The sequence below is a fragment of the Sardina pilchardus genome, chromosome 14 (assembly GCF_963854185.1).
Source record: "Sardina pilchardus chromosome 14, fSarPil1.1, whole genome shotgun sequence".
In the NCBI taxonomy this organism is placed as follows: Eukaryota; Metazoa; Chordata; class Actinopteri; order Clupeiformes; family Clupeidae; genus Sardina; species Sardina pilchardus.
In genome coordinates, this window is record NC_085007.1 from 31,040,408 (window position 1) to 31,102,870 (window position 62,463).

The 62,463-nt window shown below is 43.1% G+C and overlaps 6 protein-coding genes across 6 annotated transcripts; 5 read left to right on the forward strand and 1 right to left on the reverse strand.

Moving 5' to 3' along the window:
* The first annotated feature begins 6,859 nt into the window (after window positions 1-6,859).
* On the forward strand, window positions 6,860-17,053 carry lman1 (lectin, mannose-binding, 1). Its single transcript, XM_062554623.1, has 13 exons — window positions 6,860-7,088; window positions 7,713-7,867; window positions 8,580-8,687; window positions 8,959-9,020; window positions 9,711-9,810; window positions 10,122-10,245; window positions 10,457-10,515; window positions 10,712-10,844; window positions 11,126-11,313; window positions 11,462-11,532; window positions 15,593-15,758; window positions 16,139-16,260; window positions 16,387-17,053. The coding sequence occupies exons 1-13, from the start codon at window positions 6,881-6,883 to the stop codon at window positions 16,421-16,423; spliced, it is 1,533 nt and encodes a 510-aa protein (XP_062410607.1). The 5' UTR covers window positions 6,860-6,880; the 3' UTR covers window positions 16,424-17,053.
* A 2,313-nt stretch (window positions 17,054-19,366) lies between these two features.
* Window positions 19,367-24,504, forward strand: cplx4a (complexin 4a). Its single transcript, XM_062555228.1, has 3 exons — window positions 19,367-19,524; window positions 22,178-22,265; window positions 24,277-24,504. Exons 1-3 carry the CDS (start codon window positions 19,367-19,369, stop codon window positions 24,502-24,504), a joined length of 474 nt encoding a protein of 157 aa, XP_062411212.1.
* Window positions 24,505-27,924: 3,420 nt separating this feature from the next.
* On the forward strand, window positions 27,925-30,029 carry rx3 (retinal homeobox gene 3). The gene is made up of 3 exons (XM_062554964.1): window positions 27,925-28,211; window positions 28,360-28,570; window positions 29,595-30,029. The coding sequence occupies exons 1-3, from the start codon at window positions 27,925-27,927 to the stop codon at window positions 30,027-30,029; spliced, it is 933 nt and encodes a 310-aa protein (XP_062410948.1).
* Window positions 30,030-32,405: 2,376 nt separating this feature from the next.
* On the reverse strand, window positions 32,406-37,224 carry LOC134101490 (uncharacterized). The gene is made up of 3 exons (XM_062555208.1): window positions 37,122-37,224; window positions 33,121-33,392; window positions 32,406-32,731 (listed from the first exon to the last, which is right to left on the reverse strand). The coding sequence occupies exons 1-3, from the start codon at window positions 37,210-37,212 to the stop codon at window positions 32,678-32,680; spliced, it is 417 nt and encodes a 138-aa protein (XP_062411192.1). The 5' UTR covers window positions 37,213-37,224; the 3' UTR covers window positions 32,406-32,677.
* Window positions 37,225-42,647: 5,423 nt separating this feature from the next.
* znf532 (zinc finger protein 532) lies at window positions 42,648-51,544 on the forward strand. Its single transcript, XM_062554366.1, has 8 exons — window positions 42,648-44,894; window positions 45,133-45,314; window positions 45,956-46,132; window positions 48,026-48,188; window positions 48,437-48,730; window positions 48,864-48,976; window positions 49,915-50,062; window positions 50,330-51,544. Exons 1-8 carry the CDS (start codon window positions 42,648-42,650, stop codon window positions 50,816-50,818), a joined length of 3,813 nt encoding a protein of 1,270 aa, XP_062410350.1. The 3' UTR covers window positions 50,819-51,544.
* Window positions 51,545-53,304: 1,760 nt separating this feature from the next.
* Window positions 53,305-59,619, forward strand: oacyl (O-acyltransferase like). The gene is made up of 15 exons (XM_062553571.1): window positions 53,305-53,452; window positions 53,807-53,940; window positions 54,063-54,141; window positions 54,235-54,373; window positions 54,620-54,858; window positions 56,684-56,857; window positions 56,975-57,077; window positions 57,286-57,387; window positions 57,599-57,764; window positions 57,902-57,981; window positions 58,085-58,195; window positions 58,415-58,538; window positions 58,944-59,130; window positions 59,272-59,414; window positions 59,506-59,619. The coding sequence occupies exons 1-15, from the start codon at window positions 53,305-53,307 to the stop codon at window positions 59,617-59,619; spliced, it is 2,043 nt and encodes a 680-aa protein (XP_062409555.1).
* The last annotated feature ends 2,844 nt before the right edge of the window (window positions 59,620-62,463 follow it).

The following is a 62,463-nucleotide window of genomic DNA, read 5'->3' on the forward strand; positions in this document are numbered from 1 at the left end:
CTAGCACAATAGTCTTTTCAGTGTGTTCCAGTGACACTTTTTGCCACACACAGGCAACACAAGGCAACTCAACAGTCAGTCAGCATCGCAGATACGCTTTGAAGTGTGCTTGGTGTGTGCCTAGCTTCAGGTCAGAGCTGTGAATGTATGTCAGAGCAACAAAGGTGAGACTCAGAGGTGCTGGTGCAACTGCCTCCAGGGCTCAGAGACAGGACCATGTCCATGTATTGAGACTCAGAGGAGCTGGTGCAACTGCCTCCAGGGCTCAGAGACAGGACCATGTCCATGTATTCAGACTCAGAGGAGCTGGTGGAGCGGCCTCCAGGGCTCAGAGACAGCACCATGTCCATGTATTCAGACTCAGAGGAGCTGGTGGAGCGGCCTCCAGGGCTCAGAGACAGCACCATGTCCATGTATTCAGACTCAGAGGTGCTGGTGCAACTGCCTCCAGGGCTCAGAGACAGGACCATGTCCATGTATTGAGACTCAGAGGTGCTAGTGGAGCTGCCTCCAGGGCTCAGAGACAGGACCATGTCCATGTATTCAGACTCAGAGGTGCTGGTGGAGCTGCCTCCAGGGCTCAGAGACAGGACCATGTCCATGTATTCAGAGAAAGCCAAGCAAACCTGCTTCAGAGCGCTCGGGACTCAGACCAGGCCAAAAGTTCACCTTCCAACCAAAACAATGACCAAGCACGGCCAAGACAACTCATTCCCCAATTTGTTGAATGCTCCCTTCTGGACAGATCTGAAACTATCCATCAATCAGTTTTCCTTCCTACCCAATACACAAATATGCATATATTGGGTTGTCTTTATGGGGTATAAAGTTAACCACAAAGAGAGGGAATGTCTTTCTTCTTCTGTACATAGTCTGCAAATCAACAGGTTGCCATGACAACAATTTTTTTGCCTCCACACGGGTAAATTAACATTGGTCCATTAGAACACCTAAAGTTATTTTAATAGCCATGCTTTGAAATGACACATAGCTGACCTCATTATTGTTTTCTGTCCTATAGGGAAATTTCCAACATTATGCAAAGCAGAAATCCGATTTTGAATACTTGCTTTACAGTGTTTTTTTTTATAGGTGTTGAATGCCATTTCACGTCTAACATTGTAATACTTTAGAGTTCAAACTGTAACAACTAGATATCATGTACACTGCAATCAATGCACATCTGAAACAGTTATGTAACAACTTATGTTTAGTCATAAGTTCACACCATTTTCATAAAACTACACCAAACCTTCCAAAGAATAATGATGCATAAAATAATGTGTGGTTATGTCTTTTGGACTCATTATTATATTGCATTACCTTTTGTAGCAGATGAGTATTGATATTAGGAATATTTAGATACACAAATAGAGAATATGTTCTATGCATGTGCACTCGTGTTTGGCCATAAAATCACACACCACACATCTCACAGAGGTAATATACATCACCAAAGCATAGCCTACATTCAACATAAAAAGAACAACTTTGAGTCAAATTCCAGGACATAAATAAGAACATATAAAAACATACCTTACATGCCCTACATACCATATAAGAACTACATACAAATAACGTATTGCTTTAAATACAATTTCCATTCTGCCATGATTTAATAACCATAAGGAGGCTGCATAATTGTACCACTGATGATCTGTGTGAATGTTTTAGTCTGTTATCTTGAGGGCGTACTTGAGTAAAGTGTGAGGAGCACTCATATGCACTCCTCTAGGTCAAACCCACATTTTACTGTTCTCTCCCTTTGATGTCTCACACAAGGCCATCACGTTTATTCTTAATAACCGAGGTGCTTAGAGGGACACTGTCTAATTAAACGGTACAACATTATTTACATGTTGTTCATTAAATCACACAAAAGGGCCATTTTCATTGACGAGCGGTGCCACGGAGGCTTGGGGAAGTGTCATAATTTACATCAGATTAAAGAGGCCCCGAAATAAAAGAGAGAGGCAGAGCGAGAGGGAGGGAGGGAGGGAGGGAGGGGGAGAGAGAAAGAACATGCTGGCAAAAATGTCAGTGAAAATCCCATCTGGAAGTAATTAATGGACAGTGTAGTCGGGCCAGTCTTAAAAGATTTCAAATATTTGCTGAAGTGCCTCTTGTTCCTAATTATATCTCACTGGCCATCTCTCTTATTATTTAGAACTGCCCACTACGTGGGCCAGCATGCAAGAGACAAATACACCCCCCCCCCCTCCCCCCTCCCTCAAGCAGCCCAAAACTGGTGCTTAATGGCAGAGAATGAATGAGTTACTGTGTAAGAATGAAGCCATTAATGAGGTCATTTTATTAGCGACGCTCATCTAGGCCTTGGTGAAACAGGGAAGTTGGGGATGGCGAATGAGGAGACAGCAGCACAGAGGAAATTAGGGTTTCACTGCGCACTAATTAATGCTTTTAAGAGATTAAGTGTAAGCACCAAATTAACTGCCCCAAAAACCTTATTTAAGCAGAAAAAATACATTGTTGCCCTCCTATGCAATTACAGGACAGTACAAATTCAGTTTTAATGAGGCAAGGGCCACCCCTTCAACTTTTTTTCACTTTTTCTCCTTTCTTTTTTACCCTGAAAACTGGTGAAAGCTGGTCCTTGTTGGGGCCTAAGTTTAAGGAAGCATTGTGGGGACAATGGTCGATTGTCTGAGACTTGAGGTCTTTATGTGCGGTAAACAGGTAAAACACTGAATGGCTCTCCCCCCAGAGTCTCCTGGGAGGCCAACCCCCCCACCCCAGCACAACAGTGCGGGGCCCTTGAAAGAGGAAGGTGGAGGAGCACGAGGGGGAGGGATTGGGAGTCCAATAAGGGGTCCCAGATGAATGGGCTACACTGCAGCAAGCGCCCCTGAATGGCCCCTGGTTCTTAAGTGATTACACTGTGTTGTGTCCCCCACTCTCGCTCCCTCTCATTGAGTTATCTTTACACAGGTTTTGTCTCCCCTAATTGGAGCTGATGAGGGACTAATTGGTAGCTTTTTTACAAATCGCAGTGCTTAAGCAACGGCAAGCCGGGCAAGGACAGCATGAGCAGAGTTAATGAGAGCCTTTGGACAAATAGAGCTTTTAAAATAGGCCCTTTTTCACAGAGGAGAGGAAAAGAAAGTTGAGGATATCCCTTTGTTTGGCCCATCTTTTCACTTTTACGTGCAGGTATCTAAAAAGGGTGTGTGGGGTGGGGGTGGCGCCGAGGTGGGAGAGAGGTTGAGCACTTGTTGGGATAAAGGAATCCTTTCTGTATTGTTGGGCACCTTGGTTTTTAGTGTGTCTTTTAATAATGAGAGGGGACTGCTCCACTGATGAATGCGCTTTAGTACTGCCACACAATGAGCATCCACTCTGCACATGGCCATGTTGGCCCACTCTGGACCACTGTTGGAGTCCTCTCCCACACAACACAAACAGTACAGCACATGTTAGCTTTATGTGCCGCCCATTGTGAGAAGAACTGCATGTGTGCTCACACTCATGCGCCCACACACAAGCATACACACACACACACACACACACACACACACACACACACACACACACACACAGAGAGAGCAAGAGACACACACACCCCACACACACATAGTTGCTAACACAGCAAAACTGACACATAATAACAAGTAAGTAGTTACCATTTTATACAGCACACACTAATGTCTATACATGTGCTCATAAGTTAGAAGTTGAATGGGGAATATTAATGACAACTTTTGCTTGCAGTTTGAGCAGTTTGCTTCAAAACACTTTGTGTAGAAATAGATAGGTGAAATATAAAAATATAAAGTAGCAAATAAAAACACCATGCACAAAATAGGCCGATATCAATATATGTTTGAATATGACACTAATTACCATAATTAGTGAAAACAAACACCCCTTGTTTAAACAAAACAGATACCCTTTGCAAAGGATCTTGTCTTTCTGTCACCAAACAAAGATAAACACCATGCGTAATCTCTTTTCATGGAGAGGCTGTGATTGCAATGGTGATTAAGCACCTTTCACTGCAGGTTAGGGGATGTGCTGTGTCCCTGACACCACTTTCCTCCCATGCTGTTGGCCTTTGTCCTGATGTTGTTGTGTAAACGGCGGATGCTGTGGCTGAGCGAAGCCCAAGGAGAGTTGGTCAGGTGGACTCATTGACTCAGAGCCCCCACAGGAGTCTTACTGTGAGCTGGAAAGCCACTCGTGTCCTCAGCCCATTACGATATGCTGCCGTGCACACGCTCAGGACACATGCTCAATGCATATTTCTTCTTTCTTTCTTTTGTTTTCTTCTTCTTTTTGTTTGTTTGTTTTGCTTTGGGGGTTTTTGACAGCAACGGGTAGGACAGCCTCTCCTGGACCAGTGCTGCATAATTGACAAGCCAAATATTTGTCCTAACTAATTTGTCGTTGTATTCAGATTCTAAATGATCCATTAGTTTCCTGCAGGTTCCATTGTCTCAATCCTGGGGATACTATTTGCATCTCTTTTGTCATTCAAATGCTGCACTTCCTACAAACTGTGAGAATTAACTTCCTAATGAACTCCACACAAAGAACGGAGACCTCAATTACCACTCTATACCAGGCTGTGACTAATGATGTTAACATGCAAGGTTCTCGTTGGAGAACACTCACAAGCATGTGCAGAAGTGTCTGAGCAGGTAAATAACAGGGAAAAGGCCTAGAGGATTCATTATTATTTTGTTATTATTAATACACTTACGGAATGATGCCATAGCACAAAGAGATGCTAAGGTTGTAGGCTTTATAAGAATGTGACCAGAATGTAGTAAACTAACCCTAACCTTAACTCTGAAATCTTGAAAGTCGAATCCACACCATTTGTAAAAAAAATAATGTCCTTACACTATACATAGGAAGTGCATAGAATTAGTGTCTGACCTCGGCAGGGTCAGAGTGCTGTGCGTCTCTTTTTAGCACCCTCTCCAGGGGCCTGAAAGTGATTGGCAAGGGGATTGTCATGGAGCCTTACCACCCACTGGGAGCTTTGGGCCCTGTCAGGGCAGAGACACCTTCAGGGATCATGTCATCTGAACAGGGCATTGAAAAGCATGTGTCAGATTGGCTCGCCTCAGTATTTCAGTGGAAATGGCTCATTTAGACAGTAATTACAGGGTCACGAACAAGAGGAGAAAGCTGCTAATCAAACAGTGTTTGGAGAGAAGCCTTTGTTTCCAAGGCAACTCTCCTTTGAAAAGAGTGATGAAGGCTTGGGTCTGACCTGGCGTTCAGGGTCGTGGTGATGAGGGAAGGCCTTGCTCAAGTCATCTAGCTCTAATGACCAGAGAGGAACCATTCTGGTGCTTTGTAGGCTATTTGTCCTCTGAAGATGGAGTGTTTTTTTTTAATGAATAGTTTATGATTTTATTAGGATCCCCATGAGCTGATGCAAGGCACCACTATAACATGACAACATACAAAACAAGCACATGAGATAAGTAAATAAAACATGTTTTGCTGTATTCTTTCTCTCACCATATGCACAGTTGATTATTGAAATACATTGGATACATATGCACGGAATAGACATACAATATCAAATCTCAGAACAAATTCATATTAATTCATGTATTCACATTAATGTCTTCCTGGGTTACATGCGTCGGGCCATGTCTCAATACAGTACTGTGCTTTGTATTGCTTGTATAGGTATAGGAATTGCATGCCCATGTGGCATACTGTAGGGTGTTTGTTGCAACTGAGTGTAAGTTGAGTATATGAGCAGGAATTTTCAAAAAATGTAACATCTCTCACAAAATCCAGGAGTGATGGTCAGTCTTTGTTCAACTTTCAGCTTTCAGAGTTGGACGAGCAATATACATTTGACCTCGCTGAGTGATGAGGAGCAAGGCAAGCTGTTCTGTAACTGCAGTTTTCCCAAATCTTTTTAGCAGCATGACCATTGACCACAGTGGTCTAAACAAGATAGAGCTACAATCTGCAGAACTTGTTTGATCAAAATGGGTGTTAGAAAAATTTACATATTCCTCCCTATTTCTTTTTTTATTATTTAATTATTATTTTGCAATAGTATTTGCTTTAATCTATGCCACATTTAAGGATCTACACATCATAACACCAAGCTTAGTTTCCTCCACTTGCTCAACAATGTCAAAGGACAGGTCTGGAGTGCAGGAAGTGGTTGGTGGGGGCCAATGGGGACCAAATAGAACTTCAACAGTTTGACTAGAGACTAGACTAGACCTTTTAGACTTTGGTTTATCCTAGGCCTACTGTATACGTACATGTGCAGTAAGTACATTATATTGTTGTGTCATCTGCATGGATCTACTTGGAACACAAATTGAAGATTGTAAGATAAAATGGAAGTTGAAGAATTCAAGAATGCCGCCAATCTGGAATCGCAGTCATATTTGGTGAAATGCCATCCATCAATCATGCCTAAATAGTTTCAGACAGCAGGCTGTGTTGCTTGACTTGGTTAAAAGACTCATCTTTTCAGGTTAGCATGCATCATTTTTTATTTCTTCTTTTTTTATGCATCACTAAAGCCTTGAAACATAGGCCTAGCCTTAGCTGATTCCTTTTATTCCTCACTTAAATACCATGGCAAGAAACATGGCTGCAATTCCATGAATTCCAGAAGAAACTCAGAGACATGAAACAATGAATCAATATCTGAGTTGAATTACTAAAAATGCTATTTGGATGTGTGACGATACAAAATAACGTTTTGTTTTTAAGGGAAAAGGGCCAGTAGAGCAGGTTAGCTTGTCAAATACCCTTCTTCCAGCAAACAGCCGCTGTCAGATGTTCACCCAATCAGAGAGCGCCCTGTTGGCCCTTCAGGCATTCCCGTCATCCTCTCGCCTCTACGCTACGTCAGCAGTGCAACTGAAAGATGGCGGTGTCCATAGCGAAGTGCCTGACTGCTGATGTGTATTTATTAATAGTATCTATATTGTTGCGTCCTATTTATGCCGAAATAGTTGCCGGCAGCTCGACAGGCGAAGACACGCCGCATCGACGATTTGAATACAAGTATAGTTTCAAAGGACCGCACTTGTCTCAAAGCGACGGCAGCGTTCCCTTTTGGGTTCACACTGGAAGTAAGTTTATGTCTGCTAGCCAAACCGGTTGCTGTCACCGTTATGTCTCACTGATGCTTGTTTAGAGAATGAACTTGATTGCTGCAATCCGAAATAGCATAGTACCGTGAGCGCAGCGTAAGTCTGAGCGCAGTTTAAGTGCATATTTGCTATTTCATGTTTCGCACATGATTGACCCACTTAAAACTGATATAGGCTACATTCTTTGTAGATAAAGCACACTTATCTCAGTTGGCAAGGCTGTCCTGATTTGGGAGGGTAAAGTGGGATAGAATCAGGTGAGTCAGCACACGTTACTTGAGAGACACATTTTATCTAGTCAACCTGCTTCTGCCATACAGAGTGACTCGATAGAGAATTTAGTCTAGACATAAAGAAGCCAAAGTTATACTGGCCTATTGCCAGATGGTCAGAGCATCGTGACAAGTAGGCCTAGCAGTTACACTTAGGCCTACATTCCCATTATTTCAACGAATCAAACATTTCAAAAAGTAGCTGTCAGTAAGTGTCCTATTAGCTCAGCCTCAACAGTGAAGAAGCTCATGCGGGGGAAAAGCCAAACTGGCCACAGCTTGGTTGTTATAAGATTGGCTCATCTGTGCCTCCGTGCTTTCCTGTTCCCAGATGCCATCCCCAGCTCAGACCAGATCCGCATCACCCCATCACTGCGGAGTCAGAAGGGTTCGGTGTGGACTAAAAACACTGTCAATTTCCAGCACTGGGAAGCTGAGGTCACCTTCCGTGTGTCCGGCCGTGGGAGGATGGGAGCGGACGGTCTGGTGAGCACACTGGACCCTCTTTTCTCCCCCTCCAGCTCAGCTCCAGTGCACCTGTTCTCCACGCCTGATTGGCCGTTGTTTGTAGTCTGTGCATTGTTTTTCATGATCACTCGGTTGCTTTATAAGTTAACAGCAGTCAGGTGATTTTGGTAATCAGGCTTATTTCCCTGACTTTGTTGTTACGTCTCAATTTGTTGAGATTTGAGTGAGAATGTCATCTTGATTAGAGTCAAGTGAAGTATATTTTGGCCAGGAGGCCTTTATCTAATGCTCTTTTACCCGCTCACAGAAGTTTTTGTGTGAAATGATAGCCCAGCAAAACGGTATGCATTTACATGTTGATTATTTATTTATTTGATATATACATTGTTTCTCACTGTAACTTATAATGATGGTAAAGGCATCTATTAAGACCTTTGTTCATCAGAAATATTCTGAGTTATGTATGGTTTCTGTCTCACTGCTCAAAGTACACTGTTGTTAAGGTTCTGGCTGATAAATGGCTGATATATTGATTTAATTGCATATGCTTGGTCAGAATACGACAACTTGCCACACAGACACAGGGAACTCATGCTAGGGAAAGAAAGAAAGAAAGAAAGAGAGAAAGAGAAAAATGTTGCATAGGCCTGCATAGAGTAGGCTTGCACAAGTATTTCATCACTACAAAGGTGTGTGATAAATAAATGTGTGTGTGTGCGTGTGCCCACAGGCAATGTGGTTCACAACAGGCCAGGGCTTGACGGGGCCCGTGTATGGCGCAGCCGACCAGTGGAATGGAGTTGGGATTTTCTTCGACTCCTTCGACAACGATGGAAAGGTAAGCAGCCATCTTCTGACTGGAATGTTTACAGGGTAGTGTGTTATTTGTCTGCAATAAATGGTTCAATAACTTGTTTGGTCAAGTGCTGCTTGTTTACCTTCTACTTAAAGTTCAGTCAAAACACAATATGCTTATGGGGGCATTATGTATGTAAACAATGCCAAGGGAGCATATAATCTTAATCATCCGCTCAGTGTGTGTCTGGGCGGAAAAGGTGAGCAGGTAAATAGAGATTAATTTTCCTCCCTCTCGTCACAATGACATTTAGAAAAATAACCCCGCCATCGTCATCGTTGGCAACAATGGAAACCTTGTTTACGACCATCAGAAGTAAGTAAAGCTTTCCTTCTTTTTATGACATCATCACAGTAATTTTCACAACTTAAAGAAGATTAGAAAATATGATTATTTGTGTTCAGGGTAGGGTAGGGTGGGGTGGGGTGGGGGGGATAATCCCCTGTTTGGCCTAATCTGCCTGGGCCAGTGAAAGCATTAAATCACTTCTGGGCTCTACTGTAGGCCCCAGCGCTGCCACAGATGTCACTCACCATGAATATACTGCCAGTCTTACTCACTGCTTCTCACCACTTCCAATTAAACTGCCGGCCATTAATGACTGTACTCATTCTGGAAACGCTGTGTCACTCATTTTTACTAGATGAGCCCAGAAATATTCAAATACTTTAAAGGTACATTATGCAAGATTTTCACCTTCCGAAGCCAGTTTGATGGTAAATGATCTTGTAATAGGCGAATGGCTCACCTAGCATAGCCATAGAGCATAGACATAGTAAGTGCCCACTGAGAACCCACCCATGCAACTCTAAGAGTGGCACCCCGCCAAATCTCAAGAGAATCGTGACACATGACCTTGTCAGTAGACACAGCTCTTTGGAGATCATATAGGTCTCTAGAGAGAGCTCTACAGTCACCAAAAATACCTAAACCTGCATAGTGTACCTTTAGGGTTTGTGTTTCTAGGTCAGATAGTTGCAATCATTATTCCATGATCTTTTGCAGTGACGGAACAACACAGGCCTTGGGCACATGCTTAAGGGACTTCCGGAACAAGCCCTATCCAGTCCGTGCCAGAATCACCTACTACAAGAAGACATTAACGGTATCCATCAGTACTGCTTAAATGAACACTTCCAGGTCAAATCTAGAGATGATGTGGAAGTAAAGATTTGAACCCGCTCAGGTCATGGGTTAATGTCAAGGCCAGTTGATGGATTAGAACATAAGGAACTGTTTAACAGCCAGTGCTCATCCTTATGGTTGACTTTCTAGTATTGTGGTTCTCTGTTTATTATTATTATTAAAATAGTGCATGGAGCATGCGATGGACGGTGCAGGTTGAAAAACCCAGCTCTAGCATATGTTAAATGTTGTATTTTCTTTTTTTAAATGACACATTTTCTTCTGTTTTAGGTCATGATCAATAATGGTTTCACCCCGGATAAGGAAGACTATGAGTTCTGTGCCCGTGTTGAGAACATGGTCATCCCAGCAGAGGGCTACTTTGGCATCTCCGCAGCTACTGGAGGTTTAGCAGGTGAGGTAGCATTGTGTTCTGGGCTTAGAAGGGTAGCATGCACTTTACCCTCGTTCCATGCCAGGAGGAAGAGACCATGCTTTACTGAGAAGGATAGCATATCAGACATTTAAAGTAATATTTATATGACTCTTTTTATTTAATTGTTCAGTTCAAAATTGTCCTGTGATTGCACATTCCAACTGAATTATATGTATTCTCCCCTTCACAGACGACCACGATGTCTTGTCCTTCCTTATTTTCCGACTAACAGAGCCTGGTCAACAATTGGTGAGTTTCTGCTTAGAGCAGCGTCACAAAACTACCCTTAGATTTCCTACTTGTTCTCCAGGCTGAATAGAGTGAGTGAGTGTGTGTAAGTGTGTGTCTGTGTGTCGGGGAGGGGGGCCGTGAGGCGATTCATGCAGCTCTCGGCGATCGCTTAATGTCCTGTGCTTCCTTTTGTTCCCCCCTCTCTCGAGTGAAGCCTCCAGCTGAACAAGAAATTCCTAAAGAGGAGCAGGACAAATACCAGGAGGAGTTTATGAACTTCCAGCAGGAGCTGGACAAGAAGAAAGAGGAGTTCCAGAAGGAGCACCCAGATGTGCAGGGCGAGCCCAGTGAGTCCGAGCGCGGCTCTCGCCTCTGTTGCACTCTGTTTCTCCCTCTCTCTTTTTCTCCGTTTCTCACTCTCTCTTTCTCGGTGTGTTCCCTCTCTCCTATCTTCCTTGTTATGTGTGTGTCTGTAAAACCATCCACGTTTTTTTCATGCATTCCATCATTCCCTGTCATCTTGTTTTCTGTGCGTGGTAATCATCGGTCTCGCACCCCCCCATGTCATGTATGTAGTGTCCCCATGACCTGCTTGGCTGAGGCTCCTTCCCGTCTCTGTCCCGCACAGTTGAGGACCTGTATGAGAGTGTGAATGACCGTGAGATCCGCCAGGTGTTTGAGGGCCAGAACCGCATTCACCTGGAGATCAAGCAGCTCAACAGGCAGCTGGCCATGATCCTGGACGAGCAGAGGCGCTACGTGTCCGTCCTCACCGACGAGGTGTCCAAACGCGCCGTCCAGACCCAGTCTGGCCAGGTATGACATCGTGGCTGCTGACCCCTACTCACTCCTACACACATGCAGACACACACATCGGAGTAGATACTTTGGCAGATGCAGACAAATTATGTGATCAATTATGTGATGAATAAATATGGAATAACTGACTGATGACCCATTGTAGGCACCCAGTCAAGACATTGACACGATCATCACAACACAACGGGAAGTCCTGAACAGCCTGAATGACATGAGGTGAGTGTACGCACACACACACACATACACACACACACACACACACACACACACACACACACACACACACAGATGGTGCTAGACACGAAGGCCTAATTTCCCGACCAAACAATGGGGAAATCCAGGGCAATAAAGTGTTAAGTCTCAGTGGTAAACCCAGGAGTAAATCTGGTAAACCACCCAGTTGAGAAGTGTGGAGCTCTGTCCCATTATCAAGCTTCTTTGCTCATTTCCTTCTCCTGTGGGCCATCTGACATGGGGATCGTGTCCTGGTGTAATACCTTAAACCCTCCCCTGGCTGCCCCCTGCCTTCTAGCATCCTCTCCCTCCTCCTGGGCAAGCCCCCCGCTGGGAGAACAACCTTATCTGCCCTAATCTCTTCCATAAACCATATTTGGCCTTGGGTTCTTTGTCAGGCCCTTGCTGTGATTTGGTCATGAGAACATTGTGGCAAGTATCATGGGGGCACCACGTCTGTAATTAAAAAAACTCAAGTGTGGTGTTGTGACAGGGAGTTAAGCCCAATGTCACGCCAAGCACCCACGATTATTTTTTTGTGGTGCTTCTTTACCATGGCTCATGGTGAGAAGATGAGGACAATGATTTCATATGATCTCTGGATAATTCCGATTAGAAGTCTGAATGGTGAATTGAGACCTTGGAGCTCCTGTGAAGACCTGGCCGGGGTGGCTCTTCCTAAGCCTGATTAAATATACAGTGGTTCTGACGTCAGCTCTTGTTTTTGACTTAACAGCAATAACATATTTTTTCAGACTTGTTGTATCGGACGTTCTTCAGAGCAAAGGTGTTGACTGGGAGCTTTTATGACAATACAAATTATGTTGGATAATACGGTTGACAGATCAGACAGAAATACATTGAAACTTCACTAAGTCAGGATTAGATACCTAAAGAGTTTGTTTACTGTCTTTCGACCTAAATTTCATGAAAATCGTTTACTTCTAAAGTGATTGTCAGTCATCAACATTCTTTGTTTTTGTTTGAGTTAAATTCACTTTCTGTATGTTTGTACAACAGAGATTATAAAGTGGCCTACACTCTGTTCTGAACTCAAGTGATGTATCTTAACAGGGAAAGCAACATTTAGTTTTTCCCTGAAAATGGGTCCTGCAGTTGAAGAAAAGATATATTTGTCCTGAAATGGCTTGACTGTCCTTAGAGAGAGGTTGGTTGGGGCATGACCCAAGTGGTTAGTCTATTAAGGCATCTTTAACCCAGCCTGACACCTCTGCACCTCTGGGCGTCAGCAGCAGATGCCCCCAGTCAGCTGCTCTCTGGATCATGATTAAACAATCAACAGTCATCTGTGGGGGCATCACACAGGCTGTCCTTTGCGCTGGGTAATCCCATAGAACAACTGGAAAAGGCGCAAATCTGCAAATGCAAAGGAATTGCCACTTGATTAAATTAGTATAGACACTGATTATCAATCGATGTACAAGTGATTGCTCTTTTAGCCCCATCAGCTTGTTTAGTGTGAATTCATTCAGATGCAGCATGTCCTCCACAATGCTTTATTAATACATGAGGGGTCTGTATTATCCTATAGATTATGTAAAGCAAATGGGCCTTGATCCTTGTTTTGAAAAGTGAATTATGATATTGACTTATCTTAGCCCCTTGGAAAATTACTCTGTGCAAAAAAAAAAGGCTTTAGCCAGCTAAATGGGTCACTCCTCCTAGATAAAGATTAGATGAAGGTTTTAATAAATGTTCACTTTGTTCCTCTGGAGAGATTTATGTCTAATAATCTTTTTTTTTCCTCCTGAGAAACAAATTTCAGAAATTGCTTGCACTGGCCCCCTTGGCGCCCTAACATTTGTCAGGGGAAGAAAAGAACACGTCTTGGTGCTGTATTCCCTGAAAGGATTAGACTGTGGCTTTTAAATACATCCTTCATACACAGCACCAAACATGGTCTGCATCTGATTGCTTTCTTGCTTGAGCTGGTCTCCAAGGACTGTCTGCTTATGTCTCTCCAATTTCTTTCATTTGTCAAACATTTTCTATTTTGATTTAATTTCGGAAATCGTCTTAGATTTCTAGAGGATAGATGGTGGGCAGAAGAATGCCAGTAGTTGTGTGCAATCAGAAAATATAATTTAATCACCAGCATGATCTTGACTCTAAGTTGTGTTTGTCATTAAATTATTAAATCTCTCATCTTTTAATACACATCCCATATTTGAGCTGACCCTTGGAGATTACAGTTTTAGAATGCCACATTTTCTCAGAACTCACCAAATTCCTCTCGGCTACCATTGATTTCAGGAGCAGTCCTTCTCTGCGTATTTAAAATGGTTCACTTTGCTAGATACTCCCTCATGAGACATGGCCTCTACTACAAAATGTATCTCTGATCATTTAGTTTCCTCTATTCAGTACAAACTCAAAATCACCTAGACAACATAAATCAGAAACGTGTGTCATTGTGTCAGGTTAGAAGAGGGTGGAGGAAGGGGTCATTGCAGGACTGTTCCAGATTGTGTATGGGGGAGCCGTACTCATTTAAAATGTGTGTTTGTCGTGGTGGTGATGGTGGTCGTGGCGGGCTGGGGATGGCAGTCCCAGAGCGGCAAAACATATTTCAGAGTGATTAATTTAGCAGTCATGCTTGTCTTAGTGTAAGGGTGATTCTGTTGAAGGATGTATAGCCTTTAGGGGATGTTAAGAGAAAGCTTAGGGGATTAGTTTGGGGTATTTCATTGTGATATTTGGATTAGAAATGCTTTGTCAGGAAATTGTTCCTTGTGCTATGACTCTGGTAGGCCACTAGGGGCAACATAACCTCTCAGCCCCTCTGAGCTGCACAACCACCAGGGCCCTATGGTCTCACAGCACTGCTATGCCAGGATTCCACTCATGTTATATCAGAGTTCATATCTTGTAAGTGTCCTTACCCCTGTGAGGTTCTTTTTAGTGTCTAAAGACCGACACATGGCATTGTATTCAATATTCATGGTGGCTTTTTTGTTTGTTGAGGTGACAGCACTGTGAACTGATAAATGAGTATGTTTCACTTTTGTCATCTTCATCTTTGTCAAAGACATTTAATTGTGTGGCATTGTGTCCGTCACTAGCCACCATAAAGCTTTCTCTTGTGGAGCCCATTCCATTGAGAATGTGTGTTGACGGCACAAGGAGATGATACGTCATGTTGGAAGTTGAGCAATTGCGTCGGCACACCAAAGACAAGGAGATTAAGGATTATTTTATTCTTAGACTGATTAAAAGCTCTGAGATATAATGTTAGAATGTATCCATTGTTTGGATACTATGGTTTCAATTGACTCTGTGACTCCGTGGCAGTGCTCTTGAGATTGAAAAATAAAGTCAAAACAACTACTTACTTGATGACCATACAACCAACTGCAGGTTAAAAGGATTATCTTATGAAAACAGAATTCTGCTCATCTTCAGTGCAACAATGAGCAAGCATGTAATAAACTGACCAAATATATTACCTCATTAGGTTTTAACTATTAACTAATATGAACTCATTAGGTTTTTATCATTTTCCGTGAGGTGAAGTAAAAGATCTAGGACCTCTATGCACACAAATGTTAATTGTTCACAAGTGTGGTCAAATCTACTGAGTGATTTCCCCTTTAAATCCAGTTCACAGGCTCTAGTGGAGATTTCTGCTGTCAGCTTGCCAGTTGCCTGCTCTCTCAAAAACGGTGACATGTTATACATGTGGGGTGGATTAAAGCAAAGCTCTCAATAACGCAGACTTTAACATTTTATAGAATTATGCCTTTTGTGTGTATAAATATGCCTTTTGCGTGTGAGCAATTTTTCATATTTCACTTCAGTTCAGGAAAAATGGGAGCGAGAACAAGTGTTCACATTTTTTTTTTGCATACAAGATAAAGTAATAAGACTCCAGGCTAGTCAGAGAATTATCACCTTTCCATTATTGTAGCCATTAAATAATTGTTATGAATAAACTTTGATCATTCCATCATCTTGGTCTGTGTTGATTGTCATGGAATAAACATTAGTCTTAACACTGGCCTGTTGCTCTCCTCGTCCCCAGGAACTCTCTGTCGGCCTCTCTGAAGCAGGTGGACTCAGCCCAGCATGTCCAGCCGCCAGCGGGAGGGGCCTTGAGCAGCTACGAGACCATCCAGCACTTCAACGACATCAAGGAGCACCTGCACGTGGTCAAGAGAAACGTTGAGCATATCATCCAGAAAAGTCCGGTAAGGAAAGCTAGCAGAAGATCTAGCAAAACTGGATCTGCGTAACATGCAAAAGTTAATGTGATGTGAAAAGTATAGAATCCCTACATTAACGCCTACACAAGACTTTCTCTTGTGCAAACATTTATTACCATATGAGCATGGCATTATCAGGGGGTCTTTTCATGGAAAAGGCAATTGCCTTAACATGATGTATCCTCTATATGATTAGTTTATGCTCACAAAACAGAAACACACAACATGTAAGTTAAAATGTTACACATGTTTAGTGCTTTGCAGGCTCCACAGGGAAAGGATCTGGCCACTTTGATCACATGTAGGCGAACATAACTGTGTGGGACAGCATATGTCTGACGTGGTATTTCTCCTTCTGTGCCCAGGGTCCAAGTGAGAAGGTGAAATGTCCAGAGATGCCCCCTCTGCCCTCCTGTCTGTCCACCACTCACTTTGTGGTGTTTGTGGTCATCCAGTCCATCCTGTTCTTTGGATACATCATGTACAGGTATGAATTCACAGGACATGAAATTCTGCTAAGGGAATGATACAGTAAAGCAGTTTATGACAGTAATACACCTCTTACTGATGATATAGCCTCCTTTCATTTGTCTTGTCTCTTTTGCCTTCACAGAAGTCAACAAGAGGCAGCTGCCAAGAAATTCTTTTGATAACTTCTCTCTGTTCTCATCCGAGCACACATTGTGGACATAAGGGAGTGTTGTTTATTTTGTTAATGGTTTTCTCTTTTTTTTTTTCTTTTTTTTTTTGTTAATTGCTGGTTTGTTTTGTTCATAAATGGTAAATTATTGTACTTGAAAACTGAAGTATTTTCCTGGAGAGACGTTTTTTTAATTCCTGAGTTTTAATTTGCTTTGAAATGCACAGAGTGAATGCGTAATTTCTGAAATGAATGTGGAATGTTCATTAGGATTCTCAAAGAATTAGATGTATTATATTCTTTCAGATGTTGAGATGACATGAATGGAAATTCATCCTCCCCAGTCTATTTTTCAGTGAGCTCTGCCTTCAAGAATTGAACCACTGCCCCGTCTCACACATTGAAACCTGTGGTTAATAAGGCTTGCATGTGACCGCCATATTGGCTATCGCAATCATGACTGAATATTCTGAGTGCGTGTTTTTGTATGATTGAAGTGTTTGAAGAAAAATAATTATTTACATAAATTGAACACAAACCAGATATTTTGTTTGTTGACTATGTTTGTAATTACATCACACATGTGTATATAAGAACATCCAAACTTGAGAGAGAAAGAAATATAACTTCCCCTACAACATTGCAAGGTGCTTGTCTCTTCATGTTTTGATGTTGTCTTGTCATCGGTCTGCTGGTGCTGGCTAATGAATGTTTGATTGTACTGTAGTCAGTGGACATTCAGATTTAAAAGAGATGTGGAGTTGGCAAGCAAACAGTCAAGACCTGCATAGTGGGCTGCTTACTACAATACAATATGTAACCCATTTTCACTGTGGTGGACGATACGAGCAAATGATCTGACCAAAGATATTGAGTACTTTTATGTCCACAAGAAAACCATCATTCAGTTGGATTTGTATTTTGTTCTGAGAATGAAGAGTTGATTGCACAAAGGAATATTTCAAATGATAGATCATGATTGAGGAGGATGATGTTGGGAAAAGGTGAGCCCATCCTTGAATAGCAGCATAGTGGGTGTCCTCATCAGTGTCCCCTCCTGTTTCTTCTCCTTACTCTCAAATACACTTTCAACACTTTCTCAAATCCTTTCATCCATCGTCCTACAGTACAACCCTTATCTCTTATATAGCCTATCTCTTATCAGTCATCCTACAATACTTGCTGTGTATATTGTACAGTATACACTTGACTTCCTGCTTTGTAGCCCTCTACCCCCTCCCTGTCCAAACGGGGGATTATATACTATGGCCTTGCCATAAATAGTCTACCACATCTGTTACACTCACCAACCGCTGGCACACAATAGCACATGCACACGCTGCCACATTTCCCTCCAATCTCTTTCTCACACACATGTACACACAGCTCTGAGCCCTCCTAATTGAATGGCAGGAAAGAGAAGCTATGAAGATCAGTCCAGTCCAGTCTGTGGCGACCAATGTTGCACATTTACCAATTAAACGGAATGCTATTTTGCCACCTATGGATGTGCAAAAAATAGAACATCCCTCCTGATATCAGATAGTAGCCTATGTAATACATGCTCTGTCTAATCAGTATGTTTGTAGTTACTTACAATAAACAATCGAAGATTCAGCAGGTGATGATTACTTGATGACCAGCCTCTGTAACTGAGATAATTCATAAAACTGAAGAGGGGTCAACTGCAGGGTAGTGCACCTGAATACATCCTAACTGTAAGCAGCTATCAACCATCAATAATGCTAGTGGTTCAGATTGTGACATGTTAGCCTCCCCCCATTAGCCAGCATAGATGGGAAAACAGTATTAGAACTCTTTTACAATATACATTACAGATGTAGTGGATCTAGGGATTTTGAGAGCCATTTGCTCTCTTGACTACTTTGTCATGACCTTATACTGTATGACCTCAAAATCAATCTCCACATTAGGTTGGCCATACATGAAAGAGCTGATGCTTCCTCAGACAAGCACAATGTGCATACGTGTGCATGTGTGCTGCAATGCTCCTCTCTGATGCCCTGGCCCAGTGAGCGCTGAGAGAGGCAGTGACAGCCCCACTTGTTGCCTCTGGCTCAGGCTGGATGTGCTGCACTGGAGGGGGACGAGGTGTGACGTGAGGGGGCCGTGCCCCTGCGGAGGTGGGCATGCGTTAGCGGGGAGTGGAGCCACAGTGGGATCTCCCCCACACACCTCACTCTCCAGCACCCCTCACAGGGCTCCACAATGGCCAAGGGGAAGAGCCACCCAGCCCCAGCAGATCAACAGTGGGATAATCCCTGCTGCTCGCGCTCCCTGTCCCCTCCCCTCCCCTCCATCCCCCTCCCTCCCTACCTCTCTCTCTCTCTCTCTCGATCTTTCTGTGTGTGTCTCTCTCTCTCCCTCCCTCCCTGGGCTCAGGAGTATAAATGGATGGGTAAATCTCTGGACGATTTGGCCGCAGGACATTGGCTAGCCCCTGTCTTAGGTAATGTGATTAAGGGTGAGTGGGCGGGAACGGTCGGACCGACGCTCCAGGGAAGGAAAGACGGTGTCCAAGTATTTCCCAAAACCCAAAATTTCATGGTGACCTTTAGTTGCAAAGCACAACCTCTCATTTTCAGAGGAGACATTTTCATCTGTTTTAGACCATCACTTCCACTCTTTGGGTAGGAAGTATAAATTGATAAAAACAAGCCCAGGCCATCTGCCCCTCAGAATAGTGGAGTGGGGAGGTTTAATCCGGGATTACAGCCCCAGCATAACTGTGTGTGTGTGTTTTTTTCTTTTTTTGGCGTCTGCTCAGCGTCGTCACAGTGTGCCCTTCACAACAGATAGAGAGATAGGCGGCAGGTTGGCTACACACACTAGGTACTGCAAGGAGTCCAACCAGGGGCCATAACACTGCTGGAATTTTTTGATTCAATTACAAATTTGCATCTGAATCTCTCCAGGTTCCCATAGGGCAAAAATGGCTTTTCTTATCAAGACCATGATAGGTAACCCCCTGTCGGGAGTGATGGGGGGTGGAGACAAAGCTGAGGAGGAGACCCCCAAAGACCCCGCTGCCGCCGCCGGCATGACCCGGGAGGAGTATGAGGAGTACCAGAAGCAGCTGGTGGAGGAGAAGTAAGTACTGAGGGAGCGCTCCGCCATTTTACTCTCATCAGATGATAGGCAGCCAGACGGGACATAAACGCCATCCACTCGTCTGACGACGTGCAGCAGACATTAGCCTGTTTATAAGCAGTTTAGCAGCAGTTAATGGCTAGATACACATTTGAATCATGTTTGGGTGTTTTTCAGAGCTGTTGATGATTGTAAACAAAGGTGGAGCAAGCATTTTTATCTCGCCCTTTTGATTGACCTTTATCCTCAATGGTTTTCAAAACTCATATCTGCAATAATTTCCCTAAAGGTCAAATGATGACAGTAGACATGTCACACATGTTCATTTCTATACTTGCATCATATCGTCTTTTAACATCCCAACCCATAGTTTCCTCTCTAATTTGATGGCCATACCTGCAATACAGAGTGTGAACCTGATAAACATGGCTTCTAAACACTGTTGTGTTCTATGTGTCATTGAGATGAAGATTAATCTATGATACACAGCTGTATAATACTTAAATTTGGTATCACATGGATTTACAAAGGTAGCTATTCCATTTTAGAATTGCACCAGAAAAGATGGGGCTTTGTGACAATAGAAAAGTACTGATCATGGTGGTCATGACATCAGAGAGTAAACGTCACAGGAACAGGCAGCTTAGCTGCCCTCAAGACAGGGGCTTAGCCCAGGTAAACACAAGGCCTACTGTTTCACACAAACATGCTTGGGGGAGTGAACAAAAATGGACAAATGCTTTGAAGTCTGTTGTGATGGCTTATGCTCTTTTGTCAGTTTGTGTGGCGTCTATTAGTTGTATATTGAATTTGTTGGCCCATTATCAGAGTTAGACCCGTTATTCAGCCAAAGAGAATAACAGTGCTTGTACAGATCTCACACTCCATGACAGTTCATTAAATGTGTTTACTAGATGCCAGATCAGCCAAGGTATATTGTCATCAGAACTTCAGTAGGAATTGACAGAGTGGAGGTTCTGCTCAGCAACTCAACATGGGTGTGACAGAATAAGGTTTTTTGATTTGTTACCCGTAGCTAAGAGCTTCTTCCAAACAATACACCCAAGGCCTGTGACCAGAGTGTTATGGACACCATGGCCATGGTATATATTTGTAAATGATACCATAGCTTAATGTACTGAAAACATTTTGTCAATATAATAACTGTGATGATGCATTGGTTATATGGATGATGTATTGGTTTGTAGGTGAATAAATTGCTTGTGGTGAAAACACCACCAACTTAAGTGGAAGGACATTACAGGCTTTCTGGCCTGTGATGGAGTGTCAGGCCCCTTGCCAATGTTTCCACTGGCCTGAATGGATGCCCTGTGCCCAGCAAATAACCATCTCCAACTGCCAACCAACAATAAGACTGAAGCATACACTGTAGTGCTGTCTCTGGCTCTCACTGGTCACTTACTATGTTCCTGTATTCTAATAGTAATCGACACAATGACACAAAAGTAGCACCTTTAGATCGTCTTCACCACCTGCTACTAGAAGGGTTGTTGTCAACATCGCATCTTTGCCTAATCCTAAATCTGTCTGTGTAAATCTGTTCAACTCATAATCCTTACATTTAATTGGCTAACTACGTGTTTCCAGTCTACATAACAGCAACAATATGTTTTTCAATAATGTTATAAATAGAATTGTGTGTGTGTGTGTGTGTGTGGGTGTGGGTGAGTATTTGCACGGGTGTGTGCGCATGCGTGCATGTGAGTGTGTGTGTGTGAGGGTGGGTGGGTGTGTGCGCGTGTGTGCATGTGAATGTGTGTGTGTGTGTGGGGGGGGGGGGGGGGGATATGTCTGTGCACGCACAAGAGCACTTGCATAGTTCTGTTAGTGTGATTTATAAAGAGAAGAAACATTAACCTTATTCATGTAGAGATCCAGAATGGCATTGGTACTGGCGTAAACACTCGTGTTTGTCTTGAGCCGTGTGTGCGCGTCACCTGCCTGGCTCAGTCCACACACGGCACTGCTGGAGTGCCCGGCACGTGGCCTGGGCTCAGGTGTCACTGCATCCCTGGATGGACAAGGAGATTAGCAGTCTGAACCACTTTAGCCCTTCACCTCATCTGAAACATTCAGCCCTAGAGGTCACACACAGCTCCTACGGAGCTCCTACCTGCTGCAGGGAAGGACAGCACACCTGTGAAGTGCAACAATGGAAGCACAACTGTTGTGACTGCCTGTTGTCATTGTGAAGAGTTGGAACTTCACACACTAGTGATTTGCCTAGTGTTCTGACCTAATGCATTAGCAGGGCCTGAGTCTCCAAAAGAACATACTGGTTTTTGAGTGTGATGTTTGGATGTGTGGCCCTGTCAGCTAGATTCACAAATGTGTCTTCCTAAGGCATTTCCAGTGGCACAGAAAACAACATTGAGCTACAAATCGCATTTGCATCTACAAACTTTTGCACTGAAACGTCTTTTAACATTTTAAAGTTAGCATTTTGTAGAGCACTAAAGTCCGACACATTTTCATCAATACAGGTTTCATCTGCATTGATTTTGAACGTTAAAACTGGAAACCCTCGAGGAACAGACTGAAAGGGCCTTTTCCTTGCTAACCAAGTCAAATGACTATCAATGGTGTCTGGTATAGCTGTGCCAACTGATGTTGTGTGATGTTTGTGTGACAGGATGGAGAGAGATTCAGAGTTCTTGAACAAGAAGGCGGAGAGGGCAACGCTCCGGGTGTGCCTAAGAGACAAATACCGCCTGCCCAAGGTAAGACCCCAAACTATGGGAGCTATAGCTGAAGCCCTGAGTAAACTAGGAAGTGACTTGAACAACAGTTAGCATCTTAGTGCGTCCACAGGACATACATGGCCTATGTGTTGTCCAAGGCCCGGGCCATGTGACAGGCAATGCTACAGCACCTGTAGGGAAAAAGAAATCTAGCCAGCTGCCCAGATTCATACCCACCCCCACTCTAGGAAACGATTGCGACCAATAAGGAAGCGATCGAGGCCTATAAATGCCAAAAGATTAGCACGCCAGTGAGTTAACTAAATCACTTGAGGACTTTGCGTGTGCCATACTGTGTCCTTAGTGTTAGTCCCTCCCTGGCTGTTCCGGCCATCTGCCGCTCACGGCTGAGGTGTCCATCCCTCCGCACCGCACAGTCCCAGTCACGCTGCTCTAGTAGAGACCGACTCCCTGCGTCCATCCTCACGAGGGATCTATCTATCACTGTGGAATACTTTTGGACCTAAAACGAAAGGCAGCATGAGTGAGCAAAAGGTAGGCCGGCACTCCAGATGGAAGTGCTTACATGTCTGAGAAATGCTTGTTGGTGTTAAAGGGACCAAAGGCTACACTGGAATCTTTAGCTTCGTTCTTTGTTACTTTGTCACTCTGGTCCTTTAGTTGTCCTTCTTGTCCTTTTAATTTGTCCTCTAGTCCTTTAGTTTGTCTTTAGTTCTTTGAATGTGATAAGCATGGTGATAAAGGCAACCATCCAATAGAAATTTGATCATTTATCTAAATTCAAAATGTGGCAATATGTAAATTCTTCAAAAACAACAAGAACACATCCCAATAGACAGGCACAGGATGTCACGTTTCTTCGTATTAATGTTTACATTTAAATGTATCAGCAGATGCCTTTGTGCAAAAATCGTACATTATATTTTAACCAAGGACCAAATGAAACACGCCAGAGAGGCAGCTCAGCCCTACCTTCATTATGAGAGAAATTCCACGCAGGGTTTCAATTTTATTTGGGGGCTGTCTCCACTTTGTTAGTTTCCAGTTTTCAAAGCCTGGACTGAACAGATGATTGCTGAAAGTGACAAAAAATGTCTTCAAGTAAAATCCCTGGCTGCACCTTTAATCAAAGCATTTAACAACACATATAGCTTTACAGGCAGTCACAAACACTTAACAATTACATGTTTGTAAAATCTTTTGGTGCAGCTTCAATGCTGTCAGTGTACCTGAACCTTGTTGCCTATAGCAAATAGATTAGTAGATACCAATGCTCCTTTGGAAACTTTTTTTAAATTGAGGCCATATGTGTACTATAAAAACATTATGCATCATAATGTGCTTGCATATTTAATCTGGCAACAAGGGCATTTTGAGGCTCAATCTGCAGAGAGAGGACTATTCTCATGTCATTGTCATAGTCAGACAGACAGATGTTCAGCTTTTCTGAATGTTTGTGTTATGAATTCTGAATAGCTACCAGACGGCAGTAATAATTAGCAAGCTGGAGTGTAGACAGCCAGCACTGTGCACTGTGTCTAATTTGACAAGTGTTACTGAAATTACTCAAAACGATGTAGTTTCACTGATAGCAGCAAGCCACCTATGGTATAACCTTCCATTGGAAATATGATTTATCAAGCTGGCAATCAAAAGGGGGAATCATTATGTCCTGTGGTTTGTTGTTTTTTGTTCTCTATAAATGCAATGCTATTAGGTTATCTTGGGTATAGCTTTTTTGGGCAAGTTTACCTCTGTGTCAACATCAAATGACAATCAGCAGGATGAGTGACAGAACTGAACATTGTAAATTGATAGTCACATCTTATCAGTCATATAACATTCCGTTTTTGAATCCATGAGAATCTCCTACTGCACCCCACATTCAGTTCAGCCATATCAAAAATGTGTGCCATGTTTTAAGATTAGATTAGAAGTTTATAGTCATTGTGCAGAGACAGAGTACAAGTAGAAAGACAACCCAAAGCAGTCCCTGTAATCCGTGTGACTGACCTGCCTCTCCTCCCAGAGTGAACAGGATGAGAACATGATCTCCATGGCCGGCGATGACGTGGACGTGCCTGAGGAGCTGCTGAAGATGGTGGACGAGGACGCCACCGAGGAGGAGGAGAAGGACTCCATCCTGGGCCAGATGCAGAACCTGCAGAACATGGACATGGACCAGATCAAGGAGAAGGCCTCAGCAACCATGGCCGAGGTGAAAAGCAAGGCTGAGGAGAAGTGTTCTGTCATGTAAACGGGGGAAACGACCACTTCCAAAAGAGAAAGGAGCGAAAGTTATAAATGATAAGGGAAACAGGTGATTCATTCTGGCTCTCAAGAAATGTCCGGTTCAGAGACACGTTCTCCTCCCCTTGCTTTGATCACGTCTGGTTTGCTGGCTGGTTGGATGAACCTCATAGCTGATGTCGTTGGAACCTCCTCTCCTGTCCACAGATCTCTCTGAATCATGCCCATTGATGTGCATCCCCATCCTAAAATCCTGTGGGATAGATCTTTTTTGTATGTGATGTATGAATAAAACATGTCTTAGATGTTGCCCCTTTTCTCTCTCTGTCCACCCTCTAAACCCAGGACTCTAGGAAGCTATATAGTGCAATTACACAACTTTGAAATATGTTAACAAATAATGTCATAATACATATTTCTAAATATTTTTATTTATCTAAAATAACATCACTGGTGAATTCATGTTAAGTATGCTTCATCATTCATATCAGCGTGTGTTAACAACATTGCTTGGCTTCATACCTGTTATTTCACCAAAATGAGTGCAAGAGCAGCAGCAGCAACAGCTTCCTTTATTTGGCTGAATGTTCCGCCAGGGAAAATGTGTGTTTAGCAATTATTTGTTCATTGCATAATGTAAGAAGTGATTTACTCTGTTCAAGTATACAATCATGTAAATGCTGGCTAAAATGAATGCTGATTGTTTTACTTAATAAAACTGTGATATGTAACTGTGTCTGTTGTTTAATTGGAATTCATCCCTTAGCATATATCAGTATTACAGTACAGATACGCTTGAACCTTTGGACCCACAATATTACCAGCATCTCCAACAGCTGCTTTCTGTGTGGCTCCAAACGGAGATACTGATTCACCTCCATGTGCATTTAACACAAACACGTGTTTGGGAAACCAGCAACGGAATCAAACATTCAGTCAAGGACAATGGCCAGGGAAACACCTACATGCAAAAATAAATGGAATATAAACCACAAAGGTTAGGTTTTATCATTGACTTACAGTATATTAACAAAGGCAACACAAATGTCAAAATACAGAATGTATAGTAATTTTATGCGTACTCATGGTCTATTGTTAGGTGTTTGCCCTCTCTATTGACAATGAATCAAAGTGATAGTGAACAGTGAATCAAAGTCATAGTGAACAGTGAATCGAAAGCACAGTGAACAGTGAATCAAAGTCATAGTGAGGAGTGAATCAGTCATAGTGAACAGTGAATCAAAAATGTCACATGGTGCCCTGCATCAAGGAATACCAAAACTGTGTTTCTCATTGCGGATGATCATATATTCAGTATGAATTAACTCTTTTAATTAAACATTAGGCTATCCAACGAGTAGAGATTAATCTGGTGTTATCTTTAGTTAATTAACACATTTTTTTGTCTTGTAAATAATACACCTCAACAGTCAGCGTACTTGTGGTAAATCACTTGGGTAATCATGATAACATGCATTTAAGATGCAAAGCCCCAAAAGGACTGTATTTTACACACAAAGATGCAGCAACTTGGACTTCATCCATGTGTTTAGATTAAATGAATTAGATTAGGCTCTAAGTACCAGATTTAGACTAACACTATTCAAGAATACAGATGAGAGGAATGGGTCTTTATTTAATTGGTGATTACTGTGGAACTTTTGTAGAGGAGTGATTAGTTTGAGTGAAAAAATCCTCAGTCTTGTGAATTTCATGTGTGCCCCTGTGCAAAATGCCTTGGATTTTGAGTTCAAAAGCTTAACTGCTAATAGGATCAATGAAGCTGAGGCTGTCATCCACTCAAGTTAAATGCCTGTGTTAGACTTGCTTAAGTCATTTGGCCCATATTAGGATGGCTACAGAAAAGGGGGTGACATGGCAATCATGCTCATTGACATGACCAATCAGGGATGTGTTCTGCCCATCACTCCTGGTCTCTATAAAAAAACAAACACACTGACAAATCTTTCTGGTTGAGGATGGAGCATTGCCTTCCTGAAAATCCTTCAAGAATATTTTTCTGTTTCATCAAGTAAAGCAAACAGTTGTTTAGCCCATGATACACTGCTGTATGTATTCAGGAAATTATTAATTTAAAAAAGTATCCTATGAAAAGTATCCTATCCTACCTATTGTCAGCAATGTGATATAAACATGGCCAACCACCCTTCTGATAACAGATCTAAAATCACTTTAATGTGTTAATGATAGATAAATGTTGTAATGGATTCATAGGCGTTCTCCATTTAAAAACTGGCATATTAATGAGAAGTTAATTTACTAATTGTGTCAATAAATCATTGCCTAGGTATGTTGAGTTATTGCAGGAGAGCTAAACGGTAGGCTATTAAGTTTAAACTAGGAGAAAAAAAATAATCCCCTTAAGCAGCGTGTGGTCATAGGATTACCAAACTGCTGTCGATCTTTGTTTAGAGGCAATTACACACATCCTCTCAACATTCAAGAAATTAGGAAATTTTTCCAATTAACTGCGCTTCAATTGTAGGGTAGCTTTACAGACTCTAAATGCCTGATCCATGAGATCATGTAGCCCGAACCCGCCATTCTGTAAATGTTCAAAATTGGGCGTAAAATCTTTGCTTTCCCCATTTCTTTTCCACAGCTTTTACGCGACACCATTCACGAATAACGAAATTGAAGACGGTTCAGCTCGTTGAATAGCCGTACAGCACGACAGATAAAATGTTTCACGTTTAAAAAAAAAAAAAAATCTAATGTGAAGGCCTAGGCTAAACAGTAGTGCACTATATGCATTGAAGTTAGTACATTTTTAAGATCACAGTTTGCATTATTTGCCCTATTATTATAGGCTTTCATTATTAATATTATCAATATGGCTATTATCATTGTTTGTCAGGCTCCTCCAGAGAGGGTTGAACCAGAGCGGAGTTAGGAGTAATCAAGGATCTTGAGCTCATCTCTGCATCCCCTTTCAACATCTCTGACCTGATCAGTAGATATTCCCCCACATTAAACCATTCTCGTATAGCGGGCCGCTGGTATCTGGAAGATGAAAATGTTTCAAGATTTATGTGAGGCGGATTATGACTGGGGAGTGGGGATGGCCACACTTTGGGAGGAGTTGGTTGTCCCACTGTCCTGAGAATCCAGTGGAAATCTAACGGTCCCTGCGCATCAGAGGAGAGGGGCTGTCACTCACACAAAGACTGATCCGGAGAGGGAGGAGGGGACTCCTTTAAAAGCGCCCGGGGTAAACAGCATCTTCACTGTTACTGACTATGACCTAGAAGGTTGCCACAAGTAATTCAACAGAGTGCAGACTACACTATTTGTTTTAGAGACTGCGAGTTTCCAATTCTCTAAGGAAGTTTCTGATAGCTTAATTTGACAGCACGTGTTAGACTGTGGTAGCCTACTGAACGTTTCTCCTTGCTGCGGTAATTAAATGAGACTGCTTGGTTGTGAGACTCAGAGAATGGAAGAAAGTCTGTCAACTTCTCCACGGTTAGTCCGAAGCCCGGGCAACTCTAACAGAGTCCATAGCATTGAAGCAATCTTGGGATTTAAAGACGGGAATATGTTTCATTCGACGTATGTTTATAATGGATCACCTCGAGTTGCTCCGGATGCACACAGAGGCCACACTCCTGCTGTCTCGCCGCTTCGGAAGGAACACAACTCAGAAACTTTTCAGAGTAAGTGTCTGAACTCTGTCATGTGCGTTGTTCTCTTGTAGGGTTTTTATATGATCGCTTAGCGTGTTGAATCATACACTATATTTTCTCCCTAACGTAGGCCTTAAAATGTCAAAAGATGTTTACCTCCTTGCTTTAACTGTTTTGCTGTTTCGCCTTTTTGCAGGTGTTTGCTGTTCCTCTAGACCAAATTCTGCGGTCAGTTCCGTGACTGATGGAGACTGTAAACTATCAGATGATGAAAATCCGAAGAAAAAACACCGCAGGAATAGAACCACGTTCACGACCTTTCAGTTGCACGAACTTGAGCGTGCCTTCGAGAAGTCGCATTACCCTGACGTATATAGCAGAGAGGAACTCGCGCTCAAAGTCAACCTGCCAGAGGTCCGCGTGCAGGTACGCATACGTGTATTTATGTCATTTATGTGTTGAGGTCACATATATCATGTCCAGTGGAATCACATGAAATTCGTCCTTATCTTTAGGCCTACAAAAATGTAAAATATTTAGGTTGCCTACTTTTCAGCAACATAAACCCTGAAATAACGCAAAAAAAAAAAAAGATAGGCTAGCCTACAATATTTACAGTTATAGGCCATAAATTAAGCTGCATGTTTTTTTCACCATTTAAAATCAGATTATCCCGACCTGCAACCTTTACTAAATAATATAGATACAAAAATGGTAACCTTTCTGCGTAAAATGCCCCCAATATTATATGAATGTTGCACTTTTGGTGAGTTGCAATGAGTAGCCTCATATAATGAGTCCTTGGTTATTCATTTTGACTGACGCTGCTGCATTTATGTGGGGTTGATGGCGATTTTAGGCTATCCATTTTAGTTTTATTTAGACCTAAGTATAGTTCTCTTTTCATTTGAGATGTGATGCTTTCCATTTCCGACGTCAATTTCATAATTATTATATTGCAAATATTGGCCTAAATATTGCAGTATAGGATGCATTTTCTGATTTTTTTTCTGATATTTTTTTTTCTGATATTTCTGATAGGCCTATGTGTGAATAGCTAATTGCCGTTTACACCATTTGTTAAACTATTGGAATCTCCTCTCTTCAGTAATGTCCTAACCAGAAAATAATTGGCCAAAAGACCAATTTTGTAATTTTACACCCTATAAAAATATTTTAATGATTCAATTTCACATCATTTAATTATGCCTAATTGCTTGTAGATTATTCTAAATGTTTTTAATTACTTCATAGTCTGATGGTCCTAAATAAACTAACTGAAGGGTAAAGGCAAATGTGTACATGTGAAAGAACATGTGAGAAAGAACATGTTGAGACATAAAATGTGCGTATATCTTCTAGTTCCAAACAGAGCTAATGCTTTAGGCATGCATAGCACCATTACCACATGAGCAGAACGTGAGCCTGATTTTGTTCTGTTTGATTTCAGGTGTGGTTCCAGAACCGCCGAGCTAAGTGGCGTCGTCAAGAGAAGCTGGAAGTGAGCTCCATCAAGCTCCAAGACTCTGCCACCTCCATGCTGTCTTTCAGCCGCTCATCACCCCAAGCGCTGGGCTCGGGCCTCAGCCTGGAGCCGTGGCTCAGCACCCCCCTCTCCAGCTCAGCGTCCCTCCAGTCGCTACCTGGCTTCATGGGGCCCCAGCAAGGCCTCTCGGGCAGCTACACACCCCCACCCTTCCTCAGCGCTCCATCGCTGAGCCACGGCCTGCCCCACATCGGCAGCATGTGCCCCCCGCCTCCTTACCAGTGCTCAGGCTTCATGGACAAGGTGTCACTGGAGGACTCAGACCCCCGCAACACTAGTATCGCATCACTGCGCATGAAAGCCAAAGAGCATATTCAATCCATTGGGAAGACATGGTGAAATCATGAGTTTACAATCATGAACCCTGAACTTATAAACATGAACTCTGGTGGAACCCTTTTCCGGGCATTCCGAGATGTTTTGGGTAAAGATCCCAGGACCTGATGATCAGAAATGTGTCCTGCAGCATGCTGCATAATGCTGATGTTCTGGAGAATCCTTCGCTGACATACAAGAGGTTATATCAATGACTGTAAATAAAACATGTACAGTCATTCCTGCATTCATTGAGTTATATTATTGGTGAAATGGTCTCTCTTTGTTGTGTGGGTGCCATTTATCTAATACAGATTTGCGAATGGATTTTTACACATGATTTTTGTGTCAATCCTGAGCTGAGGAAAATGAATAGAAGAATGATCTCTTTCCATTTGCTCTCCATGTTCTGTAATGATCAAATGCAAAGATAATCTATTTATTGCACTAATTTGGTTCAAACCATGCTTGTGATATCACTTTATGTTCTTTTCCAACTCTACTCTGTACCTAGATTTATTTTTAAAGGTGTAAATAAATTGTGTGTCATCACCAATCAGCATTAAATGCATTCCTATATGTTTTCCAATTGTTGTAATTTATTTTACAGTTGAAGAGTTTAGTTCCAAAACGCTATCTCCATTTTTAAAACATTAATAAGCTATTCAATTGTGTATTTCAAGTAATATCAAGAAATTGCAGTCATGTTGTGTTGTTTTTTAAATCAAATAACAATAACTCAATTGCAGTTCCGCTGAAATTGCTTTGGAAAACAAAATTAAAACAAAATATTTATGAAAATTCATCAAAATGGAGGATAAAACGTTTTGGAATTAAATTCTTCAGTTATTCATTTTGCAATATCCCACCCTAAGCTAAACTCAAAACATTTGCCAATGGCAGTGTCTGATGTGTCATGGAACACAATGACGTATACTGTGCTCCTTTAACTCAAAGTGTGTATACCACTGATCTCTAAAGAACACATACATTTCTGTACCAAATGATTCTACAGTTCATTACAGCTCTACATGTGTTGATATTTCAGTTAAAGATATTCTAACTTCTTAAACTGAATTTGCAATAAAATATTTTGAAGAAATACACAAATGTGTGATAACAAATGTGTGTGAATCTTACCTGTTTCTTCACTTTTTGACATATTTTTGACTGATCCAGGGATGTGTGGTAAAGCTATATAACTTCGTACACCATAAGGGTGCGCAGGTGGACCTTCAGGCTTCATGACAGTATATCTTTTCATAGCACGTGGTCAGTATCTCCCTCTAGTGGCACAATGGGTCAACTCTATGCCCCATCACATTGAGGCCATTATTAGATAATTCATAAAAGTGATGGAATTACTTTTGATCTCATACAACCACTACTTTTGTCATATGCTCAGGGGATAACGTTTTTTGCCGATTGTTGCATCTTGGGTGAGTTTATATATCTGGTTTTACAGGCCGCAGGTGTCCTATACTGTACAGTATATATAAACTTCTTTGAAAGATATAGGCACATAGTCTCCACTTACTTTTACTTTCTAAATCAGTGGGCCCTAAGCCAAAGAAAACGAGAGCACAAAAGCATGTCTCCAGTTGTGCGAACAAGGATGCGCTTTATGTGTTTAACTAAAGACATTGGTTCCAATTAACATTTTTCATTGAGAGACCCTGGACCTTCTTAATTGAATTTATTGTTGTAAGGTAACAAACTGAGAGGGAGATGGCCCCATCAGTTTTCAACCATTATTGTCGTGGACAACTAAGACCGTAATTATATTCCCTGAGTGTCCCATTAGGGTGCTGTCACAAAGACCGCCATCCGCTCCTGAAGAGACAACTCCACATTGAAGAGCCTGTTTGCATTGACTCTGAAGGTCAGTAGGTAGCAGTTGAGCTTCGGTCCTGATTGTTTATTGGTGTTTTTTGTTGTTTATTTGTGTGTTTCTTTTTCGGGTTGAAAGGCAATAAAGCCAGCGTGTTGATAAGCTCATTTCCATTACTTTCACACCAAGGAGAGTAGGGCTGTGTCTATTATATTTGAAACTATGTTACTGTGATCCATTTCTGCCACCTTGTGGTTGATAAATTGACCAGTGCTGTAGTTTTGCACCTGTGGCCATTGGTCTCTGGTCTGTACTGTAGGCTACAACCTCTTTCAACACCGGTAGTACATTGTGTCAAACCAATGAGCCAACATTAAAGACATCATTAAGGCAGATGTCAAAGCCTGCAGACATAATATTATGGGCAATCACTTGATATGAAGAAGACTCAATTTAAAAACAGGATGTCTATCATGAAAACAACGTATTTAACATACAAAGCTAAAATGACATAAAAGGGTTTCCCAATAGAAACAAATTTATTGAGATTTATCTTCACAAAATGGTAAGTTGTAAGTTAATGCCAGTTGATAAATTCATATAAAACAGTAAGTATATAGTTACTGTTAACAGGAAGGGGTCCACATACAAAAATATAACCTAGGACTTTATTTATGTAATACATACAATCAGCCTGAAATATTATGTATTATATATATTATTATTATTTAATATGTTGTATTTCCCTCTCAAGCTTGACTTCAAGGAGGTGTCCAAAGAAAAGGAAACGTCTGATAGCACACATTGTCTCTGCATCAGGGCAAACCTTTGAGCCTGGTATCTAGCTGGAGTTGCTCTGCTTCCTTACCAAAGCCTGTAACAACCAGTCTGCCACCTGGAGATACAGACAGACACACAAGAGAATAGCAGAGAGATTAAACAATGGACAGCCAAAGCAAGGTGGTTTTCTTTGCTTGTTTCAATGTGTCCAGTTTTAATTACTCTCTCTTTGTCATCTTCAACATACGGTTGAGGTCACAGCTCAGCACTCAACCCCAATCAGCCTCATGACTTTGCCCAATGGTTCCGAGTAATTAGTTGTCTCTGAATATCCTAACATTATGTAGCGTCACGCTCTCTCTCTCTTTCTCTTTCTCTCTCTCTCTCTCTCTCTCTCTCTCTCTCTCTCTCTCTCTCTCTCTCTCTCTCTCTCTTTCTCTCTCTCTCTGCAGAGGACACCATTTTTTTGGTCCCATGTCAGGAGGACTAACATGTCACACCCACCTCTTGTACATGTCTGTAGAGCTCCCTCTGTTCATCCATCTGCCTTCTTTCTTCCAGCATTTTCTGGATGTGCTTTATGTTTTGGTTGACTGGCACCTCGTCCTGTTCTGTGGTCAGCAAGGTTCTGATCAAAGCCCAGAAGGGAGAGGATGGCCCCAGTGTCCTGTCCAGTTCTCTGCCTCCAGTTGAGGATGCAGCAAACGGAGCCGTATCTCTGTCCCTCTCTTCAGGCTGCATCTGAGTATCTGTGCTCTTCTTGCCCATCAGATGCCCTGCGAGAGGCAAGATAGATAGAGGAATACAAAACAAAAGAAATGTTATGTCACTGTACTGACTGCAGGTGCATTGGCTTTTAACCAAATGCATGTCACTGTACTGGCAAGCAATTGTGCATTGGCTTTTAACCAAAGGTAAAATGGTGACACTTATCAAAACATGCCATTTGCAAGGATAACAGAAATGTTACTCTATCATAACTATCTGCACATCAGCTGAAAGTATTCATATAGTCACCATGCTTTTAGAACTCCAACCTGTGGTTCAAATACCATACAAGTGGATAAAACATCTGAATAAAGAAAAAACAAAAAAGACTGAAATAAAGGTTGTTGAGATGTATAACTGTAGATAGCCTATACTGATGTGGTGGTAACATCTTTTTATATATATATATATCAACAGAAACACCACCCGATCTCTCCATCACAGTCTAAGTGTGTCCTCTGATTTTCAGGTTATATCCTACACCTCACTCTGTAGCTACAGTGGTTCACAGTGTCTAGTAAAACTGAGTTTTGCTTCATTTGTGTTGAACTTGTCAAAACAACATTGCACTGCAACATCTGATTACACCCATCCACAAAACTGTTTTGACCAGTGAGCTGCATTATTTGATTATTATAGATCGATGGCGCGCATGGACTTTCAGGCTTGTTAAGTAAGTGCTAGATAGTTGGTTGCTGCTCAGTCTTATTTTCACCAACAAACAACGCGTTTGAGCCATGGGGTTTGTGGAAAATAAGCCATTGGCCGTTCAAAGCTGTGGCATGCAATAATAAATAGCCTAAGTCAGAGTAAAACAATTGTTTCTCACCTACAGCCCAGTGGTTACCCCTCGGGTACATCTTTCCAGAATTATCTAACTGACCATCGCAGACGACGGACGTTAAAATTATTACTATTGCAATAAGTTGCCTGCATCTCCAAGGAAGGCACATTGTCAATGAGAACTGTCCTAAAATATCCTAAGCAGCGTCAAAAGATCCGTATTCCGTTGTTTGGGTGAACTCTTCTCTTTGAGCGCAAAAAGTGTGTGACCAATTGGCATAATCAGTGAATTTATACGACGCCGTGACGAAACCTAAAGAATCATAAGAGCAAGACTGACGTTTAGTTTGTTTAGGCTATTAAATGATAGTGCCAGTGCTATTACGCCTTTGGTGGAGTCTGAACGCCTTAAAAAACGATTCCCTCCAACGAGGCTTTACGTCACAGTTGTTTCGAAATTATAGCAGGCGGCAGAGATGAAATGCAAAGTGACATACTGAAAGAGTCTGTCATTATTCGGCATTGTGTGTACAGAAATGACCTCAGAGGGAAATGTCAATGTAATTTCATTAATTATGATGAGGGGGTTCCGTCCTCAGTCAGCTGGGTAGGATGATCCATTTCTGTCTTGGCTTTTGATAGCATGTTTGCAGTAAGTGAACCATTCAATGTTACTGTAGATTGGTTCAAGGTTTATCCATGGGCCAACTGGTTTAAGACTGAAACCACTTCATGCGGAAACCACTTTTGTGACTTATTTTGAGACAAAGCCTACTAAACACCAAACTCTGGTGCTTTTTTGATATTATTTTGTTTTTTGATATGATATACACAAACATGGTATGTTTAAGTATATTCCATTGTTCTGCCCAATTAAACCTTGCTAGTCAAGGTCGGCCTAAAACACAAACTTGGATATTCAGGAGAGGTCAGTGGTCAGTTTGTATGCATATCTGCAAAGAAAAAAACATTTGCTCCAGACAAGCAAGTTTATATATTGCCAATGATCTTACTCCAAAGCTGAGAGACTGAAACGGTCCCATCAACAACAACAAAAACACCTCCATCTAATACTGCTTTAGAATAAATACTTCAAATACACAGATAGTAATACTATATATCTAATAATGCAGGTCTAAAATCAGTAATCTGGAAAAATCTGCTATATTGATTGTAACATGGAACACACTAATTTACTAAATGAACAAATCACACGAGTCACAACACAAACAGAGAGAGGGACACACACACACACACACACACACACACACACACAAATGGGGTATAAATCGCTTTAGGGTATGAAGTTATCATTGAAACATCTAGTAAGACAGCTGTCACTGTGCACCAGACAATTATCCATTAGGCCTCTGCTGAAAATGAAAGTCACATCTCATACCTGAGTTATCCTGAGTCATTTCCATTAAAGACATCCACCAGCCTCTCCTTTGACCTTTCTGAAGATGGTCTTAACCTTTACTAAGGTCACATGCTCCTGCAAGCCAATGTCTTTCAGCCGCACCACATTTTTTGTTTGAGGATGCCTTAACATATCTGACCTATCTTCTCTAATATCAGTATAGCTATAATCTCTCAGTTTTTGTTCACTTGATGGTTATCATGTCAAACAGCATCACTTTCAGGTGTCTCATCATGGTAGACATGTCTAAAAATGTCAAATATTATTATCCTATCCAAATTACTAGTTTAGGATACTACTTCATAAAAACTTGCTAAAGGCCCCTCTTCGTCATTGACAATAAAATTAATTCAAATTATAATAGTAGTGATAACAATAAAACACTTGAACAGATTGTTGCAGGCTAATAAAAAAAAACAATGTTCAAAGTAAAGTGGCACAGATCAAGGCAGCGTTTATCTATCCAGTGCTGAAAATAAAACACACCACTAGAGTGCAGCATTGAGAATGTTTCTGATAAAATCATAATGAAAGGTAGCCTTCATGGTTGGCTTGAGGTGTCATATTCACAATACTCTTCTCAACGCAGAGGTATAATTTGATGAGCTCTTGCAGCCTGGCAGCTTTCAACAGAGAGTGTCTATTAACTCCGACACGTTTGCCTTTAAACATATTGGAACTCATGATTGCTGTCTTAGACCTATAATTGTGCAATATTGAGAAGTATCAATTTTCATATTTTCATTCTTAGTAGGCCTATGGCCTTTTATTCCAGAAATAGGAAAAAGATCATGTAGTTTATGGCACATCTGTTTCCACCTAAAAGAATAGCCTATTTGTGATACAGCCTAGCCCTATGTAGACCAGGGTGCAAAATGTTCTAGACTATCAGGGTAAAACAGATTTAATTGCTATAATATGAATATTATTTTCAGTCTGTCAAACCACCAACAGACACCAATGCTTCTTTGCTTAATGCTTCCTGTCCAAACTGTCTTTTTATTGTGTAGTCCTATACGTCCAGCCTAGGGATAGATCCACAAGACAATTGATTGACACAGCAGCACAACTAGGACTCACCTATGTTTAAGCTCTTACAGTAAGGCAGCTTTTAGGCTATCTCAGAGACAACGTTGCACTGGGTGAAGCGGCTGCTAAATTTCCAATTGGGCCTAACCTGTCCTATTCCCATCTCTGCTTAGAGCTGAATCTGTCCAATTTTGAGACACATGTGTTCTATCTAATAAATAGCAAAATAGTAAAAAAAAAAAAAAAAAAAAAAAAAGTCTTATTGTTTTGTAGTTTCAACGCATCTCAACCTTGTTATGGGCAAAGGCTTATGGGAAAATCAGTCCCTCCACAAATTGGGTTGTCAGTTCTTTGTCAGGTCGGAAATGTAGAAAGTCTGCATCACTGTGACCGGATCATTATATGAATTGCCTTATATTCCTCCAACATTTCCCAATAAATTCATTCACTTGTTTTCTTCATATTGTAGGTTATTTCAGAGTATTATTGCCGTGTAACAACTCACAGTGCATGATATTGGGTATGTCTAGCCAGGGATGGTCGCTTATCCAAACACTGGACCGCGGAGGCAGCTGGGTAAGTGTCCCCCTGACCATTTTCAGGACGTCTTTTGTTCCCGTATGAGTTGCAAATGCGCGTGTTTTCCTAAGGCAATTAAACGCACGGTCATATTTGCGGCATTGAGTCGACATATAAGAACAATAAGTTTTGGCGATGACCAAAGGCTGCTGTTCACCGAGCCGCGGTGGCTCATGGGATAGGCAATATGTGTTTTGTCCTATTTACCGTTTAGAGGGTCGGAACATCACGCACACTTCCAAACAAACGCGTGGAATTTGGTGTCTTGTGGTTACTGAGATTTTGTGGGGTATATTCCGTAATTTAAATGCTGAAATCATCGTTGAAGAGAAATGTTACCGAAAGGGATTCTGGGAAAGGAAGATAGCATCTGCAAAGCCAGCTGTAGCGCGACTAGGCTATCACTGGGACTAACCTACATCGTCATCGTCTAACACCTTCTAGATGCTTACGAACTTAACATACTGTATGTTATACATTAATGACAAGAAACGAATCAATGCAATGAATGAATAAGCGGATGCCATATTAGTTTCACACCGCAGCCAGCATCAATATGACAAATGTTATCACGTGACCGCCTGAACATCTTGGGGGTGGGCAGCAGCCCTTAATGTCTTGCTGCTGCTAGTGGCGTCAGTGAGAGCAAATCAGTCTGCCGTCTCACAGGCCGTGCATCCATCTTTACATTTTTCAGAGCTTTTTTGACAGCCAAGAGATCATTCCCTTTTGATCCCCTTTCCTGCACACACTATGTATCATTGCAGGCACTAATTTGCTTGTAAGAGCCTGGCAGAGCTTAGTGCATGAATCATGGCTGTTCTTGCCTCTGACATTTGCCTGAGCTATCCTGCTGAGGAAATGGCTTCCTACCTCAAAGCACCAACAAATTGAGAGACATCCCTGCTTACCCTAAAATAAAGGTAGGTCACTTTCTAACGTCTGACATTTACTGTTTGTGCTGAGGGTGTGTTCAGCCTGGTCCTTGGTCATGGTGAGAGGTAGTGACAGAAGGCCTTGTGTGTCAAAGGCTTGCATTGGACAAGCCTTGTCATAATGTCTCCTGTAGATGTTACTTCCTGTTATGGTACTCAACTATGTGGACCTGTGATGACTGGGTATACCATAGAGTTTGTAAGGTGGGATGTGCATGCTGTGTTGGCACTGATGTCAGGGCCACTCCCCTGATGCACACCTCTGCTGCCTTTATTAAGCTGTAATTAGGGTTACTGGCTCTTACACCAATGGGACACAAACATTTGATAGCCTAGGCTACTACTTAGGCTAATATTCTAGAATGGCACATTACACCAGTAATCAGATATTTATTTTTGTTTGTTTGTTTTTGTAATCTTACCAGCCATATTGAATAATGGATGTACGTAATAAAAGCACCTTCACAGTATTCTACATGGCCATTTAATGTTCATATTATTGCAAAGATAATGTATTTCCATCTGAATGATGATGATGGCTCATAGCATTATGTACCACATAAAATGGTATTAACCTCAGGCCAGGCTATATTGACTCAATTCTGAATTTGTTTTTTTTTTTTTTTTGTGAATGGCAACATATACTGTAGATGGTGGGGTTTCAGTGTTTTGTTGGACGGAGCCACGCTTGACAGCTTTCATTGCTCTGACCACTGACAATTCTACCCATTTATGTCCTTGAGCCAGGTTGTTCCTCTGGAATAGAGAGTGATGGTAGCTTCTACTGTTTCCCAAACCAGCCTTCTGCATCTTGCCCTTCTCTTGGTGTTGTTTTCACCATTCTGCCTCCCTTTCAGAAGAGAAGCGCATCAGCCTGGGAGTGCTCATGTAAACAAAGGCCCAGCTCCGTGCAAGCCCTCATTCTTTCTCCATGGTTTCCTATGTGCAAAGGCAGAACAAGCATAGGATAGGAGCAAAGGATTTAAACACAGAAATGTGTTCGGGACGAGGAAGGAGGGAGGAAGCATAGAATTGTAAGAGAGGACAAGAGCTTGTATGAGTTGTATCATGGCCTATTGTTCTCATTTTTTCACTGACCACAGACCATGGTATATTGCCCACTGCCCAGCAACTGTGTGTGTGTGTGTGTGTGAGAGAGAGAGAGAGAGAGAGAGAGAGAGAGAGAGAGAGAGATAGAGAGAGAGAGCAGCATATTTTGAGAAGAGAGAGAGTGACAGAGACAACAGACTAAGAATCATTACTCATCCTGTTATTTATCATGGATTTGCACGGAATAATGCATTGGTAATAGGGGTTTTCTTTGATATGGTTTTATCGGTTGATTACAGGCAATCTCACTACTCACTTTAGATTAGTTTTATTCACAGCATTTCCCAGCATAACTGTCTGATTGCCCTGCACACCAGGGCTTGTGTGGACATGATGCAGGATTAGCAACTCATATCCTGAAACATGAATGTCTAGAGATCACCATCCAACAGCCCAGAATGTTGAGCAGGGATCTATTATATTTTGGCTATAGTCACACCATACCTCTATGCTGCTATCGAAAAGATATTTCAGTCGTGATCACAGAAGAGCAAGCAGTATGTGTGTGTCATGTGTGTGTGTGTGTCTCCCTGTGTCTCTGTGTAGCTCCTCTGCAGCACAGCCTTTATGTGGGGTGACCGGAACCAGCTGAAACCGGTTTCAGGCAGATGGAGGCTCATGAACAATGCAGTCACTGTGCTCCAGTGAGATAGCTGGCCGTCCCAGGGCAGCCAAAAGAGGCCAGGAGCCTTAAGGGAGACCAGGGCCATGTCAGGCACCAGGGCTGCTGAGGAGGCGCTCTACCCAGGGCAAGTGTGTGTCTGGCAGTCGGGCAGAGTGGCGAGCAGGAGCCGAGGATGGGGGAGCGGCCCCCTCTCAGCCGGCCGCACTGCCGGGTCTCGGCTGTCAGGGAGAGGCATGCCCTAGGTCACCGACCCCTCTTTGGATAGAATGAGACCCCCTTGCTCTGGGCCCTGCTTGACTGTGGGGGCGGGGAAGGGGGGAGGACAGAGAGGAGAGGGCGGATGGAGGGGGCTCTGCTCCTGCTTATGCATGTTGTGACTGCGGCTGGAGAGGAAGGGAGCTTTTCTTGATCTTGTTGCTCTGCCGCGGCAGCTGCAGCAGCAAGGGTGAGGAGTGGCTGACTTGCATGTTTCTCCATACTGCTGTTTGTGTGAGTGTGTGAGACGCCACTCTTCTGGCTTTATGCGCATTACTGTCTGAACGGTGAAAATGAGCATGTCCTTTTGAAATGGCTGGACTGAGGGAGTAACCAGAGTGAGCGCGGCATATACGGGGTAATTTAGCATTGAGCTGGATGACACCAGATGTCTATTGTCTGTTTTTTTGTGCTAGGCCTCAGCTCTGCCAGTACTTCATTCTTTGCTTTTGTTATGTTCTTCTTCTTTTCCTCTCTGCAATGCTTTGTCTGCCCCTCGTCATGATCTAACAGGCCAGGCTGGCCCATAGTTGTGGATCGTGCAGATGTGAGAGGACGTAATGGAGCCTGGCCGCAGTGCACCCATCCATTTTAATAAAGGCAGCAGCTGTGGCTGCCGCTGCTAACCCAGCTAGCGACTCCGAGCGTCCCCCCGCTCTCTGCTCTTTTGTCTCTCTGCGGAAGACACTCTCACTGGTGTGCAGCACACACATGTTTTTGTCTCTCATTCACTCTCATATTGTTTCTACAGAGAACACCTTCAATTTACCTGCATAAACACCCAATCATCTTACCATTTTTTATTCATTAAATTGCACTTGTTCATTTAGCTTGATCCAGAAGGTTGTTTGTTGCTCATGGAAAGGAAATGGCATGTGACGTGACTAAAGCAGAGGAAATCACTCTGTCATCTGTGTTGGCCATTCAGCACCCAAGCATCCCCATCAACACTAAGGGCTTGTGTATCCCAGCTGAACATTGTTATTATTCTGTTATATCCTATCAGCACATTTGTATTTGAACTGGGTTTTTTTTGGCCCTTGTTTTTTTTTCTCTTTGTGTCAGGTACAGGGCAAGCGGTGCTGCATTGTTGACTGACGTGATTAGTCAGAAAGACCCTGTTCATTCAAACATTTACTTTTCCTATATCATTCATCAGTAATAAAATGAAAATTGGGAAGCTTGTATTGATATGATTTCAAGCAGCACATTTTTTATTTGAATAGTGACCGCAGAAGCATTGGTGATTTTGTCAAGCATGTTAGAGCGCTTAGTTACTGTTTGTCAAAACCCAACAGCTTCATTTGTGTGTGTGTGCGTGTGTGTGTGTGTGTGTGTGTGTGTGTGTGTGTGTGTCTGGTAGTAGTATCCTAGTAGTAAGATGGTGTGTGTGCATGTGCGTGTGTCTGGTAGTATCCAAGTAGTAAGATGGTATCCTTACAGTATAGCATAAGTGGAGGTTCATACCATCATATTATTTGACATTAGTTTTAGACGGAGAGGGTTAAAGCGGATAGTAATGAAGGATCTTTGCTTTAGAAGTGCTCCTTAAGGAACAGGGTTAATATATGATGCCTGTAAATTATGTACAAATACAAATTTACATGTATGGGAATAGTCAAATCAGTAACAGTGAAACCCAAATAGAATAGGATAGAATTGATATTTTGGATTTATAGTAGTAGATATGGTCATGTGTGCTTGTGAATCGTTTGATAATCTAATGTTTTATACTGGTGATATGATCATGTAACATAATAGCATGTTTTACATGCAGACTTAGATCCACTCCATATTTCCTGAATAACCCAGATCAAGTTTTACAGCACTATGCTATTTAAAACCATGGGTGAGGGTTGTTAAGATTGTACTAAGTAGGATGAACCATGCAGCTATACTATTAAGCTGTTGCTGTTTACAGTGTCACGTAGAACATGCTTTCAAATGTTTTTAAATTTGTTTTCTGTGCCACTGTATATGAAGAATTGTAGTTTGGTCCAAAATGTGTCCCCAACCTAATTCGTATGTATGGAAGGGCTACTGTAGGATGATATTATTGTTGGATGTTACCAGGGTGTTGAACATTCTAGATAGTAAGATTCCTCAGGAATTGGTGGTGACTGCAGTTTGCCTCAGGCTTCAATAACATTTCATATGATGGTAATGAATAATGGTTATGCAAAATGCATTGCATTTCAATGATTTCACATATAGTGCTCTATGTAGCTAACTGAAAACACTAAGTGAAAGCAACACAATGTAACAAAAAGAGGAACAGCAGCAAAGAATGGGAATCGTAGGAAAGGATTGAATTTGATTTACTGTCAACAGCAAGAAATGATCTGTTCCCCAGGTCTGGAGCTGGAACCCTGAAGTCATAAGGGGGCTGCAAATGCACCTTGTAATTTATTAGGTCCAGGATAATTCAGGCCCTTTTTAAATAATTATGAAGCAAATCTAATCATTTTTCTTTTTGTTTCACTTTGTTTATTTATTCACAAGTTTTTCAACACGTTGTGTGAAGATCATGGGCGATATGAAAACCCCGGACTTTGACGACCTGCTTGCGGCCTTTGATATCCCTGACATGGTTGACCCAAAGGCAGCCATTGAATCAGGACATGATGACCACGAGGGACAGCTAAAGCACAACGCCCACCATGATGATGATAACCAGATGCCCGCTACCCCTGATGTTGGAGTCAGTGTTATTGTCAAAAATGTCCGAAATGTTGACCCTTGTGAGCACCCACTCTCAGACAAAGATGTACGTCCTTCAGTCGGCAACGGCCTGCAAAATGGTTTTCTGGGCATGTGCTCAAGTGATCGGTATAGCAAAGAGGGTGGGAAGCCCTTGAAGACAGACAGCAATGGCCCTCCAGCCAGCAACCCCTCCTTCAACCAGTTCAGCCCCATCTCCAGTGCTGAGGAGTTTGATGATGATGATAAAATTGAAGTGGATGACCCAGCAGACAGACAGAACAACATTCCATGCTTTAGGCCAAACCCCTTAACTGGGCTCATTGGAGATGGTGTTTCAAAACCAGGTTCTAATGTAGAATTTGTGAGTTCCAAACTTGAAAATGGCAACAGTAGCAACAATTCCTCAGCTTCACACTCTCAGAACCCTCCTAAGCCAAGAAAATCAGAGGAGCAGTCACAGGTGGTTGGTCCAAAGCCCTCAGACATTAAAGAAGCATCAGAACCTCTAAGTGTATCCAATCTCTCCCAAGCCAAAGCTAAATCGTCGGCTAAACTCTCATCTTGTATTGCAGCAATTGCAGCTCTCAGTGCAAAGAAAGCCTCCTCAGATTCTACTGTTCCAGACTCCCCTACTGCCCTGCAAGATTCCACCAGGGAAACCAAGGACAGTCCCAAAACCCCAGAGAAGCCCCAGGAGCAGGAGTCAGCTCTAGAGGTAGCCAAGAAGATGCTCTCCAAACAGCCTGAAAGTCCCTGCAGTGTCACTAGTGAGGGCAGCAGTAAAGGGTCCCCTTCATCCCCTGCAGGGTCGATTCCTGTTATCCCAAAGGTCCGAATCAAAACCATCAAGACATCATCAGGTCAGATCAAGAGAACAGTCACCCGAGTGTTGCCAGAGTTTGACCCTGATGGCCTGAAGAGAGCAACGGACACAATTGTGGTCTCCAGTTTGACCTCTCCAACTTCCAATGCAGTGTTTTCATCTCCAACTCGGGCAGCATTACCTACCACAGTCATGGCCACTTCAGGCGGCTCAACCATGGAGGTCACCAAGCAGATGACCATCAAACCTGTGGCCACAGCATTCCTGCCAGTATCAGCAGTCAAAACGGCTGGCTCTCAGGTAATCAACCTGAAGCTGGCTAACAACACCACAGTGAAAGCCACTGTCATCCCTGCTGCCTCAATGCAGAGTGCCAGCAGTGCCATCTTGAAAGCTGCCAATGCCATCCAGCAGCAGACGGTGATGGTGCCTGCCTCCAGCCTGGCAAATGCCAAACTTGTGCCAAAGACAGTCCACCTCACCAACCTCAACCTTCTCCCAAAGGCCTCTGCCACCCCCTCTGAGCTTCACCAGGTCCTCTCCAAGCCCCAGCAGCCCATCAAGCAGGCCATGGTGGTGAGCCAGCCAAAGAAGGTTTCTCGGGTGCAGGTTCTGGCCAGTTCTCAGAGTTCAGTTGTGGAAGCATTCAACAAAGTGCTGAGCAGCATCAACCCAGTACCGGTGTACGTTCCCAATCTCAGCCCTCCCTCGGCTGCCTGTATATCCATTCCATCGCGGGGCTACAAGTGCCTCGAGTGTGGTGACTCCTTTGCACTGGAGAAGAGCCTGACTCAACACTACGAAAGGCGTAGCGTGCGTATCGAGGTCACCTGCAACCACTGCACCAGGAACTTGGTGTTCTACAACAAGTGCAGTCTGCTGTCCCACGCCCGGGGACACAAGGACAAGGGTGTAGTGATGCAGTGCTCCCACCTCATCCTGAAGCCCATCCCCGCCGATCAGATGATCTCCTCCTCATCGCCACCCTTCTCTGCTCCTTCGCTCTTTTCCACCAGCGTCTCATCGGGCTCTCTTAGCTCCTCTGTAGGCAGTGTCCAGGGGAAGTCTACCATGTTAGCCGTAATATCTGCCCCGTCCTCTGCTCCGCTTGTGGCTGCCATGCCCCTTGATGAGGATGCTTCCAGACTTTGCAGACACAACCTCAAATGTCTGGAGTGCAGTGAGATGTTTCAAGATGAGTCAGCACTAGCCATGCACTACCAACAGGGATCAGAGTCAAGTGGTCAGGTTTGTGTGTAGATTAATGTTTCTCTGTTAATGTAATAATCCAAATCAGGTAGATTGGGATATGACTTATTTTTGTTTTGTTTAGTGGTATCATGTTTAATCATTATTTTTCTGTAAGATATATTTTATTGGTATACTTTATTAAAATTGTAAATATTATATTTAGCAAAAAGTATAATGTCTAATTTAGGGTCATTCGATGACAATAATTGTCCCATTTTCTCTCTTCAATAATTAGAAGACCTGCGCCATCTGTCAAATGCTGCTGCCCAACCACTGCAGTTTTGCCTCTCACCAGCGCATCCACCAGCACAAGTCCCCGTACATCTGTCCTGAGTGTGGAGCCATTTGTCGTTCTGTGCACTTTCAGTCCCATGTCACCAAGAACTGCCTTCACTACACCCGGAGAGTTGGCTACCGGTCAGTTACATCTCTTTGTGCTACATTTCAGTGGTTATAACTTTTTTATTATGGGTCGTTTAAGGGCATGCTCACACATGGTCACATTACATACATACTGTGCATACACATTCTGTTTACTTTCTGCTAAATAGTGGTAATAGCTTTAGAGTAAATAATTAAATAATTCATGGGTTTGAAACTCAGTTATAAGTATTTGCATAAATTGCCTATTTAGGTCAATCACCCCAGATCCTCTATACTTCAGAGGTTTTACCATATAATTTAAACTTCTCAGTTGCAAGTCACCAGAGTAACTATCCCCATCTAACCCTAGCTTGGCCAGTCATTTTCTGCACCAGCTATACATCTTGTGGGTGGTCAGATGAGGTGTCTTGTAGTTGTGAGCAGTCAGGAGTCTTGTAAGGCAGGTCCTCTGAGAAGTCCTTAGGTCTCGGCCTGATCAGAATTGACTGAATAAATGCTCATTTTTTATGACCCGAGTAAAACCCAAGTTGTTATTATGAAAGGTGTTCCTGAGTTGTTCAGTGGTTATAATGAGTTGTGAGTTGTGACATTTTGAACACTGCTTTTAAGTTTTAAAATCACTCTTTTTTCTCTGTGTGTGGTTTACGTGTGTGTATGTGTGTGTGTGTCTTCAGTTGTGTTCATTGCAGCGTCATCTTTGCAGAAATAGCTGCTCTGAAGTCTCACATTCAGGGCTCTCATTGTGAGATCTTCTATAAATGCCCCATCTGCCCCATGGCCTTCAAATCTGCACCTGGCACTCACTCCCATGCCTACACTCAACACCCAGGGGTGAAGATCGGAGAGCCCAAGTAAGTGTCCACACAAACACCTTGGACTGGGGTTGGGGCGTTTAGTCCAGAAAGTCTGGTGACATATCCAGGTATGCTTCTTTAAGGTTACTGATTTTCCAAAATCTGAGATCAGAAAACAAATACTCATCCCCTGAAGCTAACCCAGGGGATGAGTGTTTGTGTAGCAATGCCAATGAGGAGAAGTCTAAGATTAAAGATATGGAGTCAGTCTCAGTCAGATGAGAAGTTTGGGTCTACACAAAACTCCTTCTAAATTACTTTTAGCACAATTTGATTATTTATTCACAAACTTAAGTAATACAACACTTGTGGCCTTTTAGCTTTACTGTTGACATTTTTATTTAGATGTAATGTACTTAAAGGAAATCATTACAAGCCCTCTCGGGCTGTTCTGGGATATATAACATGGGAAATGTGGTCTTTTGGTCCTTTAACTCAGGTCTAAGGTTAATGTTGTAGACATATTGTTTTGTATTTAATTCCAAAATGTAAGGTGTCCTTATTAATTTTTTGAAAAAAAAAAAAACTTTTAAACAAAGAAGACAAAATCATATAAATTGCTATTTTATGGTGTTATAACAGTGTGAAGAAATTGACTTTTTAAAAAATAAATAAAATGATGTGCTGTATACAGTGTATGTAGTAAGTATTCAGACCCCTTCTCTTTTTCACATTTAGTATTATTGTAATTTGGTAAGGCAGATGTGTCCAGCTTGTTGTGTCATGCCCAAGCAGATCCGGCTGCAATTGCTGCCAACAGTGTTTGACCTAAGTAAGCGTCCGGATGCTTATGTCAGTGTGACATAAGCACACTTTTTCCTTTTTGATAAATTTGCAGAAAATTCCAAAATCCAGTTTTTGCATTGTCATTATGCAGTGTTGAATTTAGGTTGATGAGGGGAGAACACGTAAAGGAGTCTGAATACTTTAGCATTCCACATTACATGAATATGTTTTTAAGTTGATTATATTGAGATGCTATAACACATTTCTGCCACTGAAAATGCTCGTGGTCTGTATCTCCTGATTCCATTCATGCCAAACTGCAGCACTTGTTTTTAATGACAGATCCTTGAGCGTCCCACCATAGTGCTACCTGATAGTTGGATCAAATTGATCTGTCTTGGGGCCTCTGTGCCTGGTGTTAGGAGCTGTGCTGGACATAAAGGCATTATGTATGGGAGCTTTGGGCTCAGCTCATTTCCCCTCTGTGACCTTCTGCTGCCTCCACCTCTCCTCCATCAGCACCCCCTCATCCAACCCCCAGCTGCCACCGACCTGTTGCCAATAAAGTCTCTCAAACACACGTGCTGAAAGAACTAGCTGTTCATGGAACATTGTCTTTGTTGTAGTTTATGTGTAAATGAATCCAAAGGTGACAGTTTGTATTTTAAGAACCCTACAGAGTGATTACTATGGGCATTGTCATTCATGTGTATCATGTGTAAGCACATAGTACTGATAGTGATAGATAGTAGTGATACATTGTTCTCATATAATGGAACAGTGTGCACAGTAGTACTCATAGCAGTGTGTACTAAGGTCAGATGGCACCCAGAATATTAATTTACTTTGTTCTTTATTTACAAATGATCATGACATACTGTACAGATGTCATGTGGTGTCGATGAAAGAGAGATGGAATTAGTAAACCCAAGCTCTCTGTTATTTTTAGCTACACTGTACAAAGCATGTTCTGCATTTTTATCTTCAATTATGACACAGCTGTTGTATGAATGAGGAGTAGTAGGTCTCAAGCCTGTAGTGTTGTCAGTGATACAGTAAGAAGATGTGAGTTGTTGTTTCTATATTTTATGGTATGGTATGGTCAGGTATCCGACATGGTGGTCAATATAGAATTAGCCTGATTTCAGCCTCTATTTCCCGCAGGTTAATCTACAAATGTTCCATGTGTGACACGGTGTTCACCCAGCAGACCCTCCTCTACACCCACTTCGACCAGCACCTGGCCACTCAGAAGGTGTCTGTGTTCAAGTGCCCAGACTGCTCCATGCACTATGCGCAGAAGCAGCTCATGCTGGACCACATAAAGGTAACAGAATAAAGCTAAAGATGACTGCATTGTCAGTCACAGTTGAACAAACCTTATGGTCATAATGACTGACATGATTGGTAGAGCTTGTTTGTTGTCTTAACACTGTGATAGAACAACCGCTTTTGGATATGCAGATGTTTACAGTGTTGAGGCCATATTAGATGATGACATGCAAATTAGGGATGCACTTTAAGCCATTGATCTGAAGTGACTATCTGTGGGATTTCCTGTTTTCATCCTTGTAGTCCTTACATGGCACTTTAAAGACCATTGAGGGGCCTCCAAACCTGGGAATCAACCTGCCACTGAGCACCAAGGCCACCAACTCCATGGGCCCCAACGGCAACAACAGAGAGCTGGGCTCCTTCAATGGTGTGGAGAAGGGAGACAAGAAGCCCGTGTCCCCACTGAAGAAGAGCAGCAACGGCCCAGAGAGCCCAAAGAAGCCCCAGAACCCTGGATGGACCTGCCACGACTGCAACCGCCTCTTCACCCAGAGAGAGGTCTACATCGCCCACGTCAAGAGGGAACACGGCAAGGTAGGAGTGCTCCAGTCACCACCAGACAAGTTTGTGAGAGTGTACAGCATGACAAGTGTGGTTGAGAGTGGATGGGTGTCAAATGTTGTGTTTATTTTTCCTCTCCTCCTCACCTGTCTCTGTGGACTTGCAGCAACTGAAGAAGCATCCGTGCCGGCTGTGTGACAAGTCCTTCAGCTCCTCCCACAGCCTGTGCCGACACAACCGCATCAAACACAAAGGCCTGCGCAAGGTCTACACCTGCCCGTGAGTGCTCCGGCTCACCTTGGAGGTCTTTCAGGGCCCGTATTCACGAATTTAGGAGAAACTTCTAAAAATAATGGCCGTGTCACTCCTAACTTAAAAATGTTTTCACTAAAAGTATTTCACGAAGCATTTTAAGCCTAAAAGTAGCTCCTAAGTCTACGACATCTTAAAAGAATTCGAGAGGACTCCTAACTCACTAAGACCTATTCACAAACAATTCTAAACCGCTTTGAGTGGCATTTCACGTACAGTTACAGGAGCTGTCATGCCAGGGGTTAATTGTGCATTGCAACTAAAGGATGCAATAACACCACCGACAACTAAAACCACCATTGCATGTAACCTAAATGTAACGTCTCATTGTAGGCCTAAATTAAATTAAATCGTCTCTCCTCTTTGCAAATGTAGGCTACGTGTTTTCATATTAATTCAAAACATGCTGCAAAGATACTGCTTGAGTCCGTAGTGTTTCATCATGCTCCTAGGCTATTTGCTTTACTCTTTATTCATTTAGGCTATGCCCATTTATTCATCATCTTCCATCCTTCACGGTCCGACATAGCGTATGCATTCTCACCAGCTAAGACCTGACACCTGTCACTCAACTCGTAGGGAGGGTTTTTGTCATCACTCCCGCGTTATAATCATCAGCCAATCAAGGTGGTCACTTAAATCAAGCTCGTGCATGAGTAATGACGTCAACCATTGCAACGGAGATTTTATCTTATCTTAGGAGTTGTCTTATTAAAAGTATAAGATCCTTATTCCCGATTTAGGAGTACTCTTAGTGGTAAGATAAAATGCTTTGTGAATACGGGCCCAGAAGTCTATTTCTGTGTCATTGACTCAGAGAGTTGTTGTTGTTGCTGTCAGGCATGAGCTCCAAAGGCATCAGTTACAGAATGACTCCAGTGACATTTTGTGTGGCTTGTGTGTAGGCATTGCCCAGAAGCCAGCCGCACCTTCACTAAACGGCTGATGCTGGAAAAGCACGTCCAGCTCACGCACGACCTCAAAGCTGTAGAGGGGAAGCCAGCCGGAGACGGCGCCACCACTGAGGTCAACGCAGACAAGCTCCTGTCCCAGGTACATCCGCTAGTCTAACCTATGGACGACAACTGTGTACATGTAACTACATGTAACGTGTGTGTTCTTTTTATAATCACCACAGAAATCACAATTGACATGAATTGCACTACAATTAGCCAAATGCTAATTGTATGAATTATCAATGTGAAGTACATAGGAGCTGTAATGTATGATTCATGCTTTTGTGTGTGTGTGTGTGTGTGTGTGTGTGTGTTTCCTCCTCAGGTGGCCAGTCCCAAGCGCAAGCAGCTGGCTGGCGATGAGCCCAAGCAGCAGAGTGAGCAGGGGGAGGGGGAGCGGGGGCCGGACGGGGAGGGTCCGGCCGGTGGCGGCGGCGGCGAGGGCCCCGGGGGTCAGCCGCTGAAGAAGCTGAAGGTGAGCGTGTGCAAGGTGCACCGCTGCGGCGTGTGCAACTTCAGCACCGAGGACCTGCTGCGCTTCCACGAGCACATCCCGCAGCACCGCTCCGACGGCTCCTCCTTCCAGTGCCGCGAGTGCGGCCTCTGCTACACCTCGCACCCCTCGCTGGCCCGGCACCTCTTCATCGTGCACAAGCTCAAGGAGCCGGCGAGCCTGGGCCGGCACCGCGCCGCACCCGTGCAGCAGGAGGGCCCCGACGCGGCTGAGGGAGCGTCCGGCAGGTGCAAAGTGTGCGGGAGGACCTTCGAGACGGACGGCGCCCTGAACACACACATGAGGACACACGGCATGGCCTTCATCCGCTCCAAGAGGCTGGGGGCAGCCGACAAGTGACTGGAGGTGCCCTCACCTGGACGTCCGAGGCCCAAGGCCCTTTGGTGACCTTTGAACCAGAAGCGACAAAAAGTGGATGTTTGCCCATCTCCCACGACCCCCAGAAATGTACATATAACCATGTATATGACAAATGTATAGATATATCACACACAAAAAGGCCTTTGTGTGTTTAAAAATATGTAATATATTTAAAAAGAAAACAGATTTATGTATTTAAATAGCTAAAAAAGCTTTTTTTACACTTTCAATATGTGTTTGTATGGATGTTGAGTAGATCTTTTATAGAGAGTTTTTAATTTTTTCATTCTCATCCTGTATTTTTTCGTACTGGTAGTGCTCCATTTGTCACTGCTGCTAAGGTCCGCAGAATGTTTATGACAGACTCTCAGCACCTGCACAGGTGTGTTTTGCACACTGTGCAAGGACAATCAGTCGGTTTCAAAGGGCCAGAGAGGAGAGGGAGATGGCGTTTTTCTCTTGACCATTCCTGAAGAAGTCCACTAGAGGTCATGTTGAACTCCTGAAACCGGCAGTGAATGGATTGTTTTTCTTCCTCTATCGACGCAGTACCCGTGAAAAGGTCTAAGTTGTGCGGAACTTCCACTGAGGCTAATGTGAATCTGTGTGTGCTCTTCAAGCTCACGACCCATGCTGTGTATTTTTAAGTTCTCTTTGTGTGTCTTGATTCATGTTCTCAGGCAATCCTGTCATACCACAACAGTTGTGATAACAGGCCTCTCTTGCGGCCTCTAAATGTAAACATACATTGTATGTTTTTAGCCTTTTTTCAGTGTCTCCAGACATGGTCTTAATCATTGGCATTTGGACTTTGTAAGACACAGTATTAATTGCATCCGCATCTCTCGATGCTTTGCTCTCATATAATACAGTATGTGTACAGTGCTCGTGGTCTGCTTAGCAGAACTCTGCCTCTGTTGTTAACATGGCTGCCTTAGAGATGTGTTGCCTCCACTCCTGCTGGGCAGGTGTGCTCATGAGCTCATTTCCTGCATGTCGGTCCAATCAGAAGTGCTTTGCAGGCCCAGCTGAGTGCTTCAGTGTCTCGAGCTCTCTGAGTGCTGGAAATGGGAGTGCCAGGTGTTCTTTTCTTCGGGACGTGCCAATCACCAGTGTGGCCTAGCCACGGGGAGCTCTCAACGAGCAGCGGCTCACAGCGCAAGGCCATGTTGAGTCAGGCCCTAGACTCACCTCGTCAGCAGCCAGAGTGTAGCACCTCACAGCGCACGGCCATGTTGAGCTCGCCCCTAGACTAACCTCGTCAGTAGCGAGAGTGACAAGTGGCCAAAGGAGAACAAGTAAGACCGAAGAAAAGAATGACTTGCCTTCTCTGTAAAGAATGTCTAAAGTTTAAATAAGCACATTTAAACTGGAAATCCATTTTCTTTTGCTTTGTTTTCCCACTAATCAGCAGTTCATTGTAGCTAAAGTTCATGAGTTTCCCTTTTCAAGTTCTGTTTTACATTAAAGAAAAATGAGCAGTTATCTGGGAACATGCTGAAGAAAATGCTGTTTATGTCTGTTTCGGTTCCACTATTCCTTTTAAAGGACCAGGTTTTTATGTTTTGAGCGTCTGAATAATTGTCAAAATAATATGCATGACAGAAGCCATCAGTGGTTGTTATCTGTTACTTAGAAGGTGTCTTGCTGCTGTTCAGTAGAGATATTAGATGTTTGTGTACAGACCTGTTCTCGGTAAATAATAAACCTAAACTGTTCAAGTCATGGCGTTGTCATGCGAGTCTCTGTTACCAGGAGTGCCATTCAATCCTTTTCAGTGCTCTCTGTGGCCATTTACCAAAATGACTAAGTGAAGTGAATGAGGTTTGATGTGCATCTCCCCAGCGACGTCAAGCATCCCCTCGTCATCTCTTTGTCCCCCCTCGCCTCCCTTTCAGCCCGCCGCCGCCGCCCTGCAATTAAAGTGACATCCTCCGTGATGTGAGATCAATGCCCGGTTGCCAAGAGCGCTGTCGTGCGTGCCGCGAGCAAAGTTCTATTTTCCGTGTAAAGCACACCGCTGACCTTTCCGCGTCCACGGAAACAGTAGCAGCTGGCTCTCACGACGGTGCCAGAGCGCCACTTAATCACGCAGGAGACCGAGAGAGGTCCGCGCCTGTCATGCACAGCATCACCTCAACAAGATGCTCATTGTCATGCCTAAGAGCCATTCAGTGAATGTAAATGAAAAGCATCTTGCAATGTCTATCATTAGGACAAGTGAGGCCTTCACATGTTGTGTAGAGTACGTGCCTGTTGTCAGTGCCTAGACTGTCTGTGATGAAGTGTGAAGCAGTGCAGCTACTGGAGCGTGCTCACTGGTTGACTCTCAGAGGCCTGATTTGACACGGATATTCCCCTATTAACTGGCATGACCGCTTGTCGTCAGTGTCTGTGGTCAGGTGTCTGTGTTGTGATATTTAAATCTCCAAATGCACAAAAACAATGTTGAGCTTTCACACAAGATGCTGCTGGTCTGGAGTGGGGTGACCACCTGCCTCCTGTTGCTCTCCATCGCTGGAGCCTTCAATGTCTCTCACAGGTGCATGCAGGACACCCGCATGTTTCTTCTGGAGCTCAGCAAAGACAAACCAGCCAAGTATGCAGCGCTCAGTAAGTCTGAACAATCTTTCCTATTTTTTTAATCAGTTGCTTGAGAAACACAGCATCAAAATGGCGTGATCAAGCTTTACAGTTTCTACTGTATAAATAGCATAAAACTATTCTGCACATTGTAAGGTGAATGGCATGTCTTGAAAGCTATTGTGGGTCAACAAATAACTCCTTATGTGAAGTTTGTATGCTATTTTATCATTTAACTGGTGTATCTCAAAACCCTTACCAATAGATCAAATGTCTTTCATCTGTCCTCATCTTCTCTCTCCTAACTGAACGTGTGTCTTTGCCATTGAGTCAAGTGGAGCTGAGGACTTGAGGAGTGTATAATATGTGTTTGTGTGAGTGCAGTGTATGATGCGTTTGGGAAGCTGGGCAGTGATGTGAGAGGCGGTAACGTGAACAGGCCTGGCTCTCTACGCGAGTGCCTGTCGGTCGGGGCTCCAGGCTTCAGAGGGCAGCACTGCCAGGTCTTCCTCAAGCAGGTGACTGCATGGCTGTGCAAAATCTTATCTTGGTGGAGCGCTTCATCGCCTATGATACCTGAATAGCTCACATCGCAATATCACATCTCCCAAAATACCACCGTCTTTGTGCTGATGTGCAGGAGGAAGTTCAGTACTTTGTTGGGATCTGTGTTCCTGACTCATGCACGGAGGCAGATGTGCAGACTCTGGTAGTTTATGGTAATATGTTTAACTTTATATTTATTGTTGTTGTCGAAGTGTATTATCTGCTACATGCATGCTATGTGTGTGTGTGTGTGTGTGTGTCTTTAGATATGCTACAATCGAGAGGAGAGTCTCTGATACCCGCGGTGCCATCTCCACTTCTGTCGGACTCCACGCTGGGCATCTACATGACCCAGTGCCTCAGTGCCCACAGGACCCCGCCTGACCCCTCCGCTGTCATCAGTCTGTGAGGAGTAATCAAAATGATCTTGCTATCTGTGTGCCTTCATTTGTTCTGTCTGTCTTGGTGTGTGTCTCCTACAATTCTGTTTAACACTCTGTAAAGCGCCATGAGACGTGTAATGTTTTAGTGCTCAGTAAGTGATATTAGATAGAAATTGAAATTCTTACAAATGCAGAGTTTTTTGTCTAATTGGACTGAAAACAGTGTGTTTCAATGAATGGTTGTGTGGTTGACCATTTCTCCCCCCAGGTTTGTGTGCGCTGTGCTGGTGAGCGTGCCCTTGGTGGCCAGCCTTTACGTGGCCCTTCTCAGGTTGAAGCGCCAGAGGGCAGTCACTCCCAGCCCTGACATGACCCTCACCTCTGACCCCAGTCGCTATGGCAGCCTGCTCTCCAACGGCTCTCCAGCCAGTCAAGCAGACAGTGGCAGCCCTGATGACAGCACCACACACTCAGACGGCAAAGCCAGTGAGGACAGCAACACAAAGAGTACGTGTACATACACCACCATGCCTACAGAACACAGGGATGCAGACATGCCACTCAATCATTACAAGTACTACTCAACTTCTACCCACACTAGTCCCACATCACTTCACCAACACGTTCATAGAGGAGTAGAGGATCAAGATAGGAAGCAATTGGCAACATATACCATATACTGTATTTTCAAAACATGTTACTACAGGGATTTTACATTTTGTTCTAAGTAATGACTGTGCTATTAGATGTTATTGTGAAAGGCTGTCTTTAAGTTCTATAAGAGTGGATTAGGGAATCAGAAGGCTCTCAATATCAGCCTGACATGAGCTGAATGTGTCTCAAAGTGAACTTGAACAATGCAGTGAACCCCAACTGTGTCACAAAATAGCACCTTGAAAGCTGTGCATTTAGTAGATGGAGGCACGGTGTGACCGGTAAAGTGTTTGGAGTGCTCTCACAGTGGAAAAATACCGTGTAAAGGCACGATAATAGTCTGTAATTATGAAGAGATCTAAAGCGATAATGTTTTTTTCGTACAGTAATGGTAACAGGCTGTAATTGAATGGTCCTTTATTGTAGCTGGAGATTTAAAAGAATGTCTCAGGTGTGTGTGTTTACTCATTCATACATGTGTGCCCTACGTCTGCTGTTGGCTGTAGATGCAGTAGCCTACAGTACTATGACTATGGATTGGTCTCATGGATATTTCTTTTCGACTGGGTAGTTTCTCTAAAGTATGCACGCATTATATTGTGACAAATAGTCCGACGTGTTGTAGTATCTACATCCTCAGGCTATAATGCTCCACTCTCCTCTCCATCTATTTTAGATGTGGTTTCCAAATGACTTGCAGGGAGAAAATGTTGACGTCAACCATTAGGCACACTTATAACAACTTCCTCAAATGGTTTCTCACTGAGACCCCATTAGCACAATGACCGTGACTCAATCAGTTAATTATATTGCTTGTCGGAAGGAAAATGTAAGTGCAATAAGAAAAAATCTTGATGCTTTTTATATAGGCTCTTTGAACTGCATAAACAATATGTGAGTTCCTAGCCATTGCCGGTGGCATAGAAAACAACACTGAACTAATGGTAACTTTGGGACAGCCAAAGATGGAAAAAAGTCGCCATTTTGTAGAGCATTACACTAAAGTCGAATTCAATTTAATTTAAAAAATATCTGCATCGGCTTTAAATGTTTCAACCGAAAATCCTCTTGGAACAGATTGAATGGGTCTATACACTATGAAGTGTTAACACAAATAATTGTCGCCCTGTTCATAAATATAAATAACATTTATATAACCTACCTTGCGTACTGAAGTTTCCATTTTAGTGTGAAATATACTAACACTTTATCCTGCGAATATTGTAATAAATATTCAACAAGTGTGAGTTTAAGTGTAATTAATAATTAAGTGTTATTCTTGTTTTTTATAGACATTTCTTCATATGGGTAGTTAGTCTTGCACCCAGTAGATCTGCTTGTCTTTTTCCTCAATTTGCTCAAAGTTGTCTGTTTCTTATGTTTGAATGAGTGTCATTGCTGTGAGATGTTTGTGGTGTTAGAGGGTTAATCAGACTGCTCGAGAGATCAGAGTGAACTGGGGGTGCTATGGCGGCTGCAGCATCTGTGGCACATTTGGGTCCAAGTGCTCACGGAGACCCGAGTTTGAATCCAACCGGTCCCACAGTCATTTCCCAATCCCACCCTATCTTTCACTCACACTCCCGTCCTGTCACTCTTCACTGTCACCAAAAAGATCCTGAAACAAAACCGAAGCAAATCCGAGTGTTTGGTTAGTGAGTGGGCGATCCTCTTGCAGGTTGCTTCTTGTCCTGCCTGCAGAGCATCTCCCTGCAGGACAGCAGTGCAGGAGTCCTGAGCACGGGCTCAGGCAGCGCCGACAGCTACTCCTCCCTCAACGGCATCCGCATCCTCAGCCTGCTCTGGATCATCTCAGGACACAACGTGCAGCTCAGCGCATGGAACAACCTGGGTACAGTAGCGCATCAGATACTACTCTTCAGATCATCAGCACTCATCAACACACACACACACACACACACACACACACACACACACACTTATTCTGTCCTGTTTGTGTCCCTTTCAGATAATGATAAGCGCTGGAAAGAGAGTGTGGAGAGGAACCCTCTGTATGTGTTTGCATTCAGTGGTCCAGTGTATCTGGCCGTGGACACCTTCCTGCTCCTGGGGTAATACACTAGTGTTGTGCAGCACAGCAGAGGACTGGTGCACAGTTACAGATCTGTTTACAATTAGAGCTAGAATGGAACGGTGATGGGGTTGTTGACATTTTCAAATAATAACACTCCCTACCCACACACACACACACACACATACACACACACACAAAAACAAAAACAAGCTTTTTACTGAAAGTATCTCTCCTGTGTGTGTCAGAGGTCTATTGAGTGCCAAGTCCCTTTTGGCCTCCATTCAGAGATCAGAGGATCAACTGAGTGCAGGACTTGTGACCCATTTCCTGTTCAAGAGGTTTAAGAGGTAAGCCTTTCACATGTGTAGTCGTCAGGACATGCAGAACAACAGACAGGCCCATGTCACAGCTCTATAACCAGAGTACGGCCATGGACAGACACACATGCTGCATGATACAGTATATAACAGCGTGTTAGGCTGCCTTATAAGCAAAAGACAGATTTCTTTGTCCAGAATTGTTGAGTTTAACAGCGCTGAATTATTTCTTTCGTGTCAGAGTTCAGCCTCTCCACCTGTTCATCGTGTGCCTGGCCATCGGCCTTTTCTCTGTGGTCCAGCGAGGGGCTTTCTGGTTCATCGCTGAGGACGAGATCCTGAACTGTAAGAAGTACTGGTGGTCCAACCTGCTGCTGGTGAACAACCTCTTCACCACCACTGACATAGTGCGTACCTTTGCCTGATCCGATGTGAGTTATGATGCAGCACCTCTGCTGATCCTCAGTGCAGAGGGGGACTGAGAGAGATTGGTGAGTTTTTGGGTGCACGATAATAATAATAATGATAACTATTTTTCTCTAAGTGTGCACCATGGACCTGGTACCTGTCCATTGACTTTCAGTTCTACATCACCACCCCTATACTCATACTTCTATACAGATGGTGAGTTATTGTGCGTACTCTGTCTTTTCTTACTCTGTTGTTGTGCTTGCTTGTTTGTTTGTTTGTTGACAACTGTGCTGTGCTGTTACCTGTTGTGGTTCAGGAACAAGAGGGTGCTTGCAGCTGTGGCGGTCCTTCTCATGGCGCTGACATGCTTGACCAGTGCCCTCCTCACCGCCATCTTGCATCTGCCCGTCCACCAGCCCACCACCCTGTAAGTGTGCTAGCTCATGTTCATGGCCACTGGTGGACTCAGAGAGGGGGCCAGGGGGGGGAGGGTACCCGGTCCTCTGCTCTGTCCCAGTGGCCACATTGGTGGGCATGTTGTATTGTAGGTGCCCCTGAATCTGACACTGGAGAGTTTACACAGCACCCTTCCAGTGTTAATCCCTGGTGTTGCTCCTGTTCCTGTTTTGACTTGGACTATTCACAGATCGTTTGAGAGCTACTTTCAGTATTATTACAACAAACCCTACACTAGATATGGACCCTATCTGGTCGGCATCCTTGCGGGAATCTACATGACAACCAAAAGTGGACCCTTTGTGAGACATCGGGTAAATTCATGGATCATTATTATCATTGGCACAGCATGCCTTTATCAAAATGTTTTGATGTAAAAGTAACAGTAACACGGGAGCTACACCAGACGCGTAACTGAAGCGTTCCGTTCGCGACGCGTATGTTGCAGCCGGTCGCAGCAGTTAATTATCACTGTAGTCAATGGAAGTAGCTACACTAGACGCAACAGTGGCGCGTACATTCGAGAAAAATAGACCCATCTTCTAAAATGGATTTTACGCGTCGCGAACGGAACGCTTCAGTTACGCGTCTGGTATAGCTCCCCTGTAAGTAAAACTCCACCATTTAAGTTGTGCTGTATGTTGCTGATTGTTGATACAGTATAATGTTGCTGATACGCCAGTGTTGGTTATTTTCCTCTGTTTCCCTTGTGCTGTCAGTGGCAGGCAGGTCTGGGCTGGTTCTCCTCTCTCTCTGTGATGATGGCTGTGGTGGGCCTGGCCTATAGCCTGAGGGAAGTTCCCCCAGGACCCTCCCTGCCCCATGCCATCTACCAGGGGGTTCACCGCACCCTGTGGGCCCTGGTGGTGGCCTGGATCATCCTGGCCTGTGAGGAGGGCTATGGAGGTGAGAGCAGCCACTGGCCAGGGCACACTGACTGGACAGGACTGAGGAGACTCAGTATGGACAAGTTAGGCTCTGGTGTGTTGTTATGCTTCTGGTCTATGATAGCTGTCACAGTCCTGTGGTCTCTATGCACCTGTGTAGGGTTTGTGGACAGGATTCTGTCTCTCAGAGTGTGGATCCCTCTGTCCAACATCAGCTTCGCCTGCTATCTCATCCACCCCATGCTCATCATTCTCTACAATGGCAAACGGGAGACGGCCATTCACTACACGGACCTCAACTTTGTGAGTGCCTCCCATTTATCCTCTGTACTGTACTGACCGTTGTGTTTCCCCCATTTAGTTTGTGTTGGTAACGTTGACCTCTCTCCTGCAGTTCTACCTGTTCCTGGGCCACACTGCGCTGACCCTCTCTCTGGGCTACTTGCTGACCGTTCTGATTGAGAAGCCGTACCTCTTCCTGAAGGGCAGCCATGGGAAGCCTCACTGAAGTGGAGGATGTGACTCTGTAGGTACTAGGGCTCATATCCAAGTGTATATATTGCCATTGTGAGTTTAGATAGGGAAGCGTGTAATAAATTAATGTAAATGAATTTGTGCTAATTCCAAATGTTCCACAATGTGCCAGTGATTTAAATGGTGATTTGTGTGCCCCTCCCCATCCTCCTCTCATGTTTTCTTCTCCTTCTTTTCTGTGCCATTCCTCTCCTCTCCTCTCCTCTCATTTTCCTCCCTTCATTTTTCCTCATTGCCAGTTGAATGCTGAGATTTAGTCATCCTTCACAGAGCCTTTTTGCTCCTAAGTGCCCATTAAGTCAGAGATGGTGGTAATCAAGAAGCCACATTATGTTCAGTATTCCATTTTTATTAACTTTATGTGTCGGGCAATTATTATTTTTTATTTTTGTGAACCTGTAATTATGAACCATTTTGAACTTGGCATTAGTGCTTACTCACCAGCTGTGACGATGTTGGGTGTTGGGTGTGAATCTTTTTATAATATATAGCCCCCTCCAGTGGCCATATTAAGCAACAAAATATTTATTGGGAGTTGAAATCCCACCACCAGCCATACATATCATAATGAAGAAGATATTACATTTGTGGTAAAAGTAATAACACTAAAGTTCTGAACACTGTAAACAATATGAGATGGATATGAGAAGCCAGGTCAAATCCATTTGGACAGTACATTATTAGACTTGCTCAGCCATTCAGCTCAAAGACACGTCAAAACAATTCCTCTTCCATTGTTAATGGGAGAAGCTGTTAAGAGATGACAGTGTTAATTGTGTGGGTCAGATAACTGACCCGATTGTCTGGACATAACTGGCATTTTGTGACAGGTGACTACTATTTCTGTGCTTGTGTACGACCACACATTTGAGACCCTTGGTTTGGAACTGGTTTTAAAAGACCTGTGAATAGGCCAAGTGAATGTTTTCTGCTCTAGGAAAATAAACACAAAGAAACTATATTTAGACAAGTTTGTTGATGCTTGTCGTACAGTTGTCAGAATACCAGAAAAGTGATCCTAATATGCTATTCATATTCTTTTTCAGTTCATACGTCTGTAATTCAGTAATTCATAAACATTTAAATTTAGATATAACAGCAAGTAAGCGATCTGGATACCTGCATGATTTCCTGTACGAGGATATGTATTGAAAATGATGTTATCCAGTAAGGAATAACGGTTAAATCATCTATATGTTAAAATGTTGCCAGCACATGAATGTGAACAAAGTTATTTTGCAACAACGTTGTAACGCAGTGTACATTTAAGAGACATAAATAAAGTGAACTATTAGCAATGGATGACTAAACCATCTTTACTGGCAGAACTTAAATGTAAAGGTTCATCTCTGAAAACGGATTAAGTACTGGTTATATTTGTCATGCAACAATGACCTAAGAGTTGAGATGTAGTTCTTTTGAACAGGACACTATTTACGAGACCACACATGAGGATGACATAATACAAGCTATACACAGATACTCCAACTTCCCTGTGGCACTCTGTTAATCTCACCAATCTTTCTGCCCCGTGCCTTTGAAATGACTGGAGCTGCTCGCTCTGGGTTGCGGATGCTTCTCAGCAGCCCAAGAACTCGGAGCCGTAGCCCCTGGATGTGTGAGGCAGAGGTCGCGGCGTCAGCCTCCTCGAGGGCGCGCTTACGGGAGGGAGAGGGGCAGGCAAAGGCCAGTCTGAGTTACGTGTATGACACCCAAGTCCAGCTGGCCCGGCGGCGTGAGTCACAGCGCACGGCCTGAGCTCCAGGCGCCGCACAGAGCCACGGCAGCATTTAAATGTACCCCCCCCCCCACCCCCACCACCCTGCAGAAAGACGACACTGCCGCGGGCCACAACGCTGCCACAGACACATACCCAACTCAGGCCAGAGAGGACACACACCCAGCAACCCCTAAATCTATGAGTGACACATACATATAGACATAATCCACATTCACTTCACTGCAGTTACACACATGCCTTATAGGAGTACTAGCATTACATGTGCACTCACACGCAGACAACACACTATACTGTAGGAGCTGACCTACTGTAGTGATATTACTGTATGAAATATAGGTCTCAATCGAATAATAAAATACACATCTTATAATGAAACTTTATGATTTCATGTGCATGCACAATGTGTGTGTGTGAGTGTGTGAGTGTGTTTGTATACTTTTCAATCACTTGTAAGGTGATGCGTGTGTGTGTGTGTGTGTGAACTCTTACAGGTTTTTTTATTGCTTTGACGCAGTAGTCGACTCAAAAAAACATGTTTCAAAACTCTTAACGCAAAGCCCTAAACAGTGGCACCAATGGTCAAAATGACTCATTTTGCCTCCCAAAAGCTCTAACTTCTCCAAAACATTTAAAATGTGGACCAAAAGCAAATTTTGCCCTCAAACAACACAACTTGCACACAAGTGCATAAGCGCTTCCAATCAGTCATTAGACAAGGGGCATCAAAATACAAAATTCAGCTCTCAATGTGAATCAGTGCTGCATTACTGGTCAGCAGCTTACATATCAGTGCCAATTTGCTTTCTTGCAAAAAATAGATCCAGAATCATATACAATGATTTTTCAAATGTTACTGAATGCAGTATTCATTATTTTTCTTTTTTTTGAGATTGTGGCTAAGAAATTAAATATTCCAACAGAAACCACATGTATAGTATGAAAGAAAAAAAATCAGTAAAATCCATCACTGTGTAAGACATAAGGAAAATAAAAATAAAAATTCTGTACAACACTGTAAAGAAAAAAATCTCTTCTAGTCAATTCTTACTCTCACTCTCATCTGCCTTGATCATCCAT

Coding starts and splice junctions, on each gene's coding strand:
- oacyl (XM_062553571.1), top strand. CDS start 53,305: ATGCTGCTGGTCTGGAGTGGGGTGACCACCTGCCTCCTGTTGCTCTCC. Junction 53,453..53,806: donor AGCCAAGTATGCAGCGCTCA/GTAAGTCTGAAC, acceptor GTGTGAGTGCAG/TGTATGATGCGTTTGGGAAG. Junction 57,765..57,901: donor TCTTCACCACCACTGACATA/GTGCGTACCTTT, acceptor TTTTTCTCTAAG/TGTGCACCATGGACCTGGTA.
- LOC134101490 (XM_062555208.1), bottom strand. CDS start 37,212: ATGGTCAGGGGGACACTTACCCAGCTGCCTCCGCGGTCCAGTGTTTGG. Junction 33,393..37,121: donor CATACCCAATATCATGCACT/GTGAGTTGTTAC, acceptor TGCCTCTCGCAG/GGCATCTGATGGGCAAGAAG. Junction 32,732..33,120: donor TCTACAGACATGTACAAGAG/GTGGGTGTGACA, acceptor CTGTATCTCCAG/GTGGCAGACTGGTTGTTACA.
- znf532 (XM_062554366.1), top strand. CDS start 42,648: ATGGGCGATATGAAAACCCCGGACTTTGACGACCTGCTTGCGGCCTTT. Junction 44,895..45,132: donor GATCAGAGTCAAGTGGTCAG/GTTTGTGTGTAG, acceptor TTCAATAATTAG/AAGACCTGCGCCATCTGTCA. Junction 45,315..45,955: donor ACCCGGAGAGTTGGCTACCG/GTCAGTTACATC, acceptor GTGTGTCTTCAG/TTGTGTTCATTGCAGCGTCA.
- cplx4a (XM_062555228.1), top strand. CDS start 19,367: ATGGCTTTTCTTATCAAGACCATGATAGGTAACCCCCTGTCGGGAGTG. Junction 19,525..22,177: donor AAGCAGCTGGTGGAGGAGAA/GTAAGTACTGAG, acceptor TTTGTGTGACAG/GATGGAGAGAGATTCAGAGT. Junction 22,266..24,276: donor ACAAATACCGCCTGCCCAAG/GTAAGACCCCAA, acceptor CTCTCCTCCCAG/AGTGAACAGGATGAGAACAT.
- rx3 (XM_062554964.1), top strand. CDS start 27,925: ATGAGACTGCTTGGTTGTGAGACTCAGAGAATGGAAGAAAGTCTGTCA. Junction 28,212..28,359: donor GTCATGTGCGTTGTTCTCTT/GTAGGGTTTTTA, acceptor CTGTTCCTCTAG/ACCAAATTCTGCGGTCAGTT. Junction 28,571..29,594: donor TGCCAGAGGTCCGCGTGCAG/GTACGCATACGT, acceptor GTTTGATTTCAG/GTGTGGTTCCAGAACCGCCG.
- lman1 (XM_062554623.1), top strand. CDS start 6,881: ATGGCGGTGTCCATAGCGAAGTGCCTGACTGCTGATGTGTATTTATTA. Junction 9,021..9,710: donor CTTGTTTACGACCATCAGAA/GTAAGTAAAGCT, acceptor GATCTTTTGCAG/TGACGGAACAACACAGGCCT. Junction 10,246..10,456: donor AGCTACTGGAGGTTTAGCAG/GTGAGGTAGCAT, acceptor TCCCCTTCACAG/ACGACCACGATGTCTTGTCC.